Genomic DNA, 60,948 nt, shown 5'->3' on the forward strand with positions numbered 1-60,948 from the left:
TTTCCCCCCGCGCGGACGCGCCTGATTGGCCGCCGCTCCTGTCAATCACGTTAAGTCACACAGGGACATTTTTTTCAACTGGCAATGCTATAATTTTGCCCCCCAAAAAGCCCGCCTCAATGCAAGATGCACAGCAATGTCTATTTTGCACCATAGCATGGTGCAAATCCACCAAAGTAATGTTTTGTACATTTTCCAGCATTTTACATAGGATTACATAGGATATATAGCACAGAAACAGGCCATGCCGGCCTTTATGCTACACTCAAACCTCCTCCCGTGTTTCCTCATCTAAATCTATCAGCATAACCCTCTATTCCCTTCTCCCTCATATGCTTATCTAGCCTCCCCTTAAATGCATCGATACTATTCGCTTCAACCACTCCCTGTGGTAGCGAGTTCCAAATTCTCACCACTCTCTGGGTAAAGACGTTTCTTCTGAATTCCCTACAGGTGAAGCAGGGTTAGAGAGCAGGACATAATTGGCCTCGTCCGCACAGAGGCAATTTGGTCCCCGTTTTAAACTCGTACCTTCTGCCCTTATTTTTATATTTTACAGGATTACATTAAAAACATGCAAACATAGAAAATAGGTGCAGGAGTAGGCCATTCTACAAGATCATGGCTGATCATTCCCTCAGTACCCCATTCCTGCTTTCTCTCCATACCCCTTAATCCCCTTAGCCGTAAGGGCCATATCTAACTCCCTCTTGAATAAATCCAATGAACTGGCATCAACAACTTTCTGCGGCAGGGAATTCCACAGGTTAACAACTCTCTGAGTGAAGATGTTTCTCCTCATCTCAGTTCTAAATGGCCTACACCTTATCCTAAGACTGTGTCCCCTGGTTCTGGACTTCCCCAACATCGGGAACATTCTTCCCGCATCTAACTTGTCCAGTCCTGTCAGAATCTTATACGTTTCTATGAGATCCCCTCTCATCCTTCTAAACTCCAGTGAATAAAGGCCCAGTTGATTCAGTCTCTCCTAATATGTCAGTCCAGCCATCCCTGGAATCAGTCTGGTGAACTTTCGCTGCGCTCCCTCAATAGCAAGAACGTCCTTCCTCATATTAAGAGATCAAAACTGAACACAATATTCCAGGTGAGGCCTCACTAAGGCCCTGTACAACTGCAGTAAGACCTCCCTGCTCCTATACTCAAATCCCCTAGCTATGAAGAGAAACATACCATTTGCCTTCCTGCATGCCAACCTTCAATGACTGATGAACCATGACACCCAGGTCTCGTTGCACCTCCCCTTTTCCTAATCTGCCGCCATTAAGATAATATTCTGCCTTCGTGTTTTTTCCCCCAAAATAGATAACCTCACATTTATCCACATTATACTGCATCTGCCATGCATTTGCCCACTCACCTAACATATCCAAGTCACCCTGCAGCCTCTTAGCGTCCCGCTCACAGCTCACACCGCCACCCAGTTTAGTGTCATCTGCAAACACAAAATTACATTGGATATACAGCACAGAAACAGGCCATTCGGCCCAACCAGTCCATGCCGGCGTTTATGCTCCACTCGAGCCTCCTCCCGTCTTTCCTCATCTAACTCTATCTGCACAACCCTCCATTCTCTGCTCCCTCATGTACTTGTCTAACCTCTATTCGCTTCAACCACTCCGAGCGAGTTCCACATTCTCACCAATCTCTGGGGAAAGAAGTTTTTGATTTGTTGGTGACTATCTTATATTGATGGCCTTTAGTTTTGTTCTTCCACGCAAATGGAAACACTCTCTCTCTGTCAAAACCTTTCATAATTTTAAAGACCTCTGTTAGGTCACCCCTCAGCCTTCACTTTTCAAGAGAAAAGAGACCCAGACTATTCATCCTTTCCTGATATATTAATTGGCATTTTAACAGGACACTGCTTTCTTCTCCCAATTTTCCTAAAGGTACTGATTCAATCTGGGCTACCTGGCTACCAATTCCAGGTAGGGTGATGGGGGGAGAAAGGAAAATCACCCTACTCCATTCACCCACTCCTTTTTAGCAGAAACACTTAATAAAATAAATATTTTTGGTATTTTCTTTCCAATATTGAATTGGATTTGCTGCAAATTGTAGGGAATTAAGAAGAAAATTCTTTACCCAAAGGCTGGTAAGAATGTGGAACTCCCTACCACAGGAAAGCGAATAGCAGAGATATATTTAAGGGGGGGCTCGACAAGTATGTGAGGGAGAAGGGAATAGAGGGTTATACGGATAGATTTAGATGAGAAAAGATGGGAGGAGGCCTCGAGTTGAGCATAAGCACCGGCATGGACTGGTTGGGCCGAATGGCCTGTTTCTGTATTGCATATCCGATGTAATCCTATGTAAAAATACTGGTGTAATGTATTTGCTTCATGGGTTCTTTGCTTAAGAATTCATAGCAACACATTGCTATTAAGAACTAGTTGGTTTATTAACAAAGGTTTAACAATCACACGACACATTACCAGTTCACCCATAAGGCTCACAACCACCTGCCTCATCGTGGATCCCCCGAATGTGGTTTTATTGAGTCTTATGACTGTCTGAGCCACTGACAACTCAACTGCTCAATCAACCTGTAAGCATGCTCACAGGTGCATACATTACAACAGAAAAGACAGCAATAGTTTTACATATGTTAGCCGATCTCCCGAGACATTGACTGAAAGTGAGTCCACAGATGGAGCCGGGTTAGATGGCAGAGGATAATTGGCCCAGAACATACAGAGGTAATTCGGTCCCCATTTTAAACTCATATATTCTGCCCTTATTTTTATATTTCCATTACAAGTACCAATGCCCACTGACAGGAGACTTTAATAAAAGCATGAGAATTTTACATAGACAATCTCCATTATAAATGTGGGCATAGAAATTTATAACGGAATAAAATGTCAGGAAATGCACGCAGAAATAAGAATTTTAATTTGCAAATGTGCGTTGTTTCAGAGTGAACACAAGAACATAAGAATTAGGCACAGGAGTAGGCCGTACGACCCCGCGAGACTGTTCCGCCATTCACTAAGATCATGGCTAATCTTCGACCTCAACTCTACTTTCCCGCCCGATCTCCATATCCCTTGATTCCCCTCGAGTCCAAAAATCTTTCTATCTCAGCCTTGAAAATGCTCAACGATTCAGCATCCACAGCCCCTTGGGGTAGAGAATGCCAAAGATTCACAATCCTCTGAGTGAAGAAATTACTCCTCATCTCAGTCTTAACTGGCCAACCCCTTATTCTAAGACTATGTCCCTTAGTTCTAGGCTCTCCAGCCAGGGGAAACAATTTCTCAGCATCTATCCTGTCAATTCCCCTCAGCATCTTAAATGTTTTAATGAGATCGCCTCTCATTCTTCTGAACCCCAGAGAGTATACGCCCAATCTACTCAAACTCTCCTCATAGGACAAACCTGTCATCCCTGGAATCAATCGAGTGAACCTTCGCTGCACCACCTCTAAGGCAAGAATATCTTTGAGTGTCAGCTGTGGCTCAGCGCAATGCTGAGGGAGTGCTGCACTGTCGGAGGTGCCGTCTTTCAGATGAGACATTAAACCAAGGTCCCATCTGCTCTCTCAAGTGGATGTAAAAGATTCCATGGTACTACTTCGAAGAAAAGCAAGGGATTTATTCCCGGTGTCCTGGCCAATATTTATCTCTCAATCAACATAACACAAAAAACCCCAGATTATCTGGTCATTATTGTTTATGTAGTTTACCCCTTGTAACCTGCATCACACCTGACCACCAGAGGGCCTACCTGTTGGAGTTCCAAGGGATCCCAGCATCCCTTGGGAACACAGTATATAAGCAGGCCACCCACGAGGTACCTGCACTCTGGAATTTTAATAAAGGTGCTAAGGTCACACTTGCTCATTACACACAGTACTCAGTCTGACCATTTATTATGAGTGTAACAATTATCACATTGCTGTTTGTGGGATTTGAAAATAAAGTTGAGAATTTTGAAATCGAGGCATTGCTTAACCAGAAGCCATTGTAAGTCAGTGAGCATCGGGGCGATGGGTGAGCGGGACTTGGTGCAAACTGGGACACGGGCAGCCGAGTTTTGGATCACCTCTAGTTTACGTAGGATAGAAACCTCAGTTTCTCTAGTCACTTCATATAACGATAGTTTTTCATCCCTGGTACCATTCTCGTAAATCTTCTCTGTACCCTCTCTAAAGCTTTGACATCTTTCCTAAAGTGTGGTGCCCAGGATTGGCTACAATACTCCAGCTGAGGCCTAATTACTAATCTCACGAACATCCTGAATCCAGTTCCAATCATACAGGTTAAACAGCATTCCATTGGCTGGTTAGTTGTGCAGGTGCATCATTATAAGGCTCTCAATTATAAGCTTATCTCCATAGGCTACAAACTTTGCCATGTTAGCATTTTGGATTCAAAGTTTTGTTAATAGCAATTCAATATAGCATCCAGCTTGTTACCACATGCAAAATGCTCTCATAGACAGCATTCCAATAAAAGTGGAGTGCACTTTACAGTTTATGAATATTAATTATAATAAATAATTTAATATTATTTGCAAACCTGGTATAAAGTGTCACATACTTAATTATGTGCTTGGATGCTGTCTAGAAAGAAAGAAAAACTTGCATTTATATAGCATCTTTCACGACCACTGGAAGTCTCAAAGCGCTTTACAGCCAATGAAGTACTTTTGGAGTGTAGTCACTGTTGTAATGTGGGAAATGCAGCAGCCAACTTGCGCATAGCAAGCTCCCTCTAACAGCAATGTGATAGTGATCAGATAATCTGTTTGTTAGTGATGTTGATTGAGGGATAAACATTGGCCCAGTACACCGAGGATAACTCCCCTGCTCTTCTTCAAAATAGTGCCACGGGATCTTTTACGTCCACCTGAGAGAGCAGACAGGGCCTCGGTTTAACGTCTCATCGGAAAGACAGCACCTCCGACAGTGCAGCACTCCCTCAGCACTGCACTGAGAGTATCAGCCTAGATTTTCATGCTCAAGTTCCTGGAGGGGGATTTGAACCCCCTTCTGACTTAGACAGCAAGTGTGCAACCTACTGAGCCACAGCTGACACAAGTCTAATGCTACAACCTACTATCTAATTGCCTTCACCCCCTCTTGTATTCCATTCTTCTGCGGATTCTATCTTAACATCCTTTCTCCTCATTCTCTTCAGCGTACTTTCATTATTTTCCTGTGTTCTTCCCGAATAATTTTCACCTCTATTACTCCCTCCATTAAGCCGTCCCTCAACCAGACCACATTAAATCAGAACATTTTCTTTTGGTCAGTCTATTTATTACCACTTAACAACAACTTGCATTTGTATAGCGCCTTTAATGTAGTAAAATGTCCCAAGCAATAGTTCCTGTAAAAAAAATTCTGTGCACGGGCCCTTTAACTGGCTGCGAGGCCCATTCAAATCTTCGCACATGCGTGGTTATTCCCATTGAAAAGCCGGTGAGCGGCCTGCGTGTGCCCTCCAGACCACTGTTCGAATGTTGGTCCCAAGGCGCGTTGCACAAGCACAATCAGACAAAAAAGTGTGATACTGAGACAAAGAAGGAGACATTAGGACAGCTGACCACAAGCTTGGTCAAGCAGTGTCTTCAGGTAGGATAGACAGGTGTAGAGGCGGAAAAGTTTAGGGGGGAAATTCCAGAGCTTGGGGCCCAGATGGCTGAAGGCACGGCCGCCAATGGTGGAGTGAAACAAGTCGGGATGCGCAAGAGGCCAGAATTGGTGGAACACAGAGTTTTCGGAGGGTTGTAGGGCTGGAGGAGATTACAGAGATAGGGTTGAGCGAGTTTCATGGAGGGATTTGAATACACGGATGAGAATTTTAAATTTGTGGTATTGCCGGGCCGGGAGCAAATGTAAATCAGTGAGCATAAGGGTGATGGGTGAACAGAACTTCGCAAACTCACCATAAGCAGATTTGCATCTCTGCTTGATTGACTATCGAGCGGAAAGAGAATCTCATCAGATGAGTGCATCTCTGACCATTTGTTTTTGTTCATTAGGTGGCATAATTCCAGCCAGCTCACCGGTGCTGAGAGCACAGAAAGGTTTGAAACATAGAAACATAGAAACATAGAAAATAGTGCAAGAGTAGGCCATTCGGCCCTTCGAGCCTGCACCACCATTCAATATGATCATGGCTGATCATGCAACTTCAGTACACCACTCCTGCTTTCTCTCCATACCCTCTGATCCCCTTAGCCGTAAGGGCCACATCTAACTCCCTCTTGAATATATCCAACGCACTGGACTCCACAACTTTCTGTGGTAGAGAATTCCACAGGTTCACCACTCTCTGGATGAAAATGTTTCTCCTCATCTCGGTCCTAAATAGCTTACCCCTTATCCTTAGACTGTGACCCCTGGTTCTGGACTTCCCCAACATCGGGAACATTCTTCCTGCATCTAACCTGTCCAATCCTGTGATTTTATATGTTTCTATGAGATCCCCTCTCATTCTTCTAAATTCCAGTGAACATAAGCCTAGCCGATCCTGGTGCTGGTGGAGCTCCAATAGATAAGTCACAGATTTCCCACAGCCCGTTGGCGCTGATAATATGGTCTACATAAGAACATAAGAATTAGGAACAGGAGTAGGCCACCTAGCCCCTCGAGCCTGCTCCGCCATTCAACAAGATCATGGCTGATCTGGCCGTGGACTCAGCTCCACTTACCCGCCCGCTCCCCGTAATCCTTAATTCCCTTATTGGTTAAAAATCTATCTATCTGTGATTTGAATACATTCAATGAGCTAGCCTCAACTGTTTCCTTGGGCAGAGAATTCCACAGATTCACAACCCTCTGGGAGAAGAAATTCCTTCTCAACTCTGTGGGCCACTTAAAGCTACCTATGACACTCAGTTGACCTGCTGCTCTGTACGCTGGTCCGGTATTTACGTAGAATTACAGCACAGAAACAGACGATTTGGCCCAATAGGCCCGTGCCGGTGTTTATGCTCCACATGAGCCCCCCCGCACCCTACCTCATCTCACCCTATCAGCATATCCTCCTAATCCTTTCTCCCTCCTGCACTTATGTAGCTTCTCCTTAAATGCAGCTACGCTCTTTGCCTCAACTACTCCATAGGGTAGCAAGTTCCACATTCTAACCATTCTCTGTATAATGAAGTTTTTCCCATAGTCGTTATTGGATTTATTAGTGAATATCTTGTATTTATGCTCCCTAGTTTCGAACTCCCCGACAAGTGGAAACATCTTCCCTGCATCTACCCTATAAAAACCCGTCATAATTTTAAAGATCTCCATTTGAGCTTTCCATTTTTGAGAGAAAAGAGCCCCAGACTGTTTAGTCTTTCCTGATCATTATCTATTTAGTCTTTCCTGATCATTAGAACCTGTCAGTTTTGGTATCATCCATGTAAGTCTTTTTTGCACATTTGCGCCTCTACAACCTTTGTGTAATATGGAGACCAGAAATTTGTACAGTACTCTAAATGTGGTCTAACCAGGTGTAATGTATGCACCTGTGTTGCTCACAGGTTTGCAGAGCTGTTGCATTGTGAGTGGCTTAGCCAGTCACGTGATGATCACAAGACACAATAAAACTCCATTCAGTTTGGTCTCTGTCCTCCACGATGAGGAATGCAGTTGTGAGCCTAGTAGATGAACTGGTAATGTGTCTTGTGATTGTTAAACCTTTGTTAATAAACAAACTAGTTCTTAATAGCAATGTGTTGCTATGTGTTATGTATGCAATAAAGGTTCAAACTGAGTACTGTTTAACTAACGAAGGCACAACCTTGCTTCTGCTTAACTCAGGACCAAAGTGCCTGACTCACCAAATGGCTGGCCTTTTATAACAGAGCAGCACCATGTGTGTGCTGCTCAGTGGCCTCCAACAATGACACCATCTGGTGGCTACACACAGCATGTACATACATGACACTATAAATCCTTAAACAAAGAACCCATGAAGCAAATACATTACACCAGGATTCTATAACCTCTCTGCTTTTCAAGTGAAGGAGCGGTGAGAGATTGCAGAGTGACATATTCGGGGCCCAGGAGAGGCATGAGGTTGGGGCCCAGAAAAGGCGAGGGCGCAGGGGCAGCACGGGCCAGTCCTCACTGCGATATGTGTGTGCGCACTAGGTCCGTGCACCAGAGCTAGTCTCCAGTCATCCTGGTTAATCCTTGCCACTGGACCAAGACCTAGCTCTGTCAAGCCTGTGTGGTGGCTGGTGTGTAACGGCCACCACACGTTAAAAAAATCCACGCACAGACATCTTCCACCCTTCAGGATGTAGTTCGGGACTGGAATATTAGGTCCATCATTGAAACACCTGTGAACTCATCCCTTTTTGGTGTGGAAGCAAGTCATCCTCGATACGAGGGACCGTCTATGATGATGATGCTTTTTGTTGTGTATCTGTAAAGCATGTACTCCCATGTTCCGCCACCAGGGAGCGCATCCCCTGAAGTCCCAAGGGAACTCAGCATCCCTTGGGAGCACTGTATATAAGCTGCCCCCTAAGGCCTGTTCCTCACTCTGGAGTGTCTTAATAAAGACTGAGGCCACTGTTACTTTAACCTCCCTGTGTGCAGTCTCATCTGTGTTAGGAACACAATAACTGGCGACGAGTATACGAATCCAATGCAAAGATGCAGCAAACTGTGGGCATCCTGGAGAAGTTCTCGGAGGGTGAGGACTGGGAAGCCTATGTCGAACGGTTAGACCAGTACTTTGTAGCCAACGAGCTGGACAGAGGAGGAAGCCCTGCAAAAAGTAGAGCGGTCCTCCTCACAGTCTGCGGGGCACTGACCTACAGCCTCATGAAGAATCTTCTGGCTCCGGTGAAATCTACAAATAGGTCGTATGAGGAGCTGTGTACACTGGTTCGGGAGGATCTTAACCCGAGGGAGAGCATGCTGATGGCGAGGTATCGGTTCTACACGTGCCAGCGATCTGAAGGTCAGGAAGTGACGAGCTACATCGCCAAGCTAAGGCGATTTGCAGAACAATGTGAGTTTGATGGCTAGCTGGAGCAAATGCTCAGAGACTTTTTTGTACTGGACATTGGCCACGAGACCATCCTACGAAAACTTTTGACTGTAGCGACACCGACCCTCAGTAAGGCCATTGCGATAGCACAGGCGTTTATGTCCACCAGTGATAACACCAAACAAATCTCTCAGCACATAAGTGCTAGCAATGTTCATAAATTAACTGGAATTGTGTTTGCGAGCAGAAATTTACAGGGCAGAAACCACGAGTCTGCAACTGCCAGCAGGCCTCAGGTGACCCAGATGACTCAGAGTCCCCAACAAAGGATGAATGCAAGGCAATTCACACCTTGTTGGCGTTGTGGAGGCTTCCATTCAGCCTATTCATGCCGCTTCAAAGGGTATGTTTGCAAGAGCTGTGGAACAATGGGGCACCTCCAACGAGCTTGCAAACGAGCTGCAAGCTCTGCAAAACCTGCTAACCACCAAGTGGCAGAGGAAGATCGGTTCATGGTGGATCAAAGCAATTTCGAGCCTCAGAGAGAGGAGGCAGATGCTGAAGTACACGGGGTGCACACATTTTCAACGAAATGTCCACCTATAATGCTAAATGTAAAATTGAATGGCTTACCCGCAGCCATGGAACTGGACACTGGCGCTAGCCAATCCATCATGAGTAAAAAGATGTTTGCGAGACTGTGGTGCAACAAGGCGCTCAGACCAGCCCGGAGCCCTATCCACACGAAACTGAGAACGTACACCAAAGAGCTCATCACTGTCCTGGGCAGCGCCATGGTCAAGGTCACCTACGAGGGCACGGTGCACGAACTGCCACTCTGGATTGTTCCGGGCAATGGCCCCACACTGCTTGGAAGGAGCTGGCTGGGAAAAATCAGCTGGAACTGGGATGACATCCGAGCGCTATCACATGTCAATGAGGCCTCATGTACCCAGGTTCTTAACAAATTTCCTTCCCTTTTTGAGCCAGACATTGGAAACTTTTCTGGGGCAAAGGTGCGGATCCACTTGGTCCCAGAGGCATGACCCATTCACCACAAGGCGCAAGTGGTACCTCACATGATGAGGGAGAGAGTGGAAATCGAGCTGGACAGGCTGCAACACGAGGGCATCATCTCCCCAGTGGAATTCAGCGAGTGGGCCAGCCCGATTGTTCCAGTACTCAAAGGTGATGGCACGGTCATGATTTGTGGCGATTATAAAGTAACTATTAATCGTTTCTCGCTACAGGACCACTACCCGCTACCTAAGACAGACGACCTATTTGCGATGCTGGCAGGAGGCAAGACGTTCACCAAGCTCGACCTGACTTCGGCCTACATGACGCAGGAGCTGGAGGAGTCTTCGAAGGGCCTCACCTGCATCAACACGCACAAGGGACTGTTCATCTACAACAGATGCCCGTTTGGAATTCGGTCGGCTGCAGCGATCTTCCAGAGAAACATGGAGAGCCTACTCAAGTCAGTACCATGCACGGTGGTTTTTCAGGACGACATATTGATCATGGGTCGGGACACCGTCGAGCACCTTTAAACCTGGAGGAGGTCCTCCAGTGACTGAATCGCATAGAGCTGTGGCTGAAGAGGTCGAAATGCGTCTTCCTGGCAACAGAAGTGGAGTTTTTCGGGAAAAAGATCGCGGCAGACGGCATTCGGCCCACAGACTCCAAGACAGAGGCTATCAGGAATGCGCCCAGGCCACAGAACGTCACGGAGCTGCGATCGTGTTGGGACTCCTCAACTATTTTGGTAACTTCCTACCGGGGTTAAGCACCCTCTTAGAGCCCCTACATGTGTTATTGCGTAAAGGTGAGAACTGGGTATGGGGAAAAAACCAAGTAATTGCTTTTGAGAAAGCCAGAAACACTTTATGCTCCAAAAAGCTGCTTGTATTGTATAGCCCGTGTAAAAGGCTTGTGCTAGCATGTGATGCATCGTCGTACGGAGTCGAGTGTGTATTACAACAAGCTAACGTTGCGGAGAAGTTGCAACCTGTCGCCTATGCCTCCAGGAGCTTGTCTAAGGCCGAGAGGGCCTACAGCATGATTGAGAAAGAGTCATTAGTATGTGTGTTCGAGGTAAAGAAAATGCATCAGTACCTGTTTGGCCTCAAATTTGAGCTGGAAACCGATCACAAGCCCCTCATATCGCTGTTCACTGAAAACAAGGGGATAAATACTAATGCCTCAGCCCGCATACAAAGGTGGGCACTCGCGTTATCAACGTATAACTATACCATCCGCCACAGGCCAGGCACCGAGAACTGTGCGGATGCTCTCAGTCGGCTACCATTGCCCACTACGGGGGTGGAAATGGCGCCTCCTGCAAACTTATTGATGGTGGCGCAGCCTGCAGACTTGTTGATGGTCATGGAAGCGTTTGAAAATGATAAATCACCTGTCACAGCCCACCAGATTAGGACTTGGACCAGCCAAGATCCCCTGCTGTCCCTAGTAAAAAACTATGTAATGCATGGGAGCTGGGCCAGCATCCCCGTTGAAATGCAAGAGCTAATCAAGCCGTTCCAGCGGCGAAAGGATGAGCTGTCCATTCAGGCAGACTGCCTGTTGTGGGGTAACCGCGTAGTGCTACCCAAAAAGGGCGGGGAGACATTCATCTCAGATCTCCACAGCACACACCCGGGTATAGTAATGATGAAAGCGATAGCCAGATCTCACGTGTGGTGGCCCGGTATCGACTCTGACTTAGAGTCCTGTGTACGGCAATGCAGCTTGTGGGTCTCAGTTGAGCAACGCGCCCAGAGAGGCACCACTAAGTTTGTGGTCCTGGCCCTCCAGACCATGGTCGAGGATCCATGTTGACTATGCGGGCCCGTTTCTTGGTAAAGTGTTCCTGGTGGTGGTGGATGCTTTTTCAAAATGGATTGAATGTGAAATAATGTCGGGAAGCACCGCCACCGCCACCATTGAAAGCCTGAGGGCCATGTTTGCCACCCACGGCCTGCCTGACATACTGGTCAGTGACAACGGGCCATGTTTCACCAGTACCGAATTTAAAGAATTCATGACCCGCAATGGGATCAAACATGTCACCTCGGCCCCGTTTAAACCAGCCTCCAATGGGCAGGCAGAGTGGGCAGTACAAACCATCAAACAGAGCCTTAAACGAGTCAAAGAAGGCTCACTCCAAACCCGCCTGTCCCGAGTACTGCTCAGCTACCACACGAGACCCCACTCACTCACAGGGGTGCCCCCGGCTGAGGTACTCATGAAAAGGACACTTAAAACCAGACTCTCGCTGGTCCACCCCAACCTGCATGATCAGGTAGAGAGCAGGCGGCAGCAACAAAATGTAAAAGATGGTCGCGCCATTGTGTCACGGGAAATTGATCTGAATGATCCTGTGTATGTGCTAAACTATGGACATGGTCCCAAGTGGATTGCGGGCACGGTGATAGCTAAAGAAGGGAGTAGGGTGTTTGTCGTCAAACTAGACAATGGACAAATTTGCAGAAAGCACCTGGACCAAACGAGGCTGCGGTTCACAGACTGCCCTGAACAACTCACAGCAGACACCACCTTTTTCGAGCCCACAACACACACCCAGAGGATCAACGATACCACGCCGGACCAGGAAATCGAACCCATCACGCCCAACATCCCAGCAAGGCCAGGCTCACCCAGCCGCCCTGCAGGGCCAACAACACGTCAGCCCAGCGGGGGCACAGCCAACACACCAGAACAGACATTTGTACCGAGGCGGTTCACCAGGGAAAGAAAGGCTTCCGACCGCCTCACCTTGTAAATAGTTTTCACTTTGACTTTGGCAGGGGAGTGATGTTGTGTATCTGTAAAACATGCACTCCCATGTTCCGCCATCAGGGAGCGCATCCCCTGAAGTCCCAAGGGATCCCAGCATCCCTTGGGAGCACTGTATATAAGCCGACCCCTAAGGCCTGTTCCTCACTCTGGAGTGTCTTAATAAAGACTGAGGTCACTGTTACTTTAACCTCCTTGTGTGCAGTCTCATCTGTGTTAGGAACACAATACTTTTCAATTCTATTACTCTAGTAATGAACCTCAGTGCTGTATTATCATTTTTTATGGCCGCACTGTGCTAGGTCTGTGATAGACCTCCTGAAACAAGAAAGCTACCTATATATTTTCAGAACTAACTGATAAGATAGGGAAAATTTCAATGCAATGGCTTGCTCATTTACATTTTTGTTAGTAAAATGCAATGCAAAATGGACTAAATGGCCGACCTTGAGAAATTTTCAAGTTGATCAGATACGCCTGACATCTTTTCTTTTGCCTGTGTTTCTGTGCAGAAAATGTTCATCCTTGTTTTCAAATCCCTCCATGGCCTCGCCCCCTCCCTATCTCTGTAATCTCCTTCAGCCCAACAAACCCCCCCAAGATGTCTGCGCTCCTCTAATTCTGCCCTTTTGAGCATCCCTGATTATAATCGCTCAGCCATTGGTGGCCGTGCCTTCAGCTGCCTCGGCCCTAAGCTCTGGAATTCCCTCCCTAAACCTCTCCGCCTCTCTACCTCTATTTCGTCCTTTAAGACGCTCCTTAAAACCTAACCTTTTGACCAAGCTCCTTTTTCTATGGCTCGGTGTGAACTTTTCTCACTCCTGTGAAACGCCTTGGGACATTTTACTATGTTAAAGGTATTATACAAATACAAGTTGTTGTAGATTTTGAGTTTAAATATTAGTCAGGAAATCCACTATGGATCATGCTTTGCATTGTGTAACAAAAAGTGCAATATTTCAGCAAAGTTCCAATATCACAGGTGATGCTATTTTTAAGTTGACACACACACACACACACACACACACACGTGTATATCTATATTAATATATTGCAACTCTTACATATAGCTGGACTTCCAGTTTCTGTTACACATACGACCTGTCACATTTTAACACTCACACTTCTGATATCACACTTAAGTCTATCCACTGTGAGCAACATGGGAGATCTGCTAATAATAAGAAAAGTTTTATGTATAACACGCATTTTCTGGAAGTTACCACACTTACTTCCTGTAACAGTCCCAAACCCGCGACCTCTACCATCTAGAAGGACAAGGGCAGCAGGTGCATGGGAACACCACCACCTCCACGTTCCCCTCCAAGTCACACACCATCGTGACGTGGAAATATATCGGCCATTCCTTCATCGTCGTTGGGTCAAAATCCTGGAACTCCCTCCATAACAGCACTGTGGGAGCACCTTCACCACACGGGACTGCAGCGGTTCAAGAAGGCGGCTCACCACCACCTTCTCAAGAGGCAATTAGGGATGGGTAATAAATGCCGGCCTTGCCAGCAACATTCACATCCTGAGAATTAATAAGTAAAATCAGGGGATAAGGAATGAGAAAAAAATGGTCCTACATTGAGGAAGTAATCTTGTAAAGTTGTGGTCCCAGCAGCGAGCCCCAATTTTCTGACCGGTGTTTGCCAGGAGTGGAACTTTGCAAAACAACCCCGTAAAAGTGATAGTATGATTAAAGACAGCAAATGAAGTACTTTTGGAGTGTTGTAATGTAGGAAATGCAGCAGCCAATATAGACACAGCAAGCACCGACAAACAGCAATGTGATAATGATCAGATCGTCTGTTTTTAGTGACGTTGGTTGTGTAAAGTCCTTACACGATACCACAAATCCACACAAGGCACATTCTATGGACAAGGTCACTCCATGACCTGCACCTTTATTCACAGGACCCAGAAGTGATGACCCTGCGTGGGACCTCCCTTGATAAACCTGGGTGACCAGGTGAGGAGTGTCTCCCACAAGTTCACCCACTGTGGTCAAGGTGTGCATTTCTTACGTATATAGAAACATATAGAAACATAGAAAATAGGTGCAGGAGTAGGCCATTCGGCCCTTCTAGCCTGCACCGCCATTCAATGAGTTCATGGCTGAACATTCAACTTCAGTACCCCATTCCTGCTTTCTCGCCATACCCCTTAATCCCCCTAGTAGTAAGGACCTCATCTAACTCCTTTTTGAATATATTTAGTGAATTGGCCTCAATAACTTTCTGTGGTAGAGAATTCCACAGGTTCACCACTCTCTGGGTGAAGAAGTTCCTCCGCATCTCGGTCCTAAATGGCTTACCCCTTATCCTTAGACTGTGACCTCTGGTTCTGGACTTCCCCAACATTGGGAACATTCTTCCTGCATCTAACCTGTCTAACCCCGTCAGAATTTTAAATGTTTCTATGAGGTCCCCTCTCGTTCTTCTGAACTCCAGTGAATACAAGCCCAGTTGATCCAGTCTTTCTTGATAGGTCAGTCCCGCCATCCCGGGAATCAGTCTGGTGAACCTTCGCTGCACTCCCTCAATAGCAAGAATGTCCTTCCTCAGGTTAGGAGACCAAAACTGTACACAATACTCCAGGTGTGGCCTCACCAATGCCCTGTACAACTGTAGCAACACCTCCCTGCCCCTGTACTCAAATCCCCTTGCTATGAAGGCCAACATGCCATTTGCTTTCTTAACCGCCTGCTGCACCTGCATGCCAACCTTCAATGACTGATGTACATGACACCCAGGTCTCTTTGCACCTCCCCTTTTCCTAATCTGTCACCATTCAGATAATAGTCTGTCTCTTTGTTTTTACCACCAAAGTGGATAACCTCACATTTATCCACATTATACTTCATCTGCCATGCATTTGCCCACTCACCTAACCTATCCAAGTCGCTCTGCAGCCTCACAGCATTCTCTTCGCAGCTCACACTGCCACCCAACTTAGTGTCATCCGCAAATTTGGAGATACTACATTTAATCCCCTCGTCTAAATCATTAATGTACAGTGTAAACAGCTGGGGCCCCAGCACAGAATCTTGCGGTACCCCACTAGTCACTGCCTGCCATTCTGAAAAGTACCCATTTACTCCTACTCTTTGCTTCCTGTCTGACAACCAGTTCTCAATCCATGTCAGCACACTACCCCCAATCCCATGTGCTTTAACTTTGCACATTAATCTCTTGTGTGGGACCTTGTTGAATGCCTTCTGAAAGTCCAAATATACCACATCAACTGGTTCTCCTTTGTCCACTCTACTGGAAACATCCTAAAAAAATTCCAGAAGATTTGTCAAGCATGATTTCCCTTTCACAAATCCATGCTGACTTGGACCTATCATGTCACCTCTTTCCAAATGCATTGCTATGACATCCTTAATAATTGATTCCATCATTTTACCCACTACCGATGTCAGGCTGACCGGTCTATAATTCCCTGTTTTCTCTCTCCCTCCTTTTTTCTCTCTCCCTCCCTACAGTGTTTCAGTGTTGTTACATAAAGGTTACATACATGACATCACCTCCCCCTCAACATCTTGTTGCGATCATAGGTTAAGTCTCTCGGGTGGTCTGCGGTCTCTCGTGGAGCACCGCAGTTGGAACCCTGGTTGTTGAGCCTTGGTATGCGTGTCTGTCACCTGTGGTGAATCGGCCTGTCTGGGCTGACCGCAGGGACTGTGCATGCTGCTGAATGTTCTTGTTGCTCATTCACTGGCGGTGGTGTGAATACCATCTCATGATCTTCCTCAGGTTCCTCAGTGTCCATGCTGAACCTTTTTTTTACTTGGTCCAGATACTTACGGCATATCTGTCCATTGTTAAGTTTAACCACTATGACTCTATTCCCCTCTTTGTCTATTACAGTACCCTCAAGCCATTTGGGCCCCAAAGCGTGATTGAGAACAAATACGGGGTCACCAATTTCTATACATCTCCCCCTTAAATTTCGGTCATGGTACTCATTTTGGGACTGGCGCTTGCCCTCAACAATGTCTGACAGGACTGGATGAATGAGGGACAGCCGAGTTTTGAGTGTGCATTTCATGAGTAGTTCCACGGGCCGAACCCCCGTGAGCGAGTGCGGTCGGGACCTATAGGCCAGCAGGAGGCGCGATAGGCAGTATTGAAGGGAGGGTCCTTGCATCCGGAGCATGCCTTGCTTTATGATTTGGACCGCACGTTCCGCCTGGCCATTGGAGGCCGGCTTGAACAGTGCTGTTGACATGGCTAATGCCATTACCCGACATGAACTCCGGAAATTCGTAGCTTGTGAAACATGGGCCATTATCGCTAACAAGGATGTCCAGCAAGCCGTGGGTCGCAAAGACCGCGTGCAGACTCTCCACAGTGGTGGATGTTGTGCACGACTTCAAAATGATGCACTCGATCCATTTCGAGTACGCATCAACCACAATGAGAAACATTTTTCCCATGAACGGGAAAGTCTACGTGAATACATGACCATGGCCTGGTGGGCCAGGGCCACGGGCTGAGCGGGACCTTGCTGGGAGCATTACCTAGCTGGGCACACGTCGTGTACCTGCGAACACAGTGTTCCAGGTCTGAATCAATTCCCGGCCATCACACATGTAACCGGGCAATGGCCTTCATCAGCACGATGCCTGGGTGCTCGCTGTGGAGTTCCCGAATGAATGCTTCCCTGCACCTCTGGGGCATGACTACCCGGCTGCCCCATAGTAGGCAGTCGGCTTGGATGGAGAGCTCATCCATCCGTTTGTGAAACGGTCTGACCTCCTCAGGGCATGCTCCGTGTGCGGGCGCCCAATCCCCAGTCAGGACATATTTCTTAATTAGCGATAGGAGGGGATCTCTGTTGGTCCAGATTTTGATCTGGCAGGCTGTGATGGGGGAGCCTGTGCTCTCAAAGGCATCGACAGCCATGACCATCTGAGCACTTTGCTCCACTGCCCCCTCAGAGCGCGTCAGCACAATTTTCGGTGCCGGGCCGGTGCCGTATGTTGTAGTCATATGCAGCGAGCGTGAGAGCCCATCGCTGTATGCGAGGTGACGCATTGGCATTGACGGCCTTGCTGTCTGACAGCAGGGATGTTAACGGCTTGTGGTCTGTTTCTAATTCGAACTTCCTGCCAAAAAGGTGCTGGTGCATCTTTTTCACCCCATAGACACATGCGAGTGCTTCCTCCTCAACCATCCCATATCCCTGTTCAGCTTGAGAGCGACCTGGAGGCATAAGCCACAGGTTGTAGTTGCAACACGCACCCAACCCCATAGGACGATGCATCACATGTCAGAACCAATTTCTTACGGGGGTTGTACAGGGTCAACAACTTATTTGAACAAAGTAGGTTCCGCGCCCGATTGAAAGCCCGTTCCTGACAGTCTCCCCAAAACCAATCACAACCCTTACACAAGAGCACGTGTAGCGGCTCCAACAATGTGCTTAAGTTCAGCAGAAAGTTCCCAATATAGTTCAAAAGTCCCAGAAATGAACGCAACTCCGATGTGTTGCAGGGCCTTGGCGCTCGTTGAATTACCTCTGTTTTGGATTCGGTAGGCTGAATCCCGTCTGCAGCAACCCCCCTGCCCAGAAACTCGACCTCGAGAGCCAAAAACATACACTTAGACTTCTTGAGTCGCAGGTCTACCCGGTCCAGTCGGCGTAGCACCTCCTCCAGGTTGTGGAGGTGTTCCTCGGTGTCACGACCCATGATGAGGATGTCGTCCTGAAATACGATTGTTCCAGGAATGGATTTGAGCAGGCTTTCCATGTTTCTTTGAAAAATCGCGGCTGCTGATCAAATGCCAAACGGACACCTATTGTAAGCAAACAGACCCTTGTGCGTGGTGATGGTGGTCAGTAGTTTAGATTAGTCGGCCAGTTCTTGGGTCATGTAGGCTGAAGTGAGGTCCAACTTGGTGAACAGCTTGTCACCTGCCAGCGTGGCAAAAAGGTCCTCCGCTCTTGGGAGCAGGTATTGGTCTTGTAGGGACATCCGGTTGATAGTGGCCTTGTCGTCGCCACAGATCCTGACCGAGCCATCCGCTTTTAGGATGGAAACGATGGGGCTTGCCCAGTCGCTGAATTCAATGGGCGAGATGATTCCCTCTCTCAGCAACCAGTCCAACTCGCTCTCAATTTTCTCCCGCATCACATATGGCACAGCTTTGTGGTGCACTGGTCTGGCGTCCGGGGTGATGCGTATCATTACTTTGGTACCTTTGAATGTCCCGACACCAGGTTGAAATAGTGACTCAAATTGCTGTAGGATCTGTGAGCATGAACTTCGCTCCATTGATGACATGGCGTGCACATTCCCCCATTTCCAGTTCATCTCAGCTAACCAGCTCCTCCCCAACAGTGCATTATCATTGCCCGGGACAATCCAGAGCGGCAGCCGGTTCACCAATCCATTGTGTGTGACCGCCAACATTGCACCGCCTAGCACTGGAATGATTTATTTGGTGTACGTCTGTAATTGAGTCTCAATGCGTTCTAGTTTGGGTCTGCTGGCTTTGAGTGGCCACAGCTTTTGAATTGTTGAACACTCATGAGTGACTGGCTGGCCCTCGTGACCAGCTCCATGCATACAAGGATGCTGTTTAATAGGACTTGTATCATCATAGGTGGCGTTTTGGTATATGAGCTGTGAATGTTTGCCACGCGAACCGCTGAACTTCAGCGTCCATTGATTTGCCCCAAGTGTCATCCTGCCTCGCTGACCCCTCATCTGGTTCATCCGCCTCGTAGATTAGCCTGGTTACAGGCTTTCTGCACATTCTGGCTAAATGGCCAATTTCTGCAGACGAACTGTTGATATCTGCAAGTCCTGGCAGCATGTCTGCCCCCACACCTCCAGCATGAACTGAGATTCCCATTGTTGTGAACAAAAGAGCTGTCGCTGATTGTCCCTTTGACTGCTCTTGAGCACCCTGTTAGTGGGTGTCAATGGCCCCATCTCGGGCTGCATTGTCCACTGGGGGTGCGTAAATGTCCGTTCAGCCTGCCATTGTCTCTGTTGGATACTTACTGTTGGGTCTATTGCTGCCTGGGGTGCCTCGAACTGCCCTTGCCTGCCTGCGGGGCTCTGTATCGCGTTTATCATAGTGACTCCCTGATCCATGGAGGCAGAATTACGCGTATATATTATCTTGGTTTCCTCCTCCATAAAAGTCTGAGCCATCGACGCCGCCGCTTCCAAGGTCAAGTCCTTGGTCTCAATTAGCTTTCTGAAAATCCCAGCATGACCGATGCCCTCAATAAAGAAATCCCTTAGCATCTCCCCCCTGCAGGCGTCTGTGAACTTACAGAAACTGTCCAAGCGCCGGAGGTCCGCAACGAAATACGGTATGCTCTGTCCTTCCCGGTGTCGGTGTGTATAGAATCTGTGTCGGGCCATGTGTACGCTGCTCGCCAGTTTGAGGTGCTCACTGATTAGTTTGCTGAGCTCTTCAAAGATTTTGTCCGCTGGCTTCTCGGGTGCTAGCAGGTCTTTCATGAGCGCATAAGTCTTAGGTCTACAGATGGTCATTAGATGAGCCCTTCGCTTGTCGGCCGCTGCGTCTCCCAGCCAGTCCTTCGTGACAAAACTCTGCTGGAGCCTCTCAATGAAATCGTCCCAGTCCTCACCAACACAGTACCGTTCATCTGTGCTGCCGGTGGCCATTCTCGTGGGTCATTGATTCCTGTTTCTCGTCGCCAATGTAAAGTCCTTACACAATACCACAAATCCACACGAGGCACATTCTATGGACAAGGTCACTCCATGACCTGAACCTTTATTCACAGGACCCAGAAGTGATGACCCTGCGTGGGACCTCCCTTTATATACCTGGGTGACCAGGTGAGGAGTGTCTCCCAAAAGTTCACCCCCTGTGGTCAAGGTGTGCATTTCTTACCTATATAACAGTATTGCAGTGTTGTTACATAAAGGTTACATACATGACAGGTTGAGGGATAAATATTGGCCAGGACACCAGGGATAACTCCCCTGCTCTTCTTCGAAATAGTGCCGTGAGATCTTTTACATCCAGCTGAGAGCAGAAGGGGCCTCAGTTTAACGTCCGATAGACGGCACCTCCGACAGTGTGGCGCTCCCTCAGCACTGCACTGGGAGTGTTAGCCTAGATTTATGTGCTCAAGTCCCTGGAGTGGGTCATTATGTGCTGAAATGTGATCAAACCTCCAGGAACACATCCGACCAGAGCCGAGAACCCTACTAATAAATGAAATTTTTCAAAGAAAAGTAGACATTTAAAAAAAATTAATGTTATTTTTACCAGGATAAGCCTGGCAGGTTGGCATGGTAACCCTAATGATTGCTAAGGATGAAAATTCAACCGCAATTAGTAAATACAGGAAGAAAGCTATTTTAAGTAAAAGCAATATAATGATTGATTATCAATAATTAATAACACCTAAGTTATCAATAAGGTAAAAATAGAAATTATAATCCACATTTTGGGGCTTGGACTGAATTTCCAGGCAGGTGGCACGTGATCCATTCAGAAATAAAGTGTTTTAAACGGACGCAGAAATTTGAAAAGGTTGGAAAGATGGTTATTGAGGTTCTGCGAGGAATGTTTATTTGGCGGAGTGGAATGTTTTTGGTCAGTGATGAGCCCGGGCAGGGAGCGGGGTCAGGGGTCAGGCTGCGGCAAGATGGCGGAGCGCGGGCTGCTTGAGGCGCTGCTGCTGCGGCTGCAGGAGGCGGAGGGAGGCATCGACAGCGGACAGCTGGCCGCCCGCCTGGGCATCCACCACCAGCAGGTGGTGGGCGCCGTCAAGAGCCTGCAGACGCTGGGCGATGTAAGTGGGTTTCAGGGAAAGGCGGCGGCGGCCTGTCATTAATGGCATTACTGGGGGGAGGGGGCTGAATGAGGGCTTCAGGGGAGGGAGAAGGAGGGAGCAAGGGAGCGGGACAAGAAGGGGAGAGAGAGACGGGGAGTGGGGGGGGGGGAAGAGAGAGAGACGGGGAGTGGGGGGGGGGGAAGAGAGAGAGACGGGGAGTGGGGGGGGGGGAAGAGAGAGAGACGGGGAGTGGGGGGGGGGGGAAGAGAGAGAGACGGGGAGTGTGGGGGGGGGGGGGAGAGAGAGACGGGGGAGTGGGGGGGGGGGGGGGGAGAGAGAGACGGGGGAGTGGGGGGGGGGAAAGAGAGAGACGGGGGAGTGGGGGGGGAGAGAGAGAGACGGGGGAGTGGGGGAGAGAGAGAGAGACGGGGGAGTGGGGGGGGGAGAGAGAGAGACGGGGGAGTGGGGGGGGGGAGAGAGAGACGGTGGAGTGGGGGAGAGAGAGAGACGGGGGAGTGGGGGGGGGGAGAGAGAGACGGGGGAGTGGGGGGGGGGGAGAGAGAGACGGGGGAGTGGGGGGGGGGAAGAGAGAGACGGGGGAGTGGGGGGGGGGGAAGAGAGAGACGGGGGAGTGGGGGGGGGGGAAGAGAGAGACGGGGGAGTGGGGGGGGGGGAAGAGAGAGACGGGGGAGTGTGGGGGGGGGGAAGAGAGAGACGGGGGAGTGTGGGGGGGGGGAAGAGAGAGTGGTGGGGGGGTAGAGAGAGTGGGGGGGGGGAAGAGAGAGTGGGGGGGGGGAAGAGAGAGTGGGGGGGGGGGAGAGAGAGACGGGGGAGTGGGGGGGGGGGGGGGGGAGAGAGAGACAGGGGAGTGGGGGGGGGGGAGAGACGGGGGAGTGGGGGGGGGGGAGAGACGGGGGAGTGGGGGGGGGGGAGAGACGGGGGAGTGGGGGGGGGGGAGAGACGGGGGAGTGGGGGGGGGGAGAGACGGGGGAGTGGGGGGGGGGAGAGACGGGGGAGTGGGGGGGGGGGAGAGACGGGGGAGTGGGGGGGGGGGGGAGAGAGAGACGGGGGAGTGGGGGGGGGGGGAGAGAGAGACAGGGGAGTGGGGGGGTGGTGAGAGAGACGGGGGAGTGGGGGGGGGGTGAGAGAGACGGGGGAGTGGGGGGGGGGTGAGAGAGACGGGGGAGTGGGGGGGGGTGAGAGAGACGGGGGAGTGGGGGGGGGTGAGAGAGACGGGGGAGTGGGGGGGGGGTGAGAGAGACGGGGGAGTGGGGGGGGGGTGAGAGAGACGGGGGAGTGGGGGGGGGGTGAGAGAGACGGGGGAGTGGGGGGGGGGGTGAGAGAGACGGGGGAGTGGGGGGGGGGAGAGAGACGGGGGCGTGGGGGGGGGGGGAAGAGAGGTGGGGGGGGGGAGAGAGACGGGGGGGCTGAGAGAGATGGGGGGGGAAGGGAGGGAGAGAGGAGGAGGAGGGGGGTGGAAGGGAGGGAGAGAGGGGGGGGAAGGGAGGGAGAGGGGGGATGGACGGGGAGAGAGGGGGGAAAGGGGAGTGGAGAAGGAGAGAGGGGGGGATGGAGGGAGGGGGGGAAGGGAAGGAGAGAGGGATGGGTGTGGGGGAAAGGGAGAGAGGGGGTGATGGAGGGGGGGATGGAGGGAGGGAGACGGGGGGGGAAAGAAAGGGGGTGAAGGGGAGGGAGGGAGATGGGGGGGGGAATGGAGAGAGTGAGATGAGAGTGGGGGGAGGGAGACGGAGAGTGGGGTGGGTGGGAGGGAGAGAGACGGGGGGGTGGGGGAGAGAGAGAGAGAGAGAGAGACGGGGGGGCGGAGGGAGGGAGGGAGGGAGAAGAGTGGGGGAGGAGGTGTGGCAGAGACACAGACACACACTATCAGTTCCGAACCGCTGGCGCCGACAGCCCCCCAGAACCGTTGGCGCACATGGGGAGCCTCTGTCTGTCTCTTGACAGTATAATTCTGTACTGTAATTACAAGGTGGGGAATTGTGTCTTACATTAATTCATTCTGTGGTGTCCCTGGCATATCTTGCCCACCCCCAGTTGCCCACCTTGAGAAGGTGGTGGTGACTCGCCTTTTTGAATCGCTGCAGTCCGTGTGGTGAAGGTGCTCCCACAGTGCTGTTAGGGAGGGAGATCCAGGATTGTGACCCAGCGACGATGAAGGAACGGTGGTCATTGCAGAGATAGGGAGGGGCAAGGCCATGGAGGGATTTGTAAACTAGGATGAATATCTGTATGCACTTAATGTCATCTCTCTCCTCTAGTAAATTAATTTCTAATGAAAACTGCCAGAGTGAGCTCGCCATGCTGCAACTACACCTTACTGATAGTACAAGTGCTGTACTCCCAAGTTCCCCTCCACATCACACACACTGGTGAACCACTGGAGATTTTCCTCCATTTCCTAAACTACATGGAATGCACAACACAGAAACAGGCTATTCGGTCCAACAGGTCCATGCCGGTGTTTATGCTCCACATGAACCTCCTTCCACCCCTCTTCATCTCACCCCATCAGCATATCTCTTTCCCTTTCTCCCTCATGTATTTATCAACCTTCCCCCTTCACTGCAGTGATGCTATTCGACTCATCCATTCCTTGTGGTAACCAGTTCCACAATCTCCGCATTCTCCGGGCAAATTATCAGCAGATCTCATATCTAGTTATTCAACTGCAGAGGGCATCACAGCAGAGCCAAATGTGACCTTGCCCAAACTCCATACCTGCATACTCCACAACAGGGATCATAGGTTAGTGATCAAGGACAGGAACCCTGACTAATTTCCTCCTCCTCCTCCGTCCGAAGTAGGCTCGAAGATCTGAATGGCCTCCTCCTGCCAATTGCTGTCGTCCATCTGCTGCTCAGCCAGAGGTCGGCTAATTCAGCACAGACTGAGCATTGTACCAGGAACCTTCAAAATAAAGTGCTTTGAGACGTCCAGTGGTCGTGAAAGGCGCTTTATAAATCCAAATCTGTCTTCTGCCTCCATTACAAGTTGCTTTGACCAACTGGGAGCCATTGGAGATGCTTGACATTGAATATTGATACTGCATAAATGTTTCTTGCTGAGCCAAGCTCACGTTCCGGTTTATTCTCGCTGCAGATAATCGAGGCAGAGCTGCGCTCCAGCAAGCACTGGGAACTGACAGACGAAGGGAAGGAGATAGTGGAGAAAGGCAGCCATGAAGCCCAAGTCTTCGATGCCATTCCGCCAAACGGAATGACTCAGGGCGACCTGATGGTGAGCATGTTGCAACAGTTACTGTGCATTTCAAAACGTCTTGGGCTGGTCCTGAGTGACGTCCGGTCAACCTCTAATGCTGTGTACCGATCGTTAAACTTGGATCGGTAGCAAAATGCAGTTTAACATCACCTGCAAAGCATTAAATACCGCTTTCAAAAACTAACCCGTTTTTTTCTTTCTTTCCGACATTTGCACAGAAACTTCCGAGTGGAAAAGTGGGGTTCAGCAAGGCCATGTCTAACAAGTGGATCCGCATGGACAAGAATGCTGAAGGAGGAACTCGCATCTATAAGGCTGTAGGTAGATGGGTCGACCCCAAACTCCTTGGCGTCTGTATAACGCACGCAGGTTCATTAGCAACAGAAAATAGACCAGCCAGGTTAACGGTCTGGTTTCAGGTGGAGGTGTTTGAGGTGTCTATCCCACTGTCTTTTGTTTGGTTCCCCCCCCTGACCCCTCCCAACATTTCAAGTGCTGACTGACCTGCTCTGTGAGTGTCTACCAGTCTCTGTTCTATTTCAAATTGTCAGCAATTGCAGGTTTTCTTTTTTTTTATCATCTCCATTTTGTACAGAGGAGATTTTTTGGATACAAAGAGAATCGAGGGATATGGGGATAGTGCGGGGAAGGTGGAGTTGAGGTCGAAGTTCAGCCGTGATCTCATTGAATGGCGGAGCAGGCTCGAGGGGCCGACTGGCCGACTCTTGTTCCTAATTCTTATGTCCCTATGTTCTTGTGGTCAATGTCTGTGCACCACAGGATTCTTGTCATCAGGACCATGTCCCGCTGAGCAGGTCCATTCCTTTGCTGGTGGTACTCAGTACCTGTCTGGGGAGAAACACCCAGCCTTGACTCAGTGCCTTCCCCTGACGGCACAACCGTGATAAGGATCTTGTTACACCAGTGCCCAGTTTGGCAAACACTGCCATATAAGCCTGAATCCTGTCACGCAGTGTGCTGTATCACCAGACTGCATATACAAACAAGAGCAGGCATTGACGACAAGATCCAACACAACCGCCAGTGCAGCCTTCGGCCGCCTGAGGAAAAGAGTGTTTGAAGACCAAGGCCCTCAAAACTGTCACCGAGCTCATGGTCTACAGGGCCGTAGTAATACCCGCCCTCCTGAATGGCTCAGAGACGTGGACCATATACAGTAGCCACCTCAAGTCGCTGGAGAAATACCACCAACAATGTCTCCGCAAAATCCTACAAATCCCCTGAGAGGACAGACGCACCAACATTAGCGTCCTGGTCCAGGGCAACATACCCAGCATTGAAGCACTGACCACACTTGATCAGCTCCACTGGGCAGGCCACATAGTTCACATGCCAAACACGAGACTCCCAAAGCAAGCGCTCTACTCGGAACTCCTTCACAGCAAACGAGCTAAAGGTGGGTAGAGGAAACGTTACAAGGATACCCTCAAAGCCTCCATGATAAAGTGCGACATCCCCACTGACACCTGGGAGTCCCTGGCCAAAGACCACCCTAACTGGAGAAACTGCATCTGGGAGGGCGCCGAGCACCTCGAGTGTCGTTGCCGAGAGCATGCAGAAATCAAGCGCAGGCAGCGGAAGGAGCCTGTCCCACCCTTCCCTTCAACGACTTTCTGCCCCACTTGTGATAGGGACTGTGATTCTCGTATTGGACTGTACAGCCATCTAAGAACTCATGCTAAGAATGGAAGCAAGTCTTCCTCGATTCCGAGGGACTACCTATGATGATGATGATGATGTTGATTGTTCCAGAAACCTGTTTTCTCTTTTTTTTCTTTGACCTATTTTTCATTGCCTCCTGCATACTGATGCTCTGTCCCCTCTTCCTCCCCCTTCTGTAATCTCGTCCTCTCTCGCCTGAAGTCTGCATGCAGTCACGTGCTTGCAGGAGTCCCCGGATAAGTGATCACGAGCAGGAACCCTGACTAGCCTTTATTTCTCTCCCCTCAACCCGAGATTCTGAATCCAGTTGTAGTGCTCCTGTTGGTACCTTAAGTAAGATGAGCTAATTCCGCACAGATGGGTGATTGAAAAGGGGCCCTTACCGATTTGTTTGGCTGCGTCCAGTGCACTTAACAACTTGACCATTGCAGATGCCTTATTTACAGTCGTGCTCTTATTCACCCACTCCTCAGATTTGAACAATGTTCGGTCACAGGAGGACATATACAAGTACGTGTAATTGTACTTATTCTGATATTCCAAAGGGAATGTGGAAAGTTAGACCGTGGAATCGCACTGCGCAAATATTAGAAACACAAGGAGCCTTTGTGCAATTCCTTTGTCCACTATTTGAACCTATTTAAAATGTGTTGGTTAACGCTTCCTGAAAGGAATTGGACATGAGTGTTAAGTGTTTGTACACTAATATTCACAGTGTCATTTTAACACCTTAACCCTCCAGACATGATGAATGTAAAGAAACGACATTGGATGATTTCCTGCCTGCAGCGCCTAGCTTGGTAAATACAGTGACTGAACCTGAAGCAAAGCTGGTGAGATAGAAGATCTGCAGCTGCCTACCTGTGCCCTCCTGGAGGGGGAATTGAGTGACGGGCAGACATTTTCCCCATTAGGCTGGGCGGGGCAGTCAGTGCCTACCAACTATCGGTCCTCTACCTCTTCCCAGCGGGTGGCTCACTAGTGAACCTGACAATCCCCTCAGTTGGGGCAGAGAGCGTAGCAAACTATTCAAAAACAGGGAGGCAAGGGGGCTCGGCTCCAGCAAACCTGTTTTATCTGTATTGCAAGTTGGAACAATGAAGAGATCAATCAGCCGCCTAGCACACTCTTCTTGCAATCTCTATATGATTACCGCAATCAGGGTCTCTTTCTCCTTTGCACTCTGAAACAGATCTCCATATTTTTTAAGCCATATGTGAAGTAATTCAATCCAGTAAACTAATGAGGGGCCTGGAAAGAGCAGATAGAAAGTGTTATATATGTAACCCTTGGCAACCTGTATCATACCACCACCAGAGGGCCTTCCTGTTGGAGTTCCAAGGGATCCCAGCATCCCTTGGGAGCATTGTATATAAGCAGGCCTCCCATGCTGTACCAACACTCTGGAGTTTAATTAAAGGAGCAGAGGTCACACTTACTCATTGCATACAGTACTCAGTTGTATCACTTTATTATGAGCATAACCGGAAGGACCTAGTTCCCCGAGCAGGGAGGCCAACAACCAGAGGACATAGATTTAAAGTAATTGGTAGGTTTGGAGGAGATTTGATTAAAACCTTTTTTCACCCAGAGGGTGGTGGGGGTCTGGAACTCACTGCCTGAAAGGGTGGTAGACGCAGAAACCCTCATCGCATCTTAAAAAGTACTTGGATGTGCACTTGAAGTGTCGTAACAGGGCTACGTACCACGAGCTGGAAAGTGGGATTGGCTGGATAGCTCTTGGCCGGCACGGACACGATGGGCCGAATGGCCTCCTTCCATGCTGTAAATTTCTATGAGTAATGGCTCCATAATTGTCGATCCCCTTTCACAACAGCTGTTCATCCAGTTTCTTTACAAAAGTGCTTCATCATCATCATCATAGGCGGTCCCTCGAACGAGAATGACTTGCTTCCATGAGAGTTCACAGATGTTTCAATGAAGGACCCGATGTTCCAGTCCTGAACTCCAGTTGAGGGGGTGGAAGATGCCTGTGCATGAATTTTTTTTAACGTGTGGTGACTGTTGCACATCAGCCACCACACTGGCTTGATAGAGCTAGGTCTTTATCCAGTGGCAAGGGTTAACCAGGAGGACTGGAGACCTGCTCTGCTGCACGGACCTAGTGCGCACACGTATCGCAATGTGGGCAGGTCCATGCTGCCCCTGGGCCCTGGGCTCTTCTGGGCCCTGTACCCTCATTTGCCGCACCTTCGCCCACAGTGGTGTTCTCACACAGGTCGGGGCGGCCCATTATTGACCTGGAGTTACCTGTTCTGTTCCAATATTGAGTGTGGAATAATTGCTTTGAATGAATTTTGTATTGTGCTCCTTGCCCAGTGAGTCCAAATTAAATGATTCTTTTTCTTTTTGTTGTTGCCTGCTTTCCCAAGGTCTAACGCTCGGGTATAACTTGCCTTCCTGGTTGTGGGTTCAAGTCTCACTCCAGGGATTTGAGCACAAAAACAATCTGGGCTGACACTCCCAGTGCAGTGCTGAGGGAGCGCTGCACTGTCAGAGGTTCCGTCTTTCGGATGAGACGTTAAACCGAGGCCCCGCCTGTCCGGTGGATGTAAAAGATTCCACGGCACTATTTCGAAGAAGAGCAGGGGGAGTTATCCCCCGGTGTCCTGGCCAATATTTATCCCTTAATCAACATTTAAAAAAAAAAAAACAGGTTATGTGGTCATTATCACATTGCTGTGTGTGGGAGCTTGCTGTGCACAAATTAGCTGTCGCGTTGCCCACATTAGAGCAGTGACTACACTTCAAAAGTACTTAATTGGCTGTAAAGCGCTTTGTGACGTCCTGAAAGGCGCTATATAAATCCAAGTCTTTCTTCCTCCAATAGACCGATTCCATTGAAGATGCTGTCAAGACCAAGTTGCTGCTGGTCCAGAGGGGGAAGGACGGCAGCCTGGACAACAAGGAGAAGAACGAACTGAAGAAGAGGAAGCTGCTCAATGAGATGTAAGCCTTCCAAACGCTTTGCCTCCTTGTGTCTTCATTCTGCTCATGTCCTCCCAGTGTTGTTTCGATCTCCCCATCCATCCGCCTAACTTTTGCCTCCAGTGTCAACACGCTATTTGACCATGGGGAGGCATCAGAGCCGGGATGTGTGCAGGCTCGCCTTGGCCTAGCCGTCCCTGAGAAGCAGCAACAAATGTGGAGCCTGTATTCTTTCACAACGCAATTTTGAAAGTTCCCAGGTGCTTTAGTAGACCACTTAACATAAGAACATAAGAATTAGGAGCAGGAGTCGGCCACTCGGCCCCTTCGAGCCTGCTCCGCCATTCAATAAGATCATGGCTGATCATCAACCTCAACTCCACTTTCCTGTACTGTCCCCATATCCCTTGATTCACCCAGACTCCAAAAATCTATCTATCTCAGCCTTGATTATATTCAGAGACTCAGCATCCACATCCCTTTGGGGTAGAGAATTCCAAAGATTCACAACTCTGAGTGAAGAAATGCCTCCTCATCTCAGTCTCGATGTCTAGAACAAGGGGTCACAGTCTCAGGATACAGGGTAGGAAATTTCGGACTGAGGTGAGGAGAAATGTTTTCACTCAAGTGGGTGGTGAGCCTGTGGAATTCTCTACCACAGAAGGCTCTGGGGCCACTGAATATATTTTAAGAGGGAGATAGATAGATTTCCAGACAAAAAAGGTATGGGGAAAAAGCAGGAATGTGGTGTTGAGATAGAGGATCAGCCATGATCATATTGAATGGCGGCCCTTCTCCTCAAAGGGCCGAATGGCCTACTACTGCTCCTATTTTCTATGTATCTGTTTTAAATGGCCAACCCCTTATTCTGAGACTGACCCCTAGTTCCAGACACTCCAACCAGGGGAAGCAACCTCTCAGCATCTTACCCTGTCAATCCCCCTCAGAATCTTGTATGTTTCAATGAGATCACCTCTCATTCTTCTCAACTCTAGAGAGTATCGGCCCATTCTACAAAATCTCGCCTCATAAGACAGCTCTCTTATCCCAGGAATCAATCGAAAATGCAGCTTTTAACCAGGCGAGAGACAAGCTGTAGGCACTGCGGACTCGGACCGTTGAGAGGAGGCCAATATTTATCCTTCAATCAACATCACCAAAAAAAAAAAATGTTATCTGGTCATTATGACATTGCTGTTTGTGGGAGCTTGCTGTGCGCAAATTGGTTGCCGCGTTTCCCACATTACAACAGTGACTACACTTCAAAAACTACCTCATTGGCTTTAAGACGTCCAGAGATCGAGAAAGGCGCTATATATTTTTCAAATTCTGCCTCTGCACCGTGAGACTCCCATCTAGGAGGGACAGTTCCCTGGCTGCTATTGCATACCATACAGTCTGTGCTGATGGGAGTTGGGTGCGGGTGAGGAGGAGGGAGGTATTGGAGTAGAAACATAGAAATTTACAGCGCCGGCCGACAAAGAGCTACCCAGCCTAATCCCACTTTCCAGCTCTTGGTCCGTAGCCCTGTCGGTTACGGCACTTCAAGCACACATCCAAGTACTTTTTAAATGGGGTGAGGGTTTCTGCCTCTACCACCCTTTCAGGCAGTGAGTTCCAGACCCCCACCACCCTCTGGGTGAAGAAACTTCTCCTCAAATCCCCTCTTAAACCTCCTATCAATTACTTTCAATCTCTGCTCCCTGGTTGTTGACCCCTCTGCTAAGCGCTTGCATTGACAGTGAATATGACACTGGGTGAAAAGGCCAACACACGGCCCTTGGTCAGCAGCCCTGAGGGTTACGTATCATCGTAGGCGGTCTCTCGAAACGAGGATGAGTTGCTTCCACGCCAAAAAAAAGGCCGAATTCACAGGTGTTGAACGAAGGACCCGAACTACATGTTGAAGGGTGGAAGATGCCTGTGCGTGGTATTTTTTAACGTGTGGTGGCCGTTGCACACCAGCCACCACACGGGCTTGGCAGAGCTCGGTCTTGGTCCAGTGGCAAGAATTACCCAAGACAACTGGAGACCAGCTCTGCTGCACGGACCTAGTGCGCACACGTATCGCAGTGTGGGCTGGCCCGTGCTGCCCTTGGGACCCCTGGCCCCACAATGGCGGAAAGGCAAAGAGCACCCGGCCCAACCAGTCCGCCCCACACAACTGCGACACCCCTTACACTGAAACATTCTACACTCCACCCCAACCGGAGCCATGTGATCTCCTGGGAGAGGAAAAAACCCAGACCAATTGGGGGCAAAATTCCCCTCCCCGACCCATCCAGGCGATCAAAACTAGTCCAGGAGATCACCCTGGCCGTATGCGATTCCCTGCAGTACTTACCATCGTATCTGCGCCGACCAACAAAAGATTAGCCAGAGTAGGTTAGTTACAGTTGGTGTGCTGCACTGAGACCAGAAGAACCTGAGAGGGACTTGCAAAAGAGGAAGAACTGTAATTGCAAGTTATCTTCCGCAGATGGCAGTAGATACTGTGCAGCTTTGCTGTGTTGCACCAACGCTTCACCAGCAGGTGGCGCACACACAACCTCTCGGCAATTCCCTTCCCGGAACTACCATTTCTTTTGCTTTTTTAAAAAAACTGCTTGGCTGAGAGAAAATCTTATAAAATTCCCATCTGCAACTGGTGACTTGCAGGCGTTCACTGCCCAACTGCACTGAAGCCAAGTGGTCATCATCATAGGCAGTCCCTCGAACGAGGATGACTTGCTTCCACACCAAAAGGGATGAGTTCACAGGTGTTTCGATGAAGGAGCCAATATTCCAGTCCTGAACTCCAGGGGTGGAAGATGCCGGAGCGTGGATTTTTTTAACGTGTGTTGTCTGTTGCACATCAGCCACCACACGGGCTTGGCCGAGCTCGGCCTTTATCCAGTGGCAAGGGTTAACCAGGACGACTGGAGCCTGCTCTGCTGCGCAGACCTAGAACGTACACATATCGCACAGTGTGGGCTGGGCCCGTGCTCCCCCCTGGGCTTTCGGCTCTTCTGGGCCCCGTACCCTCATTTGCCGCACCTCCGCCACGATCTCTCGCCGCTCCTCGGCCCCAGACATTCGCCGCTCCTCGGCCGCGATCTCTCAAGTGGAGCCAAGAGGTGTGAGGCTGCCATCTCGCACTGGTCTGAATCCGCAGTGCCAACAATATAACTCCCACCTGGTGAAAAGCTGCATTTTAACATGCTTAAAAGGTCTATAGAAGCACCTGGGAACTTTTTAAAAACGTCATATGGGTGTTGTGAAAGAATATAGTCTCCACATACTCTTCCCCCAACATTATCACCTACCTGTTGTGGGGGGGGGGGGGGTGGAGTGGAGGAGAAAAGTGGAGCTCTACACACACCCGCCCACACCTGTGATGAGCTTTGTTGTTGCTGCCTCCCGATGCCGGACCACAACAACTTGCATTTATATAGCGCCTTTAACATAGTAAAACGTTCTTAGGCGCTTCACAGGAGTGTTACAAGACAAAAAAATAAGTTTGACACCGAGCCACAGGAGAAGAAATGACAGCAGGTGACCAAAAGCTTGGTCAAAGAGGAAGGTTTAAAGGAGCGCCTTAAAGAAGAAAAGAGAGGCGGAGAAGTTTAGGGAGGGAATTCCAGAGCAAAGTGCCCAGGCAGTTGCAGGCACGGCCACCGATGGTTGAGCGATTATAATCAGACCGAGATTGGTTGTTTAGCCTCTCTCGGACCTCGGTCTTATTTATACCAGTCAATGATTTTACTTGGGATAGCTTTGTGGAGAAGCCATGTTGCTCATGCCTCAACAACAACTTGTATTCATATCATGTCTTTAACATGGTAAAACATCCCAATGTGCTTCATCAAACAAGCCTTATCAAACAATATTTGACACCGAGCCACATGAGCTATTATGACAGACGACCAAAAAAAACTTAGTCAAAGAAGTAGGTTTTAAGGAGCATCTTGCAGCAGGAGACAAATGTAGAGGTTTGGGGAGGGAATGCCAGAGTTTGGAGCCCAGGCAGCTGAAGGCACGGCCGCCAATGGTGGAGCGATTTTAAAAATTGGGGATGTTCAAGAGGTCCGAATTAGAGGAGAGCAGTGACCTCTGCAGGTTGTCGGTTTCCCCTTGTGAATATTTGGTGGAGGTATTCATTCAGAATCTTTACTATTTTGTGCTTTAAGCCAGTTTGAATCTTGTATGGTCTTCACCTCTTTTCTGACTGCCGATGTGGTACTTAGAATTTTGTACCGTTACACCCTGCCTAAGCTGCTATCCCTCTTTCCCAATCTCTCTGCCCCTCTGATCACGCCTTTACCATGTTCTTACACTTGTATTCGTCCCAGTGAGCCCCTTGTCCTGTCTCTGCAGAATTTGGACATGCCGATGTTCCTCTTTTTCTCTTTTAATTTGTTACTCCATGAAAAGTCACGTTTGCCAAGTCTGAGCTGCTTGGTTTTGGGGATGTATGCTCAACATTATACGTGTCAGTCGTGAATCAGTGGGTCACTCTCTCGCCTCGAGTCAGAAGGTTGTGGGTTCAAGTCCCACTCCAGAGACTTGAGCACCAAAATCTAGGCTGACATTCCCAGTGCAGTGCTGAGGGAGTGCCGCACTGTCGGAGGTGCCATCTTTCATATGTGATGTTAAACCGAGGCCCCGTCTGCCCTGTGGGTGGATGAAAAAGATCCCATGGTGCTATTTCAAAAAAGAGCACAAGAGTTATCCCTGGTGTACTGGCCAATATTTATCCCTCAATCAACATCATTAAAAACAGATTATAGAAACATAGAAAATAGGTGCAGGAGTAGGCCATTCGGCCCTTCAAGCCTGCACCACCATTCAATAAGATCATGGCTGATCATTCACCTCAGTACCCCTTTCCTGCTTTCTCTCCATACCCCTTGATCCCTTTAGCTGGAAGGGCCATATCTAACTCCCTCTTGAATATATCCAATGAAATGGCATCAACAACTCTCTGCGGTAGAGAATTCCACAGGTTCACAATACTGAGTGAAGAAGTTTCTCCTTATCTCGGTCATAAATGGCTTACCCCTTATCCTTAGACTGGCCATTATCACGTTGCTGTTTGTGGGAGCTTGCTGTGCACAATTTGGCTGCTGCGTTTCCTACATTACAACAGCGACTAAACTTCAAATGATGTTGATTGAGGGATAAATATTGGCCAGTACACCAGGGATAACTCTTGTGCTCTTTTTTGAAATAGCACCATGGGATCTTTTTCATTGGCTGTAAAGAGCTTTGGGATGTTCTGAGGTCGTGAAAGGCGCTATATAAATGCAAGTTCTTTTCACCCTGCTCTGGGAGGTAGGCTGCAGAATGGCATCCAGCAGAGGCCAAAACTCAGTGACTGCCTCTCTGCTCATACTATAGTGGGGAGACTGAAGGGGAGGGAAAAGGGAGAATAGTAGAAAATGAAAGATTACCTACATTCCTGTGAGCTAACCATTACGCTTTGCTTTTCTGTAGGACTGTAAAGACTTACTGGATCACCAAAGGAAGCTTGTTCAGCACCTCCGTGGTTAAACAGGATACTGACCTTACTCCAGAGATGATAGCTAAGTAAGATTTAAGAATTGTCAAAATGGGCAAAAGGACTTGACTGTAAATAAATGTCCAAGGCATTGTGGCTTAAACAGCAAGCTATTCTATTAAACACAGTCAGCAGTGTCCAGGGCTCTGTGATGGGCCTGTGCCCCAGGCTCACGCACCATGAAGCTGGCAGCCATGATGGGTAGGCCACTATTGGAATGGGGTGAGTGTTTCTGCCTCTACCACCTTGTCAGGCAGAGAGTTTCAGACCCCTATCACCCTCTGGGTAATACAAGTGCTCAACTCCCCTCTCAACCTCTTACCAATTACTTTAAAGCTATGCCCCCAGGTTATTGACCACTCTGCTAACATAGAAACATAGAAAATAGGTGCAGGAGTAGGCCATTCGGCCCTTCGAGCCTGCACCGCCATTCATTGAGTTCATGGCTGAACATGCAACTTCAGTACCCCATTCCTGCTTTCTCGCCATACCCCTTGATCCCCCCTAGTAGTAAGGACTACATCTAACTCCTTTTTGAATATATTTAGTGAATTGGCTTCAACAACTTTCTGTTGTAGAGAATTCCACAGGTTCACCACACTCTGGCTGAAGAAGTTTCTCTTCATCTCGGTCCTAAATGGCTTAGACTGTGACCCCTGGTTCTGGACTTCCCCAACATTGGGAACATTCTTCCTGCATCTAACCTGTCTAAACCCGTCAGAATTTTAAACGTTTCTATCATTCTTCTGAACTCCAGTGAATACAAGTCGAGTTGATCCAGTCTTTCTTGATATGTCAGTCCCGGCATCCCCGGAATCAGTGAACCTTCGCTGCAATCCCTCAATAGCAAGAATGTCCTTCCTCAAGTTAGGAGACCAAAGCTGTACACAATACTCCAGGTGTGGCCTCACCAAGGCCCTGTACAACTGTAGTAACACCTCCCTGCCCCTGTACTCAAATCCCCTCGCTATGAAGGCCAACATGCCATTTGCTTTCTTAACCGCCTGCTGTACCTGCATGCCAACCTTCAATGACTGATGTACTATGACACCCAGGTCCCGTTGCACTTCCCCTTTTCCTAATCTGTCACCATTCAGATAATAGTCTGTCTCTCTCTTGCCACCAAAGTGGATAACCTCACATTTATCCATGTTATACTGCATCTGCCATGCATTTGCCCACTCACCTAACCTATCCAAGTCACTCTGCAGCCTCATAGCATCCTCCTCGCAGCTCTCACTGCCACCCAACTTAGTGTCATCCGCAAATTTGGAGCTACTACATTTAATCCCCTCGTCTAAATCATTAATGTACAATGTAAACAGCTGGAGTCCCAGCACAGAACCTTGCACTAGTCACTGCTTGCCATTCTGAAAAGTCCCCATTTACTCCTACTCTTTGCTTCCTGTCTGCCAACCAGTTCTCAATCCACGTCAGCACACTACCCCCAATCCCATGTGCTTTAACTTTGCACATTAATCTTTTCTGTGGGACCTTGTCGAAAGCCTTCTGAAAGTCCAAATACACCACATCAACTGGTTCTCCCTTGTCCACTCTACTGGAAACATCCTCACAAAATTCCAGAAGATTTGTCAAACGTGATTTCCCTTTCACAAATCCATGCTGACTTGGACCTATCATGTCACCTCTTTCCAAATGCGCTGCTATGACATCCTCAATAATTGATTCCATCAATTAGAAATAGGGCCTTCCTATCTGCTCTATCTAGGCCCCTCATAATTTTATACACCTCAATCAGGTCTCCCCCTTAGCCTCCTCTGTTCCAAAGAAAACAACCCCAGCCTAGCTAAATCCTCATCGCTAAAATTCCATCAGGGTCTCTGGTCATTTCCTTGCTTCCACATTTAATGCTTTTAAAACATGCAAGTGAAAAGTAGCCTGGGAACAGACGTTCCGTCCCCTTGACATGCTCTACTAATCACCTGAAGGGGCGTGCACCTCACTGAGACATTACTGAGCACATTTGTCTCCTCCTAGTTTGGGTGGTGAAACCTATAAGCTGAATAATCCACCCCTTTACTCCCGCAGCAATAACATGGACCAATAAAACGCTTTTAGCATCTCAAAATGTTTAACTGTGACCCTGATGCTGTGTCCTAGCCCGAAGGCACAGTCAAAAAGATTGGGGGCATCCCAAAATTCCACCAGCCTGATGTCCCGACGTTAGTGTTGGAGTGTACCTGTTCGTGACCTCTGACCTGACGCCACTAAATTATGCAGACTCAAGGGAGGTCACCTAATTTTAATATTGTGTGTGTGGGTGGGCATCCACTCGGGGTACATCTTGAGCATAATGGACGGGGAATGGGCCCCCAATTCCCACTCGGCTTACCAGCTCCACCGCTCTTCCGCAAAATCGAGGACAAGGAGCCCCTTCCCCCAGTTATTTCCCTCTTTTGGCTGGGTCATCCTGCGCATTAGGTCCATGCAGCAGAGCAGGTCTCCAGTCGTCCTGGTTAACCCTTGCCACTGGATAAAGACCTAGCTCTGTCGAGCCCGTGTGGTGGCTGATGTGCAATGGTCACCACACTTTATAAAAAAAAAAATTCACGCACAGGCATCTTCCACCCCCTCAACTGGAGTTCAGGACTGGAACATCGGGTCCTTCATTGAAACATCTGCGAACTCATGTGGAAGCAAGTCATCCTCGCCTATGATGATGATGGGGCAGACTGCACATAAAAACCTGAGAATTAGGAGCAGAAGTAGAACATTTGGCCCCTCGAGCCTGCTCCGCTATTCAGTGAGATCATGGCTGATCTTCTGCGTCAATTCCACTTACTCGCCCCAGAATCCAGGGAATTTTGGTACATTACAACCAATGCATCCACTATCTCTGCAGCCACTTCTTTTTAAGACCCTGGGATGTAAGCCATCAGGTCCAGGGGACTTGTCCACCTTTAGTCCCATTAGTTTGCCGAGTACTACTTTAGTGATTGTATTAAGTTCCTCCCTCCCCAATTCAGATAAAGAGCTTTTAAGTTTGTTTTTTTTTACCATTTTTTCCTGCTTTGACGCCACTTTCTGATTCACCTTTATGTTTATACATTCTGTCCCTTCCTGGCACGCTCTCGATATCAGGTGCAGTCTCACCAGGGCCCTATATAATTGCAGTAAGATGTCTTTACTCTTCTACTCAAATCGTCTAATAAAACATAAAGTATGATGATGATTAAGTTCCCATAAATTAAATTAAGCCAACCTGCCTGATCAGCTCTCTCTGGGTTACTGTTGCTGAAAGAAGCCCTGAGGTCTTTAAGATGTGAAATCTGTTGACAGCGGTTCATGGCGAGAGAAGACGTTCAAACCGTACAACTTTGACGCCCAGGGCATCATTCCGGAGTGTGGCCACCTGCACCCCTTGATGAAAGTCCGAACGCAATTCCGACAGATATTCCTGGAAATGGGGTAAGTGAAATTTAATTTATTAAACGTCTAAATTGACCCAGAAGGAGGCCATTTGGCTCATCCTGCCTGTGCCGGCTTTTTGAAAGAGCTGTCCAATTGGTCCCACGCCCCTGCTCCTTCCCCACAGCCCTGCAATTTTTTGGGAGTTATTTGTCTAGTTCTCTTTTTGAAAGCTATTATTGAATCTGCTTCCACCACCCTTTGAGGCAGTGGTTCTTCGCCAATTACCTTTAAATCTGTGTCCTGTCGTTACAGATGCTTCTGCCACTGGAAACAATTTCTCATTTATTTATTATCAAAAGACTTCATGATTTGACCTGTATTAAATCTTCCCTTAACCTTCTCAGCTCTGGGGCGAACAACCCTCAGCTTCTCTAATCTCTCCACATAACTCAAGTCGCGCGTCCCTGGTACCATTCCAGTAAATCTCCTCTGTGCCCTCTAAGGCCTTGACATCATTCTTAAAGTGTGGTGCCCAGAATTGGCCACAATACTGCAGCTGGGGCCTAACCATGGCTGATCTTCGACCTCAACTCCACTTTCCTGCCCAATTTCCCCTGGAGACCAAAAATCTATTGATCTCAGCCTTGAATTTACTCAAAGACTGAGCATCCACAGCCCTCTGGGGCAGAGAATTCCAGAGATTCACAACCCTCTGAGTGACGAAATTCCTCCTCCTTCTCAGTCTTAAATGGCCGACCCCTTATCCCGAGACTATGCCCCATAGTTCGAGACTCTCCAGCCCGGGGGAAACAACCTCTCGACATCTGCCCTGTCAATCCCCCTCAGAATTTTGTATGTTTCAATGAGATCACCTTCGGAGAGTATAGGCCCAATTTACTCAATCTCTCCTCGTAGGACAACTCCCTCATCCCAGGGATCAATCTAGTGAGCATGCCATTTCATATCTCTCTCTATTTTGGAAACCTTTCCGGCCAATTCGATACAAGACATGCAGCTCTTATTAGCTGAGGACTAAAATAACCTTTTGTGCATCGTGTCGGTGAATCTCCGATTGCAGTTTTTAATCTATTTTTGAGTCCTCTATAACAGTCTGTGGCTCTACCCCGTCCATGTCTTTTTATTAAGAGTGTTACTTTTGACAACATCGTGATGAGGAAGAAAAATTCCTGCTGTCCCTCGGGTTTATAAATGTTTCAATTAATCTTCAGCTTCACAGAAATGCCGACCAATAACTTCATTGAGAGTTCGTTCTGGAACTTTGACGCACTCTTCCAGCCACAGCAGCACCCAGCCCGAGACCAACACGACACATTCTTCCTGTCTGGTAGGAAATCTTTCTCGCTTTGATGGGGTGTGGGTCGTACAGCGTGTTAAACACTATCCTTTAAACCTGATAACTCAGTAGGTCACATGGCACGGTACGGAGTCTTTTTATTCATTGGATGAGGGCGTCGCTGGCAAGGCCGGCATTTATTGCCCATCCCGAATTGCCCCTTGAGAAGGTGGTGGTGAGCCGCCGCCTTGAACCGCTGCAGTCCCGTGTGGTGAAGGTGCTCCCACAGTGCTGTTAGGGAGGGAGTTCCAGGATTTTGACCCAGCGACGATGAAGGAACGGCCGGTATATTTCCAAGTGTGGTGTGTGTAACTTGGAGGGGAACGTGGAGGTGGTGGTGTTCCCATGCGCCTGCTGCCCTTGTCCTTCTAGGTGGTGGAGGTCACGGGTTTGGGAGGTGCAGCCGAAGAAGCCTTGGCGAGTTGCTGCAGAGCACCTTGTGGATGGTGCACACTGCAGCCAGGGGGCGCCGGTGGTGGAGGGAGTGAATGTTGAAGGTGGTGGATGGGGTGCCGATCAAGTGGGCTGCTTTGCCCTGGACGGTGTCGGAACGTATCGAACAGATTTGTTCTCTGGTCTGCGTTCAGTTCAGTTGGTCTCCCCGAGAGGGTGGCCAGGGAGGGGAAAGATCCGCCAGGGATTCTCTGCCTGCTTGCTGACAGTTGGAAAGTATGTGCTAGTGGGGTGAGGACGGGGTTGGGCTCAGCTGGGATGTCCAGCATGGTCGAGTAGCTGTTGATCATTGTCTAGGCCCACACATAGGTCATGGGCATTTGGTTGATGTATCTGCACTTGTGAGGAGAGAAAAGGAGCAACATTAGGATAGGGTTCAAGGGGGAAAGAGAACTTGTAGTAGTAGCTGTGGTTACCCAATATTGCCTTGATCGGTTTGATCATTTTTATTTCACCCCTTCCCGTGCGTGCACCCCCCCCTCCCCTCTGTCAAGGGGCTGACTGACCACCTGCTCCCAGGCCTTGTTCCTCTAATTCACAGCTAGGCGGCCATCGAAAGTGCCTGGGATTAAACCTTTTTTTAAACGGGCACTCTTTCGCTGCTGCTGCCGTGTGTGTGTGTGTGCGCGCGCGCACATCTCTCTTGGTACCCTAGACCTTCTACCTCGCAATGTCGGCCTTGTGCGTGTCAACATTCCTCCAGCAAACCAGACTCCCTATCCACCTTTTCCTTCAACCACTGTCTGTCCCACCCACCTGTGACAGAGACTGTAATTCCCGTATTGGACGGTACAGCCACCTGAGAACTCGCTTTTAGAGTGGAAGCAAGTCTTCCTCGATTTCGAGGGACTGCCTATGATGATGATGACACTCCAAAAGTACTTAATTGGTTGTAAAGCGCTTTGAGACGTCTGGCGGTCGTGAAGGCACTATATAAATCCAAGTCGTCTTTTCTTTATCTGCATGTAGAGTGACCTGACTCCAGTTAACCAACCTGCAGTGGTTTAAAGGAGCAGTGATATTAGCTGCGTCTGTGCAGGAGTCACTAGATCGTGTTCTGTTCAGTGGGATAGGAAATAATGAAATATTCCCCTTTTGGAATTTTTCTTATTAATTATCGCAGTTCTTTCCCTTTCCAACCACTCCCAGAGCCATCCATTGCGACACAATTTCCAATGGAATATCTCGAAAGAGTAAAGAAGGTCCATTCAGAGGGAGGATATGGATCGCAGGGGTAAGTTTGCACCAATTACTTGTGTTAAGTTGGCTTTGTAGTATAATGTGGAGAGCTTTTACATTTGGATTTGTCTAGTTGTCCACCAACACCCCTTTTAAAAACAGATTTTACCTGGTCATTATCACGGTGCTGTTTGTGGGATCTTGCTGTGCACAAAAAGGCTGCTGCGTTTCCTACATTACAACCACTTTTAAAGGACTTCATTGACTGTCCGGGCACAAAGCAGGTCCACCAGTATCTGTGGTGAAGGCAGTTTTACATTTCAGAAGCAGTCCTTTTTTGGAACTGATCGCTAACTTGTCTGTTCTCTCCACCGATGCAGACTGGCCTGTTTTGTGTTTCCTGCATTTTTTTTTGGTTTTGTTTCAGAGATGCAACATCTGCAGTAGTTTGCATTTAACTTCAAAGGAAAGTGCAACTCGTACACTAGGTTTAACAATTCCCTGGAGAATGGACGAATTATAATGGTTTCAAAGCCAGTTAGACTTTAGGAATCTGCTTCTACCTCTTGCTGGCAAAGGCAACTTAAAGCAGTCTCTTGCATGATACTCTGGTAGAACATCAGAAATAGGAACAGGAGTAGGCCATATGCCCCCTAGAGCCTGCTCCGCCATTCAGTAAGGTCATGGCTGATCTTCAACTTCAACTTAAACGATAAAGGGATTAGGGGTTATGGGGAGCGGGCGGGGAAGTGGAGCTCAGTCCATGATCAGATCAACCATGATTTTATTGAATCGCGGAGCAGGCTCGAGGGGCCAAATGGCCTACTCCTGTTCCTATTTCTTGTGTAACTCCACTTTCCTGCCTGATCCCCATATCCCTTGATTTCCCGAGAGTCCAAAAATCTATCGATTTCAGCCTTGAATATACTCAACGACTGAGCCTCCACAGCCCTCTGGGGTAGAGAATCCCAAAGATTCACCAGCCTCTGAGTGAAGAAATTTCTCCTCATCTCGGTCCTAATTGGCCGATCCCTTATCCCGAGACTGCGCCCCCTGGTTCTAGACTCTCCAGCCAGGGGGAAAACAATCCTCCCTGCATCTACCCTGTCAATCCCCCTCAGAGTCTTGAATATTTCAATGGTCTTGGAGGAGGGGGAAAAAGAGAAACTGGAAGGAGAGAAGAATATTGCCTATGGCTGTATCTTTTAAAAAGCGATTCTGGTTCAAGTTAAAGAGAAGTGTGCCACATATAAAGTTGTGCAAAAGTTACACTTTAAAAAAAATTCCTCATGGCGTCAATAATCATTTTGTCTATGTATTCAGGTACAAATATGACTGGAAGATTGAAGAAGCACAAAAGAATCTCTTGCGAACGCATACAACAGCTGTCAGTGCACGAATGCTGTACAAACTTGCTCAAAAGGTGAGTTGATTTTTTTCCCCCTTCTGTGTTCCTTTCATAGGTGCTGGCAATTTCTAGTGCTTCGCCAAAGTGGCTACTCATCCTGTGTGAGTCCACCCCCCTCCCCCCCCCGCCCCCCCTCCCACACCCGGCCCTGTGTGATCGCAATTTACCGCAGTAATCGGGGGCGGGGAATCCTCGGCCCACTTGATTCACCCTCCCAGTCCCCAGGGTGCTAAACTGTTAACATTCCTCATGGCACGGGTCAGGGATCAAACGTAGGGTGTGTGCAGTTCAGCTACTCCCTGCTTTAACCAGCTAAATCATCAAAGCAGGTACAGCCCCTCCGCAAGCCTTTAACCTGTTGGTACGTGTGTGTGCGTATGGATGTAGCAGTCACAAAGGCCAGCACAGCACGCTATGCCTTAACCTTGATAGTTCTCATGTCTAAACCATTAATGATTCTACCACATGTGAAATGGATTTTTAAAGTTCTAAATGAGGAAAAGGAGACCCCTCGTGTTGGGAGTGATATTTATTGATGAGAGTGACCATTTGGAAATGCCATTCTTAGTGTTTTGAGTGCAATTTATTAAAATGGGTTACATTTTCTAAATTAAAATGGCTGAATTGTCACTTCCATTAAATGATGTGAGGTCTGTTTTTTTTCCCTTGGTAAGTACTGCAGGGAATTGAATATGGCCAGAGTGATCTCCTGGACTAGTTTCGATCGTCTGGATGGGTCGGAGAGGAATTTTCCCAGATTTTTTTCTCCCTAAATTGGCCTGGGTTTTTATCTGATTTTTGCCTCTCCCAGGAGATCACATGGCTCCAGTTGGGGTGGAGTGTAGAATGTTTCAGTATAAGGGGTGTTGCAGTTGTGTGGGGCGGACTGGTTGGGCTGGGTGCTCTTTGCCTTTCCGTCATTGTTCATAGGTTTGTGTGTAACCTTCAGGGCTGCTGACCAAGGGTCGTGTGGCTCTGTCGGCCGGCCGCGGACACAATGGACCGAAATGGCCTCCTTCTGCGCTGTAAATTTCTATGTTTCTCCTTTCCTCTCCCCCCGCCAACGCAATATACAAGATAAAATTGTGAGCATTGGAAGCTCAGTAAGTGTTGAGTGACCGTTTGGTTATTGCCCTCTAGCTACAGAGGTGAGAATGAAGCCTTCCTTCAGTACAGTGGGCAGTTAGACGGAACTGCATAATCTCCAGAAGGTGTTTATAAAAAAAAACAGAGGGCAGCTGGGCTATGGGTTACTGCCTTAGTGTGATCTTGAGTGCATGTTCATGTACTGGGCTGTAGAAAGAAAGACTTGGATTTATATAGCGCCTTTCAGGACCACTGGACGTCTCAAAGCACATTGCAGCCAATGAAGTACTTTTGAAGTGCAGTCACTGTTGTAATGTAGAAAACGCGGCAGCCAATTCCCCACAAACAGCAATGTGGTAATGACCAGATAATCTGTTTTTGTTATGTTGATTGAGGGATAAACATTGGCCAGGACCCCGGGGATAACCCTTATAGTGCCTTGGGATCTTTTACATCCACCTCAGAGGGCAAACGGGGCCTCGGTTTAACGTCTCATCTGAAAGACGGCCCCCTCCGACAGTGCAGCAACTCCCTCAGCACCGCACTGGGAGTCTCAGCCTAGATTTATGTGCTCAAGTCTCTGGAGTGGGGACTTGAACCCACAATCGTCTGACTCGGAGGCGAGAGTGCTGCCCACTGAGCCACAGCTGACACATAGAGTCTGGTGTGAGACTGCCAGATCTGAGTTATACTGCTGCTGCAGCGCTCCCTGCTCGAGGAGAGTTGCGTCCTGTGCTCATGTCGCTCTGCATCTGGCAGAGCTCCACTCACTAGTTTCCATATGCCAGTTAGTCGGTTTTAGCGTTGAGCGATTTGATGGTGGCCAGGGAACTCTTGACAAACATTACAAATGGAAGTACCCTGCGTAAAGAAGCTTTGATACAGGGTGGAGTGGAGCACTGGACTCACTGGCCCCTGACGTGGATGTCTCGTGGCTGCTGGGTTTAGTGGCGTGCAGGAGTTCCTGGATCCTGGTGTGCATCTCTCTCTGCTGCTGGTGTAGTGGGGTGCTGTGGCCTCCTACTCTCAACTGCTGGTAACCCTAACGTCAAATTGGGAAGACCTGGTCAAATGGGTCTTTCTTGGAGGCCAGCCATAGTTTGAGGTGGGTGGGGTGGACAGGTGGGGTTGGGAGGGGGAAGAGAGAAAGATCGGAAGCACAAAAAAATGTTGCAAGGTGTAACTTCGATACTAGGCTTTATGCTGTGTCCAAAACGGTTCTCACTTAATTTTTTTTCCTGTCCAGCCTACCCATAACAACTTGAATTTATATAGCGCCTTTAACGTCCCAAGGTGCTTCACAGGAGTATTATGCGATAAAAATTTGACACCAAGCCGCACAAGTAGAAATGAGGGCAGGTGACCAAAAGCTTGATCAAAGAGGATGGTTTTAAGGAGCGTCTTGAAGGAGGAAAGGGAGGTGGAGAGGTTCAGGCAGGGAGCTCCAGAGCTTGGGGCCCGGGCAACAGAAGGCACAGCCACCCATGTACCCAGTGCAATAACTTTTCCTGTAATGGTCTTCCTCCTAACTGTACAGGAAGTGTTCGCACCGGTGAAGTATTTCTCCATTGATCGAGTCTTCCGTAATGAAACGCTGGATGCCACTCACTTGGCGGAGTTTCACCAGATTGAGGGGGTGGTAGCAGACTACGATCTGACCCTGGGCGACCTGATGGGGGTTCTTCAGCAGTTCTTTACCAAACTCGGTAAGACCCTATCTCTGTGGTCCTTCTCTTTTCTCTCCTGAACTGACTCGAGTCAGGAAAATAATGTGGTGAAGTGCGTCTCTTTGTATCGTCACAATTTTCAATCATTGGAACCCCTTATTTTTTTGGGGACGGTAATGAATCCATTTAATAAGAATTTATATAACTTTATTTGCTGCTTCAGTTTTTTTTTTCTCCACTGCTTGTGGAGGGTTGCGGGGGTGATGCTGGGATAGGAGTGAGGAAGTTGAATTTTAACTCCAGTTGAAATAAGTCATTGTTGGATACTTCAACTGGCCATGTTACTTCAACTCTCTTGCCGTCCACCTCGATAATGCCAACATTGTGTAACCCGTCTCCCTCACTCCTATAATCCATAGCCGTTGAAATTTTAAAGGTGTAATGCCACCTAATCGTTGGTTCCTTTTATTTAAAAAAAAATAATCTATTCGTTCTCAGGATGCAGGATGAAGAAAGACTGGATCGACTAGGCTTATATTCACTGGAATTTAGAAGAATGAGAGGGGATCTCATAGAAACATATAAAATTCTAACAGGATTGGACAGGTTAGATGCAAGAAGAATGTTCCCGATGCTGGGGCAGTCCAGAACCAGGGGTCACAGTCTAAGGATTAGGGGTAAGCCATTTAGGACCGAGATGAGGAGAAACTTCTTCAGAGAATTGTGAACCTGTGGAATTCACTACCACAGAAAGTTGTTGAGGCCAGTTCGTTAGATATATTCAAAAGGGAGTTAGATGTGGCCCTTATGGCTAAAGGAATCAAGGGGTATGGCGAGAAAGCAGGAATGGGATACTAAAGTTGCATGATCAGCCATGATATTGAATGGTGGTGCAGGCTCGAAGGGCCGAATGGCCTACTCCTGCACCTATTTTCTATGTTTCTATGATGCGGGAGTCACTGAAGAGACAGGAATTTATTGCACCGTTCCCTAGTTACCATGACAAGATGATGGTGGGCCTCCTTGAACCACAGATGGTGGTTTGATGCGAGCAGCTTGCTTAGACCACTTCAGAAGGCAGTTGAAGCGACCATATTGATGTGGGACTGGAATCGCACATACTGGGTAAGGACATTGAATCAACGTCCTTACCATTGAATCATTCAATCGTTGAATGTATTTAAGGTGGAGATGGACAGATTTTTGAACGATAAGGGAGTCGAGGGTTATGGGGAGCAGGCAGGGAAGTGAGTTGAGACCAAGATCAGATCAGCCGTGATCTTATTGAATGGCGGAGAAAGCTCGAAGGGCCAGGTGGCCTACTCCTGCTCCTATTTCTTAGGACGACGAGTTTCCTTCCCTAAAGGACATTGATGAGCCAGTGTGTCACATGGCCACGTCTACGAGCTTTTTATTTCCAAATTCTTTTTTAAACTGAATTTATATTCTCAAACTGCAAGGGTGGGATTTGAACTCGTGTTCTGTGGATTATTGATCCAGTAATATAACCACTATTGTACGATATATCTTGCTTTGGCTCTGACTTTTTTCCCTCCCCTATTGAAAATCAAGATTTAGTAATGAAAAGTGTGCATTAGGCTTTGAATTTTCCCATTAAAATCCAAAAAGAAAGTGATGTATTTGAGGGTCTTTTTCCTGTTGACAGGTATAACCAAACTGCGTTACAAGCCAGCCTTCAACCCCTACACTGAGCCGAGTATGGAGATCTTCAGCTATCATGAAGGTATGCATGAAATGGAGAATGTGTTGAAAGCCTGATGCAGTAGGTCTCAAGCGATTCAAAGTTCATGTGGTGCTAATGCTCGTCCAACCTGGGATGTACTCGCTTACTTTAATAGCTCTTTTATTGTCTCATCCAAGAGCCCCTGGTTTTAATGCTATAATCCATCACTGCAAAGTCTATATGCCGCTTTGTGTAATTCATGCTTAATGGATGATGGGGTATCTCTGCTTAGTAAGCCCAGTCAGGCCAGGTCAAACACGAAGCAACTCCCGTCAAGCTAATGCAGTAATTGGGCATGTTGTCAGCCGAATAATTATCTTTTTCCCTGCTCCAAATGGTCTTGGTGTCAGCTGTGGCTCGGTGAGTAGCATTCTGTCGCCTCTGAATCGGAAGGTTGTGGGTTCAAGTCACACTCTAGGGACTTGAGCACAAAACTATCCAAGCCGACACTGCATTGTCAGAGGTGGCATCTTTTAAACCGAGGCCCCGTCTGCTCAAGTGGACGTAAAAGATCCCACAGCACTATTTTGACGAGGAGCAGGGGAGATATCCTCGGTGCCCTGGCCAATATTTATCTCTCAATCAACACTACAAAAAACACAGATTATCTGGTCATTATCATATTGCTGTTTGTGGGAGCTTGCAAAAATACTTCATTGGCTGTAAAGCCCTTAGAGACGTCCGGTGGTCATGAAAGGCGCAATATAAATGCAAGTCTTTTTCTTTAGTCAGTCACAAATCCCATGTTAAAAGCAGATCACATTTTTTTTTTTTAAATTCTGCGATACTTGCAGAAACATTTCAAACTGCTTCGGGTGCTTAAACCCACAACTGACCGATGATTGATTTAGGTGGTGTCCATTTTATTTTGTCCTCGTTGTCAGCTACAGACACTTGGAGCTGTTCAAGCGCAGGGAAGTTTAAAAAAAAAATCATTCGTTCACTGGATGTGGGCGTCGCCAACAAGGCCAGCATTTAGTACCCGTCCCTAATTGCCCCTTGAGAAGGTGGTGGGTGAGCCGCCATTTCAGAGGGGCAGTTAAGAGTCAACCACATTGCTGTGGGTCTGGAGTCACATAGGCCAGACTGGGTAAGGGTGGCAGATTTCCTTCCCCTAAAGGACATTAGTGAACCAGATAGATTTTTACGACAATCATGGTCACCATTACTGATGCTAGCTTTTAACTCGAGATTTTTTATTTTATTTTTTTGCTTGCTGACCTACATTGGCTCCTGGTGAAGCCATGCCTCAATTTCAAAATTCTCACCCTTGCTTACAAATCTCTCCATGGCCTAGCTCCTCCTTATCTCTGTAATCTCTTTCAGCCTCACAACCCCCCCACACCCCCAGATATCTGCGCTCCTCAAATTCGGCCCTCTTGAGCATTCCTGATTATAATCGCTCAACCATCGGTGGCCGTGCCTTCAGCTGCCTGGGCCCCAAGCTCTGGAACTCCCTCCCTCAACCTCTCCGCCTCGCAATCTCTCTCCTCCTCCTTTTAAGACGCTCCTTAAAACATACCTCTTAACACTGTTGTGAAACGCCTTGGCATGTTTTACTACGTTAAATGCGCCATATAAATAAAAGTTGTTGTTGTTTAAATTCCCCTAGCTGCCGTGGTGGGATTTGAACTCGTGTCTCTGCATTAGCCCAGACCTTTGGATTGCCAGTACAGTAAGATGACCACTAGGGTACTGTACACGGTCTCTGATCAAAGGATCCTCGTGCCGCATTTAAAGAGAGATGTTCTGCTTTTCTCCAGGACTGAAGAAGTGGGTGGAAGTTGGGAATTCTGGGGTCTTCCGGCCTGAAATGCTGCTCCCGATGGGTTTGCCGGAAGGAGTGACTGTCATCGCCTGGGGCCTCTCGCTGGAGCGGTAAGTGGAACGCTGAACCAGCTCAGCCAGAAGGGTGATCATAAACTCCAGTGGGAATGTGTTCACAGCTTTTGGAGCACCTCCTGCACAGCCTCATCAAATTTATTCAGCTAGCAGGTGACCGAATTCAAAGAAACAGGAAGAGAGGTGATCTCATCGAAACATACAAAATTCTTACAGGGCTTGGCAGCATAGATGCAGGGAGGATGTTTCCCCTGGCTAGGGAGTCTAGAACCAGGGGTCACGGCCTCAGAATAAGGGGTCGGCCATTTTGGGACTGAGATGAGGAGAAATTTCTTCACTGCGAGGGTGGTGAATCTTTGGAATTCTAAGAACATAAGAAAAAGGAACAGGAGTAGGCCATATGGCCCCTCGAGCCTGCTCTGCCATTCAATAAGATCATGGCTGATCCGATCATGGACTCGGGTCCACTTCCCTGCCCGCTCCCCATAACCCCTTAATCCCTTATCGGTTAAGAAGCTGTCTATCTCTGTCTTAAATTTATTCAATGGCCCAGCTTTCGCAGCTCTCTGAGGCAGCGAATTCCACAGGTTTACATAGAAAACATAGAAAATAGGTGCAGGAGCAGGCTATTCAGCCCTTCTAGCCTGCACCGCCATTCAATGAGTTCATGGCTGAACATGAAACTTTAGTACCCACTTCCTGCTTTCTCGCCATACCCCTTGATCCCCCGAGTAGTAAGGACTTCATCTAACTCCCTTTTGAATATATTTAGTGAATTCTACTTTCCGTGGTAGAGAATTTCACAGGTTCACCACTCTCTGGGTGAAGAAGTTTCTCCTCATCTCGGTCCTAAATGGCTTACCCCTTATCCTTAGACTGTGGCCCCTGGTTCTGGACTTCCCCAACATTGGGAACATTCTTCCTGCATCCAACCTGTCCAAACCCCTCTCACTCTTCTGAACTCCAGTGAATACAAGCCCAGTTGATCCAGTCTTTCTTGATAGGTCAGTCCCACCATCCCGGGAATCAGTCTGGTGAATCTTCGCTGCACTCCCTCAATAGCAAGAATGTCCTTCCTCAAGTTAGGAGACCAAAACTGCACACAATACTCCAGGTGTGGCCTCACCAAGGCCCTGTACAACTGTAGCAACACCTCCCTGCCCCTGTACTCAAATCCCCTCGCTATGAAGGCCAACATGCCGTTTGCTTTCTTAACCGCCTGCTGTACTTGCATGCCAACCTTCAATGACTGATGTACCATGACACCCAGGTCTTGTTGCACCTTCCCTTTTCCTAATCTGTCACCATTCAGATAATAGTCTGTCTCTCTGTTTTTACCACCAAAGTGGATAACCTCACATTTATCCACATTATACTTCATCTGCCATGCATTTGCCCACTCACCTAACCTATTCAAGTCACTCTGCAGCCTCATAGCATCCTCCTCGCAGCTCACACTGCCACCCAACTTAGTGTCATCCGCAAATTTGGAGATACTACATTTAATCCCCTCGTCTAAATCATTAATGTACAATGTAAACAGCTGGGGCCCCAGCACAGAATCTTGCAGTACCCCACTAGTCACTGCCTGCCATTCTGAAAGTACCCATTTGCTCCTATTCTTTGCTTCCTGTCTGACAACCAGTTCTCAATCCACGTCAGCACACTACCCACAATCCCATGTGCTTTAACTTTGCACATTAATCTCTTGTGTGGGACCTTGTCGAAAGCCTTGTGAAAGTCCAAATATACCACATCAACTGGTTCTCCTTTGTCCACTTTACTGGAAACATCCTCAAAAAATTCCAGAAGATTTGTCAAGCATGATTTCCCTTTCACAAATCCATGCTGACTTGGACCTATCAAGTCACCATTTTCCAAATGCGCTGCTATGACATCCTTAATAATTGATTCCATCATTTTACCCACTACTGAGGTCAGGCTGACCGGTCTATAATTCCCTGCTTTCTCTCTCCCTCCTTTTTTAAAAAGTGGGGTTACATTGGCTACCCTCCACTCGATAGGAACTGATCCAGAGTCAATGGAATGTTGGAAAATGACTGTCAATGCATCCGCTATTTCCAAGGCCACCTCCTTAAGTACTCTGGGATGCAGTCCATCAGTCCCTGGAGATTTATCGGCCTTCAATCCCATCAATTTCCCCAACACAATTTCCCGACTAATAAAGATTTCCCTCAGTTCCTCCTCCTTACTAGACCCTCTGACCCCTTTTATATCCGGAAGGTTGTTTGTGTCCTCCTTGGTGAATACTGAACCAAAGTACTTGTTCAATTGGTCTGCCATTTCTTTGTTCCCTGTTATGACTTCCCCTGATTCTGACTGCAGGGGACCTACATTTGTCTTTACTAACCTTTTTCTCTTTACATACCTATAGAAACTTTTGCAATCCGCCTTGATGTTCCCTGCAAGCTTCTTCTCGTACTCCATTTTCCCTGCCCTAATCAAACCCTTTGTCCTCCTCTGCTGAGTTCTAAATTTCTCCCAGTCCCCGGGTTCGCTGCTATTTCTGGCCAATTTGTGTGCCACTTCCTTGGCTTTAATACTATCCCTGATTTCCCTAGATAGCCACGGTTGAGCCACCTTCCCTTTTTTATTTTTACGCCAGACAGGAATGTACAATTGTTGTAGTTCATCCATGCGGTCTCTAAATGTCTGCCATTGCCCATCCACAGTCAACTCCTTAAGTATCATTCGCCAATCTATCCTAGCCAATTCACGCCTCATACCTCAAAGTTACCCTTCTTTAAGTTCTGGACCATGGTCTCTGAATTAACTGTTTCATTCTCCATCCTAATGCAGAATTCCACCATATTATGGTCACTCTTCCCCAAGGGGCCTCGCACAATGAGATTGTTAATTAATCCTCTCTCATTACACAACACCCAGTCTAAGATGGCCTCCCCCCCTAGTTGGTTCCTCGACATATTGGTCTAGAAAACCATCCCTTATGCACTCCAGGAAATCCTCCTCCACCATATTGCTTCCAGTTTGGCTAGCCCAATCTATGTGCGTATTAAAGTCACCCATTATAACTGCTGCACCTTTATTGTATGCACCCCTAATTTCCTGTTTGATGCCCTCCCCAACATCACTACTACTGTTTGGAGGTCTGTACACAACTCCCACTAACGTTTTTTGCCCTTTGGTGTTCTGCAGCTCTACCCATATAGATTCCACATCATCCAAGCTAATGTCTTTCCTAACTATTGCATTAATCTCCTCTTTAACCAGCAATGCTACCCCACCTCCTTTTCCTTTTATTCTATCCTTCCTGAATGTTGAATACCCCTGGATGTTGAGTTCCCAGCCCTGATCATTCTGGAGCCACGTCTCCGTAATCTCAATCACATCATATTTGTTAACATCTATTTGCACAGTTAATTCATCCACCTCTGAGAGAAGAAATTCCTCCTCATCTCAGTTTTAAATGGGCAGCCCTTTATTCTAAGATTATGTCCCCTAGTTTTAGTCTCCCCCACCAGTGGAAACATCCTCTCTGCATCCACTTTGTCAAGCCCCCTCATAATCTTATATGTTTTGATAAGATCACCTCTCATTCTTCTGATTTCCAGTGAGTAGAGGCCCAACCTACTCAACCTTTCCTCATAAGTCAACCCCCTCATCCCCGGAATCAACCTAGTGAACCTTTTCTGAACTGCCTCCAAAGAAAGTATATCTTTTCGTAAATATGGAAACCAAAATTGCATGCAGCTTTCCAGGCGTGGCCTCACCAACACCCTGTATGACTAGCAATTCTCTAACCGAGAGGGCTGTGGAGGCTCAGTCTTTGAGTATATTCAAGACCGAGATCGATAGATTTTTGAATATTGAGGGATATGGGGACAGTGCAGGAAAGTGGAGTTGAGGTAGAAGATCAGCCATGATCTCATTGAATGGAGGAGCAGGCTCGAGGGGCCGAATGGCCTACTCTTGATCCTAATTCTTAACTTGCATTTCAAAAGCACCTTTCACAACCTCGGGACATCCCAAAATGCTTTACAGCCAATTTGAAGTTAAAATTGGTGATACTGAAAGACCCGGGGTGCGGCGGGGGGGAGAAACCAGTTTTTAAACAGCTGATGGGATTTAGCAGTTTTAGTTCAGTACTCAACAAAGCTGTTTGAAGACACAAATTAGCACTTGTAGTAAAGCTGTTGGAGTTGAGCCAGCTTGATGGCCTTTCACGTTCACTTTCACACCTGTGAGTGTTGACTTATCTAGAATCATAGAAATTTACAGCACGGAATTAGGTCATTTGGCCCATCGTGTCTGTGCCGGCCGATAAAGAGCTATCCAGCCTAATCCCACTTTCCAGCTCTAGGTCCGTAGCCCTGTAGGTTACGGCACTTTTAAGTGCACTTCCAAATACTTTTTAAATGTGGTCAGGGTTTCTGCCTCTACCACCCTTTTCAGGCAGTGAGTTCCAGACCCCTACCACCCTCTGGGTGAAGAAATTTTCCCTCCAATTCCCTCTAAACCTTCTATCAATTACTTTAAATCTATGTCCCCTGGTTGTTGACCCCTCTGAGAGAAATAGGTCCTTCCTATCCACTCTAGGCCCCTCATAATTTTATACACCTCAATGAAGTCTCCCCTCCGCCTCCTCTGTTCCAAAGAAATAAACCCAGCCTATCCAATCTTCCCTCAAAGCTAAAATTCTCCAGTCCAGGCAACATCCTCGTAAATCTCCTCTGCACCCCCTCTAGTGCAATCACATTCTTCCTGTAAGGCGGTGACCAGAACTGCACGCGGTACTCTAGCTGTGACCTAACTAGTGTTTTATACAGTTCAAGCCTAACCTCCCTGCTCTTTGAACTTTTTAATTCCCATTCACCCAGCACCGAGACCCTTCCCATACGGAGCTGTTGTACGCAGTTTCCATTTGCACTCCTCAGTCTGATCATCAATTGTTTCGCGTGACCTGTTATTTAGTTGGTCTGCGCCTTGAAAATAACACCCACTTAACGCAACGGCTCTTCATCCACCTCTGTGTAAATTGCGAATTGGATGGGGTTTTCAGCATCTAATCATCCTCATGCACATGACTGTGCTGCAAACCTTCAGCTCTCAACTAATCCGCTTACCTTGTTGCCCTCGACTGGATTCCACTGTGTAGCACCGGGCTTAGAGGCTATTTAGCAACTAAATCCCAGCGATTTACTGATGTAGCTTTCAGAGCATAAAGCATTAATTAAAGAAGCAGTCCCTGGACAAGTAATCTTGTTTGGCCTGTTTTGTAATTCTAAAGGCATTCAGGCAAGCTAGTCCATGCCAGTGTTTATGCTCTACACGAGCCTCCTCCCAGCCTTCCTCATCTCACCCTATAACATATTCTACTCCTTCCTCCCTCGTGTGTTTTATCTACCTTCCCCTTAAATGCATCTTCGCCTCAACTCCTTGTGGTAGCGAGTTCCACATGCTAACCCACTCCGGTTAGAAATTCTAACCAAAGAAGTTTCTCCTGAATTCCCTATCGATGAAGTACTTTTCGAAATGTAGTCACTGTTGTAATGTATAAACGTGGCAACCAGTTCGCGCACTGCAAGCCAGCACAAACAGCAAATGTAATAATGACCATGTGATGTTTTTAGTGCTGTCGTCTGAGGGATAACTATTGGCCAGGGCAGCAGGGAGAACTCCCCTGCTGCTCTTCCAAAAAGCACCATGGGATCTTTTACATCCACCTGAGAGGGCAGAAGGGGCCTTGGTTTCGCGTCCCATACGGAAGACGGCACCTCTGACAGTGCAGCACTCGCTCAGTACTGCACCGTCTGAGGTGCCGTCTTCCATGTGGGATGTAGATTATGTGCTTCAGTCCCTGGAGTGGGACTTGAACCCACAACCTTCTGACTCGGGCGAGAATGCTACCCACTGAGCCACAGTTGACACTTGCATGTAAGGATAAGAAAGAAAACTGAGGAAAGATGTGCTTTTTGGGAAGTCTGGTGAACAAAGTAGCATTAAGGCATCTAATGTGTTCGCATCAGTAAGGGAAACTATTGAGTTGGAAGCCTTGTACACACAGTGTGCCCTCCCTCCCAGCTTTGCTTATAAAATGGCCACTTGATGGGATACAAGTGTGCCCGAACCCAGCAAAACTTGGGGGGTGCGGGAATATTTTTTTTAAATCTGAAAATGACTGCAAGCAGATGGGCCTTGGCCATAATCCCGGATCAGTTCAAACTCTGCATGGTAGTAGAATTTTCTTTTCGGAAAACTTTTTTTTTGGCTTGGGCACTGACCTCCAGTCAAGGGCCGAGACAAGACATCTCAAGTGACGATCCTGGGGAAATCGTTTTTATATAGGCCCCCTCCATGGCTGCCATTCCGTTTGCTCAGCAAGACATCAACAGTCCCCGTCTGGCTCTAACTAAGTGGCAGTTTCTGAATAGAGCTGGCGCCAAGGGGGGAGGAATATTCGGAAATAGCCAAGAGTGAGAAGGACCTCTGGGATTACTCGCAGTCACTTTTAGCAGTCACTGGGCACAGAGTCCCAAGTCTAAAGAACGTCCTCTGCTCAACTCCAAATGTATTACATCAATGGCCCTTCTATTCCATGTATAAATAGCGCAGATGCATTCACCTGATTGTGTTTCCTACAGGACAAGAAACCACAGCTTTGTACTGTAACTTTATAAGTGCTGATAGCAGCTTCACATATGGGCCAGAATCAATCATCTTCTATTGCCTGATCAAGGGAATTTACTTGGACAGTGAATTAAAAGTGGTTTGTCCATAACTCCTTGTTGTCGCCAGCTAGTGTTGTCTGAACTCGTCCTCTCCTTCAACCAGAAAATGAATACCCGCCTGAAATGCTGTGCAGTTGCATGCCAAAGTATTGTAAAAGCAAATGTATTCTATCCCATCGCTTCTGGCTTTCTTGATCTCCACACCATCCCCTGGGTGGTTAGGTGGGCAGAAACTTCACTGGACCAGCCACATAAATACCGTGGCAACAAGAGCAGGTCAGAGGCTGGGTATTCTGCGACGAGTGTCCCACCTCCTGACTCCCCAAAGCCTTTATCGAATCATAGAAGTTTACAGCACGGAAGGAGGCCATTTCGGCCCATCGTGTCCATACCGGCCAACAAGAGGCTATCTAGCCTAATCCCACGTTCCAGCTCTTTGCACCATCTGCAAAGCACAAGTCAGGATTGCGATGGAATGCACTCCACTTGCCTGGGTGGACAGAAGGCTTGGCCACCAATCATTGAGCGATTATAATCAGGGATGCAGAGGAGCGTAGACATTTCGCTGGGGTGGGGGGCGGGGGGGTGGGGCGGCTTGGGGGGATAGTTGTGAGGCTGGAGGAGATTACAGAGGGGGGGGAGGCCATGGAGGGATTTGAAAATAAGGATGAGAATTTTGAAATCGAGGCATTGCTTAACCGGAAGCCAATGAAGGTCAGCGAGCACAGGAGGTGATGGGTGAGCGGGACTTGGTGCGAGTTAGGACACAGGCAGCTGAGTTTTGGATGACCTCTAGTTTACGTAGGGTAGAATGTGGGAGGCTGGCCAGGCTAGTGGGACTAACTGGCTCGGTCTTTCAAAGGAGCTGGCACAGGTATGATGGGCCGAAGGGCCTCCTGTGCTGCAAGATTCTATGATTCGAGAGACATTCTGTTCTTGCATAATATGCCGTTCACTGAGTAGTCATCAGCAGCACTAAAGAATCTTTTATCAGCACTGTGCTCCCATGCCTCAGACTATAGTTTAAATATAGTTTCCATAAACACCACAAGTCGATTGTGTTGAGTTTGGCAGCTTCTGGTGTGGTATCCATCTGCTGGTAAACTCCAGGATATTCACACTGAAGGATTCACGAGTGCGAGTGTCATTGGTGTGCGTTGCTTCGACCTGCAATTGACATCAGGGCTATGTGTAGTCAAGATTTTATATTCTGCTTAATAGAATTCCTTGCCCCCCCACCCCCCACACACACATCCCTTACCATTGTCTGTATCCCCCTCCTCTACATCCCTTACAATTGTCCATAACCCCTCTCCTCCACATCCCTTGCCTTTGTCTGTACCCCTCCTCTACATAAGAAATAGGAGCAGGAGTAGGCCATACAGCCCCTCGAGCCTGCTCCACCATTTAATACGATCATGACTGATCCAATCATGGACTCAGCTCCACTTCCCTGTCCTTTCCCCATAACCCCTTAATCCCTTATCGGTTAAGAAACTGTCTATCTCTGTCTTAAATTTATTCAGTGTCCCAGCTTCCACAGCTCTCTGAGGCAGCAAATTCCACAGATTTACAACCCTCTGAGAGAAGAAATTCCTCCTCATCTCCGTTTTGAATCATACTAAGATCATGCCCTCTATTTCTAGTCTTCCCCCATCAGTGGAAACATCCTCTCTGCATCCCGTGCTTTCGTCTGTACCCCCCTCCCACACATCACTTGTCGTTCTTTCACTCTTTTTCCCCCCCCTCCCCTCCCCTGTCCTCACATTTCTTGCCTTTGTCTCGACCCTACCCTGACATTCCTGGCCTTTCTCCCACCCCCCACACCCCTTGCCTTTTCCCCAGTCTCCATCAAAAACAACCAGGAAAAGAAATGATCCAGGAAGCTGTTTTAATTTTGCCGTGTATTTTTTATTTTATCGCCTCCCAGGCCGACCATGATCAAGTACGGGATCAACAACATCCGCGAGCTCGTGGGGCACCGGGTGAACCTGCAGATGGTGTACGACAGTCCGGTCTGCCGCCTGGACTCCTAGCATTCCGGCACCGACACGGCGCAAACGGACTCTTGCTGACGTGCAGGCTCCACACTACTTTAGCCTGGAAAAAAATGGTTTCGCTTTATTTAAGTTTGGGGATTGCGGGGGAAGGAAGAATAAAACAGCAGTTGGGCTTTGTAGCCCGGGAGGTAGTCTGCCATCATTGAGACGTGCCACTTGCAGCGCCTACGGAACGTCTTGTGCAAAATCCTGTTACTCACGTTCCACTTTCTAGCTTAAGTTGATGTCTTGAGATGTTGCAGAAACCTGGCAAGTTTACATGTGGCTGCTGTCGGAATTTGTGAGACATCGACTTAAAATAGAAGTGGAAGCCGGAATTATACTGCAAATAGGAGCAAAAGTTACCCTTTAATGTTTTGGGTGTGACTGAACTGTTCTGATGAAGGGATCAATATACTGGAACCATCAGTTCCTCCCTGCCTAATTAGCAGTAAATAAAACCCACTCTTTAGTAATGAAAGTAAGTAGAAGCAAATGAAGTGGTGCTTTTGGTCATTGTGAAAGCCCTCCTTAATGATTGCTATGTTCTGGGTGACCTCCCTTTCTTGTGTTTGATACAGTGGTATCATGGAAGGCTGTTACTGTTGGACACAGTGCGTTGTCACATGCTAAAATCTCCTGAGGAGTATATTTATAATAGTCGTCTTATTTCAGAAAATTAAATGGGAGCTGTAAATCTAAGGCAATAAATGAAGCAAAACTGAAGTGTATTCCATTGGTGTTTCCCTTCTCAGTTAACCACCCCATCATTCCTTTTATAAAAAGTGCTAAAAATGTTTTTATTAAGTTCAAAAGTCTCCATTTTACATGATTGCAATCAGTCCAGATTGGTCTACCGCTAGCTCTCAATGCCACTAGAGGTGCTGTAATATCCACGGGGAGGTTATTGTTGGTATCCCAGGCTTGTCAGAAATGCTGTCGTTCTGCCAATTTGTTTGGGAGTGGCGGGGGAAATGGTGCCGTGCGCAGAGGGAAGGAGGAAGCTTTGCGTAAAGCCTCGAGAGGCCATTCACCTGCAAACCTAGACATTGCTGGCAGACTGTTCAGCTATGGAGGTTGAACCTGATTCTATGCATGTGCACCCACGCTCACACTTTCCAGAAGGGATCGGTACCTACTCGCCAAGCCCAGGGGTGGCTGAAGTCAATTGTAGCATCTTAAAGTAGGTGTCAGCTCTCGCCTCTGAGCTAGAAGGTTTTGGGTACAAGTCCCACTCCAGCGACTTGAGCACAAAAATCTAGGCTGACGCTCCCAGTGCAGTGCTGAGGGAGTGCTGCGCTGTCGGAGGTGCCATCTTCCGGATGAGACCAAGGTCCCGTCTGCTCTCTCAAATGAATGTAAAAGATCCCATGGCACTATTTCGAAGAAGAACATGGGGAGTTATACTTTGTGTCCAGAGGTCAATATCTAGCCCTCAATCAACGTAACAAAAAAACAGATTATCTGGTCATTATCACACTGCTGTTTGTGGGAGCTTGCTGTGCATAAATTGCCTGCCGCATTTCCCACATTAAAACAGTGACTACACTCCAAAAGTACCTCATTGGCTGTAAAGCGCTTTGAGACGTCTGGTGGTCATGAAAGGCGCTATAGAAATCCAAGTCTTTAACTGTCATCTTGGCTGAGTTGAGCTAACTTGACGTTGAACAGGGATCAGTCTAGTCTGTGTGGCTCAGCACCACCTTTGGCCTTCCAACCATTGGGGTGCTCACCAAACCAGCAATGAGCAGGATCAAATGATTGACGCAGGCAGAATGTGGCAACTTCCGCAGCCTGAGATTGCTGCAGTTGTTGCTTCGTATGACGGGAAACACTTATAATAATGGGATGTCTGGTTTGGCTCTCCGTTCAATGGCCTCCCGAGATGCCGAGTGGAGAAATGAGGTGCCTCCCGCAACAGATCTTAGTGGACAGGTTGATGTGATGTGGTCTGGGACTCGAGGCCACAGTCGTACTTCGGGTCGTCCCTCGTCCACTACTTGTGGAGCAGGAGGCGCACCGTCCGTGCCCTGTGCGGGTTGGGTCGAGCGCTGTCCACTGTCTTCGAGGGAGATCGAAGCCAGGGACCTCTGCTGTTGGGTCGGCGATGAGGTGTTGGTGCTTTGCGTTGCCTGCGGCTATCTCAATTCCGTCCATCTGGATAGTGGGTCGATGCCAGCTGCATGATCTCTGCTGCTGTTTCCCAGAATGGCATACATGACTGGTCTCGTGCGTTCCGTGGGTTATCAAACTCGACCAAGCCTTGCCTTCGCGCTGAGGCACCGATTCTCAAAACCCTTGCTAACAGTTTTGACGTGCTGTGGACGCTCTGCCCACAGCGAGAGTGCTGCCTATTGTGGGGAAGAATTGCTATCCCCACCCGTTCAATTCCAGGGAGGGCAGGATCAACGGTACACGGTCCTGTTTGGGATGCCATTTACCGCAGAGATACCTGTTCATTGCGTAGCTTTCCCGTGTCTCGGCACAGGAGATGCACGAGCAGCAAACTTGCCATCTGCAGGCCCCACTGCCCCCGGATGCTCACCTTGCCATTGATTGGGGCAGTCGGCAATCATCTATCCACGCCAGCTGTGGTGAGTGTGCACTGCAGGAAGAAGAGGCGCAGCTGCACTGCAGGAAGAAGAGGCGCAGCTGCACTGCAAGAAGAGGGGTTAGTTGGCTGAAATCAAGGAATGCCACGCTGGGAAATTTCACACAGGCGACTGACCAAGACTGGGTATCTTATGTAAATGTTTATTTTCTTTATAAAACATTGAATCTATACAGACTGATGTACAGCGTAAGTATTGCAGGGCAAGAATGCTTAATAAAGGACATCTCCGGGAATGAGAGTAGGTGCATCTCCGAAAATGTCTCCAGGATGTACATACATAATTGCAACAGTCGGGCAGGACAGCACAGCACGCGCGGTAAGTAGGAATTTGCAGAATGTTGTGCCCCACTATGTTAGCGAGAGATCTCAGCAGGTTTAAGTACAGCCTCCCTTTACCAGCATGACCCCGTGACAAATCGCCGCCCTTTTCACGCTGCACTGAGTGCCACCATCTCGGTCGCCAGTTGAGTTACGTTGAGACCCGCCGATGATGCCCGCACTGCACGCGGAAACTGCTC

At 48.2% G+C, this 60,948-nt stretch overlaps 1 protein-coding gene across 1 annotated transcript; it reads left to right on the forward strand.

The window, feature by feature from the left end:
* Window positions 1-21,413: 21,413 nt before the first annotated feature.
* farsa (phenylalanyl-tRNA synthetase subunit alpha) lies at window positions 21,414-58,547 on the forward strand. Its single transcript, XM_070867275.1, has 13 exons — window positions 21,414-21,572; window positions 24,672-24,809; window positions 25,010-25,108; window positions 29,326-29,444; window positions 34,899-34,991; window positions 38,263-38,391; window positions 39,564-39,679; window positions 41,291-41,375; window positions 42,644-42,743; window positions 45,352-45,520; window positions 47,148-47,225; window positions 48,989-49,103; window positions 57,708-58,547. The coding sequence occupies exons 1-13, from the start codon at window positions 21,426-21,428 to the stop codon at window positions 57,811-57,813; spliced, it is 1,494 nt and encodes a 497-aa protein (XP_070723376.1). The 5' UTR covers window positions 21,414-21,425; the 3' UTR covers window positions 57,814-58,547.
* The last annotated feature ends 2,401 nt before the right edge of the window (window positions 58,548-60,948 follow it).

The sequence above is a fragment of the Pristiophorus japonicus genome, chromosome 24, assembly GCF_044704955.1.
Source record: "Pristiophorus japonicus isolate sPriJap1 chromosome 24, sPriJap1.hap1, whole genome shotgun sequence".
NCBI classification, from domain to species: Eukaryota; Metazoa; Chordata; class Chondrichthyes; family Pristiophoridae; genus Pristiophorus; species Pristiophorus japonicus.

Coding starts and splice junctions, on each gene's coding strand:
- farsa (XM_070867275.1), top strand. CDS start 21,426: ATGGCGGAGCGCGGGCTGCTTGAGGCGCTGCTGCTGCGGCTGCAGGAG. Junction 24,810..25,009: donor TGACTCAGGGCGACCTGATG/GTGAGCATGTTG, acceptor ACATTTGCACAG/AAACTTCCGAGTGGAAAAGT. Junction 47,226..48,988: donor GATCTTCAGCTATCATGAAG/GTATGCATGAAA, acceptor GCTTTTCTCCAG/GACTGAAGAAGTGGGTGGAA.